Below are 72,089 nucleotides of genomic sequence, written 5' to 3'. Positions count from 1 at the left end.
GTTCAGATTTTGCCTCCATTTTCTTTTTAAAAGCTTCAAAAAATTGTTCATTAAAACCACAGCTAAGTTTCACACGACTAAATTGACTTTTTATAGTTTGACTACATGAGAGGTAATATTTTACTATTTTATATATTATATTTGTACAAAGCAGGACCACGTATATATAAGAGAAGACAAGTCAATAGCCAATAATTTGAATATCTTCGACTTGTTTTTGCATTATATTTTCCAATACGCATACATTCTCTAATAGCCATTGCTTGAGAGTAGGGCAATTTCAGACGTTTTATATGATCATCTACAGTATTTTCAAAAATGTCAAATAACTGTTGATGGAGTGTGTGCAAAGTATTTTTCAAGTGTCTTTTTTTGTATAAGAGTCTTAATTTTACTTAGTTCAAATTATCTAATTTACACAAACTCTATGCAACATTCATTCACATTGTGTTTGTTATACACCTCGGTCCATTTCTCTCTCACTCTCTCTCTAGTAATGATTTAATATTATCATAATCAAGACGAGAAACATATTTACTTTTATTATTAAGTGGTTGTTAATAGATATAGAAACACAGATTGTATAATGATCAATAATGTCTGTCTGTAAAATACCAGCGTTAATTAGCGTAATTAGAGTATATCATGGTATACCTACTATACATAATTATATTAAAAAATATTTATATATTTATATAAATATTTACTTATAACATGTGAGAGGTAGACCAAGAACACCATTTATGAAACAAATCATAGAAGATATAGGAAAAACAAATTACAAAGAATTAAAAGTAGTAGTATTGAGTAGAGACCAGTGAAGATCTATAGAAAGTAAATTAACCAATCTAAGTATTGAAAAAAAAGCAAAGCATTGCTGTGAAAAAATTATTTACTGTTATGAACATAACTACTGAATATAATAAACTGTATTTATTAAATTTGAATACAATACAAAATTAAACTAAAAACTTTAAATTGAACATTCATAAAATAAAAAATTAATAGAATAAATAAATGTTTTATTATAAATCGTACATAAATAAATGTGTAATATAATGAGAACATTATAATATAATATGTTAGTTAGTTATACAATGTGGTGGCCTATTAATCACTACTCCACTATAAACTTTGGCATCAGCGACATCATTGTCATTTCTTGACAATGTTCCCATGGACCAGGTATTGGTTTTGGGGTTGTACACTTCTATAGTATTGACAGCTGATTCTTCAGATTCTCCGCCAATAACATATAATAAACCATCTAATGCCACTACTCCTATATAAAAATGTTATTTAAATACAATATTTTATTATTTTCAAAAAAATTATTATTATAGTCACCAAAATTCTTTCGGCATAAATGCATATCAGCAATAAAAGACCATACTCCATCACTTGGTTTATACATCTCGACACTTTTAAGATCCTCAGATCCATCAATACCACCGATAGCATACATAACTCCGTCCATGACCCCAATACTAAAACTATCGCGACCTATAGATAGTTCTCCAACTGGTGTCCATGTGTCAAGTGAGGGTTCATAACTTTCGACAGACTTCAAACTATCATAACCATCAAAACCTCCCACCTACACAATTTGATTAAACAAAATGTATCAATTACAAATAACAAAAAAATAATAATATTTATTTACCGCATATAAACAACCATTTAGTACACCAATACCAAAAAGGCTTCTATTAGTAGCCATACTAGCTATCATTCTCCATTTTTGAATACTGATATCAAACACCTCAGCATTATTTACAGGAACAAAACCATCAAATCCACCAACCTAAAATTGAATAGATTATATATTTATATTTTATAATACAAAATAAGTAAAATATTGGTAAAACTTACTGCATATATATAATCGTCTAATATACCAACTCCTAAATAGGCTCGACTAACCAACATGTTGACCATCGGTATCCAATATGGCGAGAGTGAAGATACATCAAGCATACTAACAGATTTAGAACTTGAGCTATTCACGCCTCCCATAACAAAAACAAATTGATCTCTTATGACGCCTACTCCCGCTTTCCTACGACAATCATTCATTTCTGGTGCACTCTTCCGTAAGTTGGTTGCTGGGTCATACCATTCTGTATAAGTCTTTGGAAGTGTGTCAGACCAGTAGAACATTAGAATGACCTGATAGAATTAAATGGATACAATAATTGTGATGATAAATTAATTAAAACAGGATCATACTTTTTTTAAGCCTCCAAACTGTCTAGGTTTGTACCGAACCGAATGAGAAATGGTGAAATGCTGAACTGACTTTTGTAGATGAAAATTTAAAGCTTCTAATACAAATTTGTCACCTGAATAAATTATTATAATAATTAAAACACATATATTTATAATGAAAATATATTTATGAAAATAACATTTACATTTGGGATTATTTTTAAGAAGAGGTTCTTCAGCTATATTTTTTAATATATCTGGCTTTGATGCTATTAATGGCAAACGTATATGTTCCATTAATTTCGGCAAACAATCTTTTCTCGAATTCAAATCATATTTTACCCAATTAACAATACATTCAAATACCTAAACAAGACAAAAAATACAATTAAATTAAAATACAACAACATTTACCCAATTACATAAGATCAATCGCGTTTTTATCTATTTTTGCCTGGACCTATTTATCTGTCATTCCATCCATAGGGTCTAATAACAGATCTTGGGTTCCCTTTTTCATAGCAATTTAAGAAATAATTATTATATTTTTATGGTATAAAATCTAATTTTAAATGTTAGATTCAATATTTTGATAAAATTATATTATTTCTATATTATTAACATTAATATAATTTACTGATAGTAATAGTTATAGGTAATTTAATTATATTTAACTTATTATTTGTTATTCGATAGCTACATATCATTGTTTACTGTGATTGATTACATGAACAATACATATTACATACTACATACAAATCCAGCCATAAGGTGGAGAGGCCTGGAGCAATTTGTTTTAGGAAAGGCCTCGGATAATAATTTTTTATAAGGTGAGGCCCAATATGTCTTACAAATGAGTGAGGCTCTGACTGCATACAACTTTGTGGCTATGAAGTAGATAGAGATTTAATACTTAAAGATTTGTTATAGTACCTAGTTTTCTACAACTGTGCAATAGCCATACTCAACTATCAATAACTATGTATTTTATCATGCTGATATTAAAAAAACTGTACCACCATTATTCTATCCATTGTAAGATCTATAGGAAAATTTAAGAATAAAACACGGAAAAAAATATATATTTTTGTTTATTATAGGGTTTCTAATGGTTACAAAAAATAAAATAGTTATTATGATTGAATATAATTTTAGTCCTGTATTTAATACTTGGTCAAAACCATCAAAATTACCGTGTTAAAAGTCTTTAAAAGAGATTAAGATGGGATAAATCGACAGGCCTTAATTAATAATAGGAAATGGTTTAAAGAGTAGTTTGAACCTTTTTTGATTTATACCAAGTACCAATAACTAATCCGCCACAAGCAAATTGTACATCTTGGACAAATTAGTCCACAAAACAATGTACACCGACACAAATTTGCGGGACATCTAGTATGATTATAATTTATTAAATTTACATTTTACACTTTAGGTAAGTTAGTTTTTAATTCAAAATTCAAAATTATAGTTAGCTTACTTTTTCTTCAAATGGAACAGCAAGGTCATCACAGGAGATAAGCTGAATCACTTTTTCACAAGACAAATAAAGAAACTCATCACATTTAACCACTTCTCTGAAAATAATTATCATAATATTTAGACAATAATATTATATACCAACAGATATAAATAATTAAATGATGTAATATCATACAAAAAATGTTTATGAATGAATGCTTCAGAACTTGACATCAATTTAGTGCAGTTATGTAAGTCAGCAAATGCTTTGATACCAATGCAATTTGATGGATCCAGTTGTGTTTGTAAAAACTTAGCACATGCACTTTTTACATAGTCTAGTTGTAAGATATTTGCAGCTGGTAACAAAACCTTGAGAAGTCAAAAATAATGAATTAAATAATTTTGAAAGAAATCTTTAACAATTTAAATAATAATTCATACCTGTACATTTTCATTTGTAACCATAATTTCGCCAGTGTAAATATAATCTACTAATAATTGCAAGACGTCAGAATCGAACTCTCTCATATTAACTAGATCTTTATCACTCTCATTAAAAGTACTAAACATTGAACAAAAATATGGGCTAGCTGCTACTAAAATATTCTTATGTCCGAATACTATTGTACCATCATCTGTTTCCAATCTAATATCACATAAAACTTCATTTCTAAAAACAAAAATGTTATCAATATTTATTTAGCAAGCAACTAAAATCACCCACAACATACTTGCGTAAAGTTTGTAATCCTTCAAGTATTTTAACAGAGTGATAGCTATTTCTAAAATTAGTTGGTTCAGATGCATTGGATTTCAGTACTTGCTTTAAATCACTTTCAGAATATGATGAAGTCTGTAAGACATCCATTTCGTTTACCGACATATTATCTAACAACACACCTTTGAAGAAAAGTTACAAATGATTATTAATTTTTATATCATGATTGTGTTGAAACTGAATACTTAATTTAGGTTTTAAGGGAGTAAGGAACAATAAAATATTAATACTTAAGAGGACGTCGCAACCGCATGTGTTGTCTCCGTCTTACACATGGATAACATTGTTTTGTTCGCCAGTTTCAATAGTTGTGCTGTTAGTTTTGATATTTAAGTGACCTATTATAAAACTTTCAAATAACAACTAGTCGTATACATTTAAATATTTAACTTCTTAAGTGAGTTATGAGTATTTACAACATTAATATTTTAAAATGCTCATAATTCACTTAAAAATTAAAATATCGTAAAAACCAATGAGAGAACACATATAATGTTGTTAGCTAAAAGTTTGATAATAGGTCAATTCACTCTAATATCAAAACTAAAAGCACAATATTGAAACTGGCAAAAAAAAAATTGGTATGTTGTACGTGTGACAACACATGTGAGTGCGACATCCTATTAACTGTTAAGAAATTACTAGTTGTTTTAAATATAAATAACTGTTGAAATAAATGACAACCAAATTAGATTTTCTTATCTAAATTACTAACGAGTAGGGTTAGTATTTATATGCAATAAAAATAGGTAAAATATGCTTTTAGTGTAATCTAATATGTAAAAATATGAAACTTTGGTACAAATACAAATACTAAAATATTGTGTTTTAAAAAATGTACCAGAAAATTCTTAACATAATGTCAAAGTTTTGCACTGATACTTTGTATTTTTGGCATTTTAAGTGACAAAAGTCAAAATGAATTTGATTCACAAACAAAACGCAACACACTCATGATACATGATGATTATGTCAAAGCACATACTAATTTTACCGCAGGTAAAGTATAGTTTTATAGTTGTAGAATAATCTTAAATATTAAATCTCATCTATAGGTACTGTAGCAGTTGTAGGAGTATAGTACATCATTTAGATAAGATATAAATTAAATTGCTATCCCTACTACTTATATAGTAAAATAAATATTCTATATTCTTCTTTTACAACCATCACTGGTAAAATAGGTATAACATAAAATATGCATTTTACAAATTTATAGTTGAAACATGCCATAATATGCATTTTATTAGAAATATGGAGAAATATGTAAAATTAAATAACTACCATATTTTCTTTTAACATGACGTGATTTGTGGACATTATAAGCAAAACGGTAAGTAATTAGTGATAAGTTTCAAAAAGAATATGTTTAAATAAAAATACATATAAATCCAAGTTCTACTAACATTCTAAAATAATTTCCAGACCACAATATTCTCGATTTAGGTAGTTAAAGTATATTAAACATGTTGTAGTAAGTAGGCAATGAAATGAAATATATGAACAACAAGAATTTCTACTTTTCTTCTTATTTGTTAATTTAAATATTACTTTTATTTCTGTAGGTACTCAATTTTCGTTTATGAAAATTTATGTAAATAGTAAAAAAAGATATTCAGTATACTGACCCAATACCTATAAGATTTAAAATACAGTCACTTTTATTTTATCATTAGCAGGAAGACGTTTTCAAAAAAGTAGATATCTGCAAAAGTATATGCACATTCTTTAAAAATGTATAGGTAGCCAATTTATGAGTTTTTTTGTATTATCAAATCACGAACACAATATTAGTTCAATGGTGTTGTATTATAAGATTGGTATTATTGAATTTAACATGGTTAGAATAATGAATATTATGTTCTTACTTTTTTTATCGTAGTTTAAAATCAGTGACGGTACCAATCGAGGACGATGCTATTGAATTGTGTTTTTGATGATATATTTGATGATGCAGGTAGGTACCTATAACCCTAATAATTAAAATTTATATTTAGGCGCCTATTCGATAATATATTTCAGCACACAATTTAAATTACAAAATAATTACCTGACGTTAATGGTTGATACTCTAACTTGTCTACTAGTCTTAAATAGTGAGTATAATGACTGTGCCCGAATGGCAAATACTATTGTACGATATCGTATAATATAAGATTTGCTGTCCAACACTGCCACAGAATATAACAATGACTGACGATTGTGATTGAGTCCGGGATTGGAACTTTGGATTTTGGAATAATTAAAATTATTAATGCAGGTTTTACTAAACTTTAGAGGGCCATAGTTAATAAACTAGTGAACCAAATTTGATGATTTGACTATCAAAATTTTCAGAATACAATACACCTAAATGGCTATTGCTATATGTATAATTAAGTTATTTTTCTTAAAGAATTCTGATTAATGGAACAATAAATAAATTTAACTATATTTCCTATTTCCTATTATAGTAAATGGTTATGTAATATGCATTAGCAATAGAACGCGGATTTCTATGCACTAAAAAGTATTGAAATATGCCATATAATATGCAGTAAAAATCATGAAAATATGCAAAAAATATGCAGTAAAAACACGATAATATTATGCAAAAAAATATGCAAGAATTTTTTCTTTTTTTCAAAATTTATAAATTATACAGCTTATAATAATTAATTACTTAAATATTTAATAAAACAGAATGTGGGACATTTTTTGAACAACTTAATGTATTTTTTAAATTTTATTTATTATTAAAATGAATAATCATATGCATTTCGAGTTTTACTTTTGTGAAGCTGTGACGTTTATCGGTTAACATATTTTTAAAGACTGAGAACGGACGTATCAACGTTTCACCTCAACTGAAGTTGTTGGGCATATTTGAAACTTAGTATAATCGGGTCTTGATAAAGATCTTCGAGCTGAACGTTTTCACCTAAATAATACTGCATTAATTTTTCATAGAATTTCCATGCCTTTATTTTTATTGGAAAGCTCGTTTAATTTTGTTGTAAGTGTTGCACCTTTCGATCAGGAATAGAATGAATTTTTTCTTTCGTTTCGTCAATTATTGAAAAGCTTTTATGTAACGTCATATTTTGAGTTTCCAGTTTTTTATGACTATCACTTTTTAGTATTAATCGACTGACACAGCAAGAACGATTAAGTCTACGATGTAATCGATTATTTATTGTTTTTTTTTTATAAATTATGATTAAGTGCCTATAAAATTTAGTTTTAATTTTTCTACCCGACAAAATATTATTTTATACATTTTTTTAAATTTTTGCTTCAATATGCAATAAATTTTGAATTTTGGCAAAATATGCAATAGAATTTAATTATGCAGAAATATGCGAAAAAAAATTTCACCATTAGTTTCAAATTATGATGATTCGTGGAGATAACTGACAAAAATTCAAAAATATTAAGAGGAAAAAATATGCAATTGCATAGAAATCCACGCTCTAATTATTATGTACAAATTCCATTAATATGAAATACCGTGGTAAACAATTGATCTAGATATATAGAGACGTATAATTTTAGTTATTTTAATTTAAAATGTGGACACAATTAACTGTCAATTATATTTAAACAGATAGCAATGGTTTTTTGTATTAAATGAGTTATCATCGTTCTTCAGCACAATTTGTCGTAGTTTATACTTTCGCATATAATATTTAACGTATTTATGTACCTATCCAATAATACCTCGGTATAATAATAAATCATAATATATCACTTCAAGATAGTAATACACTAATACCTATGAGGTACCCACCGGCCACCAAATTAGATTCAAATATGTTGTTCGATTATTAATTCATCGTATATAGTTTTTAAAGGGTGATTTGATAGAGAAAACTACCAAAAACCTTATATGTAGTGCCTATAAAATTTAATTTTAATTTTTCTACCTGACAAAATATTATTTTATAAATTTTTTTTAATGAGGAATCTTGTATTAAATTATCAAATCTTAGATAGGTAGATAGTTAGATAAAAAATTGTATGAATTTCTAACTCAAAATAATTTGCACATTTTCGTGATTTTTACGTAATTTATCAAAATTCAAACTAAATGCTAATAAAAAAAATTGTGACTTTTTTTAAAATATTTTTCAACTTCCATTGTAAAAATATATTAAAAGCCTCGTATTAAATTTCAAGCTTGTTGACTCGACGAATAAAATTAATAATTTAGAAAAATTAATGACTCTTAACAGCTGCAATAACTAATAAGTTGTTTTCTGTAGGTCGGTAAAAAATAGACAATGGGGGGGGGGGATATACCCCCCCCCCTCTGAACACGCCACTGGTATTGTAACGTCTCCTCTTCATATATCGCTCTTACCACCCTTTCGGTGTCGTTCTGTTTATATTAACGAGGTCTCGGAGACTCGACCTATGTGTGTGATATTATTACTAGGGATCATGGTTACCTTATGTGAAGCAAAGTACTCAATGTATCTATTATTAAACATGAATGTATTATTATATTATTAGGTAATACTTATAAACTATAACTCAGGGTTACCAATCGGGCCATGGTGTGTCGTGGGTGCTGTTGTCCAAATGTGGGTTGAGCTGGTCGTACGCAGGTCCTCTTCAGGTCGTTGTCAGCCCTCGAATTGCACTATCGACAATCCACTATGACTCTTCATTCTTGACCATCAAACTATATCGACCGCCGACTATAGACTCTATCGACTATACCTAACTGTAGACTCTATCACTCTTAATAACTCTCATAACTCTCTATCGTCAGGAGTCCCGGTCGGTTTACATGTGATCTGAAATACAAACCGGTCAAAAAACACGGAAACGAGCCTTTATACCAGCATGAGCTTATACGTTTGTTTATCCGAGTGACGGAAAATATATTTAGGTATCGCCGCCATGTAAGTAGATACCTACCAGCCACAATGAATCACAAAGAAAATGTTGATAGTGTTTTCATAAATAGGTAGGAATATATATTGATATTATATATGTATATTTATATGGTTATTCAAGCCTGGGCCATAAACGAGTTAAAAAGTTAAAGTTAAGTTAATTTTAACTTTTTAAATTTAATTTTCATTAACTTAATTTTTAACTTAACTTATTTTAGATCATAAATTATAATATAATTAAGTTTATATCATATTGATATAAACTTAATAAGTAACAAGTTACTTCTAATCAAATTCAAGTAAAGTTAATTTATAAACAACTAAATAATAAATATAATAAAAATAAAAATAATTATTGATGATTAGAGCGCGGATTTCTATGCAATTGCATATTTTTTCCTTTTAATATTGATGCGGACCTAATGGGTGCCGCGTTGGTGAGGTGTGTTGAGGTAACTAATTATATATAAAATAGAAACAAATGATTCGAATACAATTTTTAGCTTTATTTATTCGGTGGCGTCACTGACCCAAACGAAAGTATCATCAATAAAAACGATTACAGACAAGGTTATGAACACTGCCGACGCAGTCGACCCGAGTTCGATTCCTAGGCCATGGGCGGCATTTTTCTTCGGACAAGTCACGGTGTCCGGAGAACAAGTGTCGCCATCCCCCACCCGGGCATGGCAGATACCTACGGGTGCCCAATCAAAAATTCTGCCGAACTAAACACATACGTGTTCCTCCCCCTACCGACTTAATAACCTACAGTAAAAACTAAAAATAGCTAATGGCCTCAGCTGCTGGGCTCAAGATCAATAAAAAAAAAAAAAAAATTAACATTTATGGCACATTTATTCAGCGTTAAAACATATAAATACAACATTTGTTTACCAATATTGAATCTGCTTCTGATACCGATAATACCTATAGTATTATTAAAACTATAAACTCGTCCTCACGACGTGTATACGCTTTGTTTCATCTGTTTATTCTGTTTATACTTATTCTTGAACATCATGGTTAGGTTAGCTCTAATTAAATTGTGGTATAGTATACTACTTTTTGTAGAATGGTAACGAACGAGTCGTATAAACTGCTTGTGGTATACTTACCATCAGATAAGACTGATAACAGTTACAGTTTATAATACGAGCGGACAGTGATATTGTTATAATTACGTAATAATCGTCATGATTCATGAATTATTTAAAAAGAATGTTGGTATTGTACAGTGGCGTGCCCAAGAATTTAAAATGCGGGGGACAAAATTTTTTTTAAATAAACAAACAAAAAAATCAGGTAAGTGGAAGTCCCTCTGCTGTACAGTAGGCTACAAGTGGGTGACTGTAAATTTGAATTCAATTATTTATACCATGTGTGCAAAAAACGGTTGTGAGCAGAAACGGTTTGGCAGTCTAGGATATTTTATATTGTACTTATATTGTCATTATTATAATGTATATACCATTTTTAACTACAAAAACCATTTTAGAAACTTGTGGTTTTACAGTGGTATTTATTTATTTATTTTTTTTTTTATACTGGATACAAAATTTCTACCAAAAAGAGTGCTTTGATTTCAACATATTATAGTATCTTATATTTTAGCAAATTGGATCAAGATGGTACTTTAAAGAGGTAATTTTTCAATTTACTCAATAGTAATTTAATGCCACGGAAAAACCACCGACAAATTACAAAAAACCGCTAAAAACATAATTTTAATTTCTAACGCTTTGTTCATCACCATAAAAACGAATAAAAAATAATAATTTTATAATATTAATTCAACTTAAAGGCAATAAATAATAACAATATAAAATATCCAGACTGACAAACTGTCTACGCTCAGAATCTTTATTCTTATACAAAGATATTATATCATTGAATTCAAGTTTAATACAATCCATTATACATTGACCCACTTGTAACCTACTGTACAGTAGAGTGATATCCACTTCCTCGCTTTTTAAATTTTAAGTTTAATAAATTTTGTCGAAATTAAAACTAATAAAATATAACCAGAAAAATTGAACCATGGTTCAGGTACGCGGTTGCCCATAAGTGATAACATAGAATAATTGTCGGCCAAAATACAGTCGGCATTAATATTTGTCGGCTAAAATACGGTCGGTGGTAATATTTGTCGGATAAAATACTGTCGGCCAAAATATTTGTCGGCTAAAATACGATTCTGCTAATATACTTGTCCAATCAATTATTTTTCGGCTAAAATATTTTTCGGACAAAATACGGGTTGGCTGAAATATTTTCGGCTATTTTACGCGCTCCCGGCAAATTTGCCTTGCTCGTCAAGTCCGTGTTCGTTAGATATGGTTTTTCAAAACTATAAAAGATTATAAAAATTTAATCATTACAAATAATATAACGGAGCGATTATTTAACACCAACCGGCAACCAGTCGATATAAATAATTTATACGACTTAGGTACAATAAACTTGAATAGGTACATTACACATTACCCATAATATTGCTATACAGCTACAAAAACTATGAATAATTATAAAGTGACATCCACTTCCCCGCTTTTTATATTTTAAGTTTAATACATTTTGTCGAAATTAAAACTTTAAATATTTAAAAAAAAATTGTTCATATGTATTTTTAATATTTTTTAACTGCTATTGTAAAAATATATTAGGAGCCGTGTATTATAGTTTCACGATTTTTCATGTAGATTTTGAGTTCAAAATTTAACTTTTCATTGTGACGGATATCGTATACCCATTGGTGAAGTTATAGCAAAGCAATCTAAGTTAATTCTGTGGATACCTTACTAAATTCATGTGCATCAGTTCTCGAATTGGGGGGATGCGCAGGGAGACGGACAAACTATTGTCGTAAATAATTTTTATTAAAATGTGGATTTCAATTGATGTCAATTATATAACAAGTTTTACTATTTTCCATATCAAAATTACTTTTGATATAAGTTTATTTATTAATTATAATATCACCCTGTGTTTTGCCTATGTAGTCAGTAGTTCACAGTTCATAGATGATAATATACAAGTATATTATGTAAGGAACAGAATCTGTTACTGATACTGATGTGTGCTAGTATACTATCTCAAATCGTGTTCCGAATGAAATGTTATCAGTTTCAGTTATATCCGGTTATCATTTATCGGTGTTTTTGAATTTTTGAATTTTTTCATACCCAGGAGCTTGGGGGGGGGGGAGCAAGGCCCCCAACGGGTCTGCGATGAGTAATTGCACCTTTGGAACGCAGTTTTATATCGTTGGATTGAGCTCCTCTACTTAATTTTTCCCAATTCGAGCACAGATGTGCATGCAATTGTTACTTGTGAGTTTAATGATTTGTATTTAACATTACTATTGAGATGTTAATGGTAGGTATATCAATAATTTACTACTATGTAAACTGTAAAGTTATAGGTAGGTATCAGATGTGACATATTCAATATGAATATACATTATTATAGTACTATACACATAATATATACGTAGTGTTTGAAGTATGAAATATTTCACTATAATATTATGGTGAAATATTTCACAAAACGTGAAACATTGAAACTTTTTTTAACACAATATTTATTTATTTTTTTAAACCAATATTAAAGTCGCCATAAAAGTCGGCGAGGTAGTCGAGATGACAGAATTGAGACTCGTGGTAGTAGGGATAACATAAAAGGGGCATGGACCAATTGCGCCTAAAACAAAATTTGTATTTTAGGGTCAGTCTACCAATTGCGCCTCTTTTATTTTACGGTTAGTACACCAATTGCGCTCTTTATATTTTACGGTCAATATACCAATTGCGCTTGTATTCAAATTAACCTAGCGGCTACCTTCAGATATAAAAATATTGTTGTTCGATCTAATTCCATCAACATCAACATAAAAACACCAAAATTCTTAAACATTAAAAACGTATTTATTGATCAATAATTGATTACTGGTTACAATATTATATTTTATAACAGTATCGGGAATTTTATCAAACGATATTATTATTACGCACATATTTTGATTACGGAAGTATGCATTTGAGTGATGGACGAAAACAAGTTTTCATTATCATCGGATATATTTTATCAGGTTACATTTTTAAAAAATACTAGACAATTGTCTGAATTTACCAAATATATTTTGTAACTGGTGAGTATATATTAACGTTTAAAATAAATTTAAATATTCTTGTTGACCAATTAATAATAAAATTGATAATTTATAAGTCGTTTTACTGTAAGTAGGTGCCTCGTGCCTACATTCAATATATTATTGTTTGATAATTATTATTATTATTACTATCTATATTTTGTATACTATGTTTTTAACTGTATTATTTGACGTATCGATCATTCGAAATGTTTTTATATTCTATACCTATTTGTGAAGTTGTTAAGTTAGTTAAGTTGAATTACACATAATATATTATCGTAATTTAAAAGAAAATATTATTTATAATATTTAATTTTTTTAACAATAACTATAATATAATACAATGTACGTATTTGTAATAAAATATAAATTATAGATACTAATTAACGTTAAAAAAATATTTGTTCAACCTTTTTTATGTGGTTGTAAGTAATATTGTAGTCTGGGGATTTTTTTCCGGGGATTTTTTGTACGGGCGAATTTTTTTCCGATTACCGTCACAGATGTAACTATACTTTAAAATAATGTTAATTATATTATATTATATAATATGATTTTTTTTTTTTGTATTGTTTAATAGGACGTAACACTGACATTTGTTGTCTCCTTCTAACAAGTGCGTAATTTAGCAAATTTTACGCTCAGAAACTACCTCCGTTAGTTAAATTAGAGTGAATTGACTTCTTATAAAATTTAAAGAAGAGATTATTATCTAGGCCATCTCATAAATTAACAGAGCTAAACGCTATGTGCTGACCATACCAATTGCTATGTTACACACTTATAAGACGGAGACAACAAAATAATATTTTGTTAACATATTATGTTGGTATAACGTCCTCTTAACACGAAATCATCAGACATCGACGATGTCTATTTTGTTTTCGTCCATATCTGTGTACACGTTATTTTCAGTAAATTACTTGCAATAAATAATCTGATATTATGCACAACACTGGCATTTTTTTTATTATATTATAGTTCCAAAACGACTACAATAGTTCATATACTTCATAGTCATGTCCAGACCTCCATAACTGGGGAGGCAAATTGTACAATTTTAGTTTTTACATCATACATCTATATAACTACCTAATATGTGTGACTCTTTTCTAATAGTATTACAATATAAACAAACATCTAACATTTAGAAAATCCCTTTTACTACAATATATATATGCCAATTGTTTTATTAAATAATAAATTAAAACTGGTTGATAAAGCAAACCATTAATGTTATTTGAAACTGAAATTAGGTAGATACTTACCCATTAAAATTGAATAGGTATGAAAATAATTAGATTATTATTATTAAACAATGAACATTATAGAACCCACTTGTAACCTACTGTAAGGCAGAGCGACATCCACATACCAGCTTTTTTATTTTAAAAGCAACTAGTATAAGTACAACTAAAATAACAGTTACAATAAAATATAAATATAAATAAAGAATTAGCCATACATCAAGACATCGACTATATAATAATAAAGCCGGCCACCAAAAAAAAAAAAAAAATAATTAAAATAATCTAGAGATAATACGATAATATTTTGCAGCATAAATATGACATTCAATTATTTATAATTATTCATCGTTTTTGTAGCTGTACATGAATATTATGGGTAATGTGTAATGTACCTATTCAAATTTATTGTACCTAAGTCGTACAAATGATTTATATCGACTTGTTGCCGGTTGGCGTTAAATAATCGCTCCGTTATATTATTTGTAATGATGACATTTTTATAATCTTTTATAGTTTTGAAAAACCATATCTAACGAACATGGACTTGACGAGCAAGGCAAATTTGCCGGCTATTCAACAGACGAGCAATTGGAGCGCATAAATGTGTATTACCTACGATGAATCCAAAAGTAAAAATACTGTACACATATTCACTTATATGTGGATTTTAATGCCAATAACATTATAACAATACCAGTGGCGTATTTTGGGGGGGGTGTCCTCCATGTCTGGACACCCCCCGACTTTTTAAAAAAAAAATCTTAATATATGGGACTTTGATGTTATCATTTATGTTATAGTATACTTTTTTTTTTTTTGTTATAAAATAAATACTAATTTTTATATAAACGGCAAAACTAAAATTAATTTAATTAGATTCGATGCCACAGAGATTTATCTAAAATTTATCAGGGATATCCAGAAATTATTTGAATTTCACCGGGTCATTACGAATCACGATAATAAGAATACCTGCAGGCCGCAGCGAAAATACAGTAGCAACGAAAATATTGTGATCGCATGTAGTATATTATTTTAATCTAGTTTACAGTTTATCAGTTTGGAGAATTTCATTATTAATAATACGGTATTTTAATATAGGGGCGGTTAAATGGTTTCAAGTCGGTAGTCCTATTATTCGATTTTTAATAAATTTTTGAAATCAAAATTTGCACAACTACCGGGTGATTTTTGAGAGATCGGCCAGACTCCAGCCGTCAAACGTACTTAAACAATTTAAATTCACAATTGTTATTACCTTAACCACTGTTAGTGGGCATTAACAGTATTTTGTGACACTTTGAGAACGATTCGACCGTTTAATAGGCGTGTAACACCAAAAAACTAATTCTTGCCACCGCATAATACCCCCCCTCCCTCCCCCCTTTGACAAATTCGTAGATATTTGTTTTTTCCTAAAACCTACTTAAACAAATTAAATTCACAATTGTTATTACCTTAACCACTGTTAGTGGACATTAACAGTATTTTGTGACACTTTGAGAACGATTCGCCCGTTTAATAGGCGTGGAACAACAAAAAACTAATTCTTGCCACCGCATTTTAAAAAAAAAATCATTGCGATTTAATCATTTTATAGTTCCGGCTAGAAAGGTTTGTATTTATTAATGTAATTATTTATCAATAATTGATATCGATTTTTGGTCATATCGTTAAAGGTATATTATACAATAGTTCAAAATCAACAAATAAGAATTTTTATATTTTTAACATAATATCTTATAATGTCAAATTCAAAAGCAACAATTTTGTGCACAGGCGACGACCAATGCCTAACCGAATATTTGGATCCCATACTTGGATTTAGAACACATAAATCGGGAGTTGTGCCAGTGGCTATTTGCTCTCTACAGGATAAAAAATTATTGAAATTACAAAAATCAAAATATGAATTATCACTTTCTCCTTGTTCTAGATGTGAATATCAGCCATGTAATAGATACCCAAGGGATGAAGACTTAGGCGTCAAAGCGGTGGCTACGAAAACTATTTATATGGATAACATATTACCAGAATTATACGGGTCCATGGCACCTATTGAAGAAGATTTTTTTAATAGTCAAATACGACAATATTCAGTTGTGAGGTCAATATACACAGGTAGGGTTGTGATTTTGAAATATTTCAATGAAATTATGAAAAATATTTAATAATCCCACTATAGGTATCATCCCACTCTAAGTATCATCCCACTATAAATACAATCCCCCTGTCGTCTATATAATCCCTTAGTTAGTATAATCCCCTCGTAAATACAATCCCACTATTAACTTAGTCCCAAGGTGCTATATTTTAAAAACATTCTATTCTTAATAAAAAATCGCAATATAAACATTTGGTAAAAATTTAAAGTATTTATACAAACATTCGATTTTGAGTTAGGTACACAAAAAAAAATTGATTTTGGGTAAACATTTTCGTTTTTCCTTACCTTTTTTTGTGGTGCTTCCGATTATTTTAAAAATTATTGAGCATTTTTCACTCTCGTGTTGGTGTCACCTTTAGATAATAAACAATTCTAAAAATAAAAATATTTTTTTACGTTTACGCGACGTACCAATGACTTGACAAATCGGTTTGGTCGACATGTCAAGTTTTCTCGACCTACCTATACGTGAAAACAGTTTTCTGCTATGGTCATTGCGTCCCCTATATATATAATACTTCACCTCAGTTATACCGACCATCAATAATTGATATGTATTTAATATGTAAACACTAAATTTTTGTATCTGTACAGCTGTGTAAGTCTTTTATATTTAAGGGTAGGGTTGGTGCCGGTTTTTCCAATTTTTCGATATTCTATACAATTTGAGAATTATATTTTATATTTTAGTTATACTACCTTAATTATAATACTTTTCTACTAATCTAAACCTCGATACGGTGTATTATATCAACGAAAATTACTTCCCAGGAAAAACTCTCACGCCCTGTATAGAATAGACGGATTTCGTTAATTATTTTTTTATTTAAAAGAAGAGAACATTTTTCAGCTCGGATCAAAGAACGATTTTCAAAATTATAATTACAGATGGCAAAGTGAAACGAAAAGAAACTATTTAGAAATAGTTGGGTGAATTAAAAGTGGCCGCTGATTCCCCGCGCCTAGTGGTGAACTTTTGTCACTGTACCGCAAAATTATGGAAAAAAGCGCACACATTTTGAATTATTAATTATAATGCATATTACATGTTATTCCAATAACTTCAAGAACCCATGTTTATCGAAAAAATAAGGTTTCTATCATATTAGTCAGTTTCTTTCACCCGACTTTTTTTTTTATATTATTTATAACGCCACTATTTCTATATAGTTTCTTTTCGTTTCGCTTTGCCTAAGTCAAATTGCCTTCCAGTAAGCGCACTGGCGAAAAACACATTAACCTCGGTGAAAAATGTTCCTCCGACCAAGGGATAACCAAAAAATTTACAATTTTTAGTAAATGTATCATAAAAGCTTATTTTCCTCAAAATATTCTTACCAATAATCGTCAATTTTTCGGTTATCCCATCATACGACGTATATACGGTGGTATCCTGTGTTGTACTTCATAAGTTTTTAAATACAATGTTTTTTTAAAAAATGAAAAATTTCAGTATTTTAATAAATTTTGTTTTATTTTTAAATAAGTTTTATAATTACATATAGTTGTCATAAATTACCTTCATAATTGTATGGCACCTATATGTATACCTAACCTTTGGTATTATACATTTAAAATGGTATACAACATTTTTAAATATTTTTATGTTTAAATGATACAAGTAAGTATGTATCTTATACATGTATATTATATACATACTGAATTCTTACATTAGAATTTAGAAAACTGAACATTAGTTCAGCATTATAAACTTATCAATATTTATCATATTATATATTCTACTAATATTACTATACATGTAATTATAAATATGAATGTGGTATACAGGCATGCAACAAAGTGTTAATAAGAATATAGTTTTTCTTTGATGTGTAAGTATTTTATACTTAAAGATATTGGTGCCGGTTTTTCCAATTTTCATAGGAATCGTGATTGTTTTTCGGTATAATTGACATGGTTTTAGCCGATAATCAGATGTTTTTTTTTAGTATTCACAAAAAATATATTATAATACATTGGGCAAGGGGCAGTATTAAATATTCCGAGTTTCACAAAGTTACCTACATCGCACATAAAAACATCCATAAATGTTACGAATAAAACATTTTAAAATTCAATAACGACGTTATAGGCAAATAATTATCGTTATATGATCGAGATTAAACGATACATAGGTATGCATGTTATATAGTATAAATTATTAGGTAGGTATTTAATACGTGCGTAATCCATCTCTTTTTTGACTAATTTATTGCGACTTGAGTCATGTAGCATGTATAGGTAGTGTTATATATTATACTAGCTGATCCCGTGCACTTCGTTTCCCGTTAAATGTATGCCAACCCTTTATGACTCAAACTTTGTTCAATTCGTTATTTAATACTCGGTGTATGGTGTTCAAAATTTATTCGTTAAAAATCGTACCTCTTCAATGAATAAAAATAACAAATATAATTACATATTTGTGTATCACTTCCCCGTCACCTGACTCGTCCTGTCCAGTATATTTTTAATTTTCAATCTTGGGCTTCCGATGTATGTTGCTGGAAGAATAATCATCCAACCAACATTCTGTGCATTTCCATCGGTATTAATCGCATCTCGAAGGTGAATATACTCTTCAGATCGGAGTTTGGTCTGATTCAACCTGATGAATGTTAATCTCTCCGTTTCAATTTTAACATACATGTCAAAAACATATTTGTGATATAATCGCCGACATTTCAATATGTGATTGTCTTCATTTTCCCGAATCATTAGGCGGTATGAATAATAGTTCATTGAACTGACTTTTTTGTTTGTTTCAGAACCTGTAAATATATTTTGTTTTTATAACATTTAAATATAAAATTAAAAATACATAATATGGTTACTGATATATTACCGCCATCGCTAAACTAATATTTTAATTACCTGTAATTGGATTTATCATTTTTTATTGAGAAATCATAGCCATCTTCACCTTGCCAAAATATAATAGGATATTGTAGTGCATCATATGAGCGGTGTGTTTCATTTATACGTTGTAATCGATCATTCCGACAATGTAAAACAATATCACGGTATTCCAAAATTTCTCCAACTACAACGACAGCAACTTCATCAATGGTTGGTGCATTAAAACGTCTTGCATGTTGACCCGCAGGTGTTTTATCAGCTTTGATTACAATTTTGTAATTATCAGATGGCATCATATCCAGTGCAGTTTTAAACAATATAATCAATTGATTGTGTTGAATTGCCCATAAATTAAATTTGTAAGAATTTGTAGTTGCTATCTGACACTGGTAATAGTGAACCTGATCTATGATATATTTGTCCTTGCATCTGTAAATTAAAAAAAATATTATGTTTGTACCAAACACTATAAAATAAAATAAATAAGCAACTATGTTATATAAATTTATGGATTGTCAGTGTTCAAACTTAAATAATATTTGTTCTTAAAAATTATATCTGTCTCCTAATTTGAATGACAAAATGATATTTAATATGATTATGTACCTCAATATGTAAAATTTAGTTGTAACAAAATTGAATAAATACAATTTAATGTACATTTCGAGACGAATCGAATAAAAAATTTAAAACCGATGAATATTTAAATTATCAAATAATTATATTGTGTTTCAAAATAATTAAGGTGTCACTAAAACTGAATCTATAATATAAAAATGATCAACAAATAATTATGATTAACTGCTAAAATACATACCTTGAAAGTTGGCATAAAACTTTCACGAACTACATTTGTTGCCCCAAATGAAGTTCATTTGAAAGCAATTGTTATATTGTTGGATATTTGTCAAAAAGTGTATGGAATCTGTTCCTATTCCTGAAACCAATGAGTACAACGGCTCTGGTGGTGGATCCAATGGTATCAATTTCACTTTACCATTTGCGCAACACAAACCATTGGCCTCGTTTTTGTATTTCAAAGCCTTACAATATGAGCAACCTAAGTTCATAGAACCAATAACAACACACTGGTAGTTACTGTAGTCAATTGATACATCGTAACTAAAAGCAGCTCGATTCAAGTTTGCGCGATTATTTGTTAAATTTCGCGTTCGCACTTCACGCGTTTGTGATATCCGAATTCTTTCACGTTCATTTCTGTCGTCACGTTCTTGTGGACTTTGGTTAGATCGATAATTAGCTTGGTTGGCAGCATTTCGGGTTATTCTACCTAAATTGCTTCGTCGTATAGGAGGCATATCAAAATTAAATTATTATGTTTTTTTAATACAAATTTTTTTAAGGTCTTCCCAGTAATTTTTTTTTTTATTTTATTCAAACAATTAAATTGAATAAATATTGTCTTTAACATTTCCATGGCAACAAAAAAATATTATAGTTTTAATTTATTTTTTATATTTTAACGGTATCGGGTTCAAATCACAGACATCAATAAATATTTTTTGCACTTTTTCTACTTATTCGGTAGACTTTTTAAAAATGTTCGTTCATAAAAACCTTCTCCTGGCAATTCAGAACAGTTAAAAAAAAATTTCAGCCAAATCGGTCCAGGCGTTGTTGAGTTATGCGCTTACCAACACATTTTGCGATTCATTTTTATATATATAAGATTTGGTATATTATTATTCGTATTTATTTAAGCCAACTGAAAGTGTGAAACCTATGTATATATATATTATATACACTTATGATTACATGTAGACATTAGAAGATAAACACGAGACTTATAATTATTGTATATAATATTATAACATTATGTAAAAGCTGACACTTTGTCGAGTTTAAATGTTTCACTTTAAAATTACTGTCTGGGGCAAAGACTTTGTCATACTTCATAAAATAATATTTTTTATAAATAATATTTAATAACAATAATAATATTATGAAAATTATATGAAAAAAAAAACAGTATATTTACCGTATACATTTTTGGAACATTGTCGATGTACATTATTATTTTATATTTTATATAATACACCTATAATATTGTGCGGCCGTGACGGAAGGGAGAGGTAGGTAGTAATGTACTTCAATAAACGCACGCGAAAAATACGAAAATATGAAACTACTATAGAAAGCAATCGTAATAAATGTTTATATAAGACGGATAGCCGTTCGTTGGCCGGGTAGAATGTATTATCGTGTTGAAAATTCGTTCATCCGGAGGAGGACCAAAGTATAAAATATACATTAGAGATTAATTTAATTAAAAAATTGTCAAAACATCTACTTTTTGAGATCTACCTACTTGGAAATAAACAAAATTAAATTAAATTGCACACAACATTATATAATGTTAAAAAAATATTTATATATCATATTACAATACTATATAAATATTGTTTTCGTTATGTTTTATCAAGCATACTAGAGATCGTACAACCGAATGTTAAAATTTCAAACAAAAATAGATTCACAAACTAACATAATATTATTATTATAGCTGGTACCTAGGTACCTAAGGATAAATTTGGCGGCTTACCACCCGTTATCGTTATAAGTTCAAATGTATGTGCATTTCTTTTATATGCATTCAAACCGCACTTAATGAAACAAATATAATAAATAAATCTCACTAATTCCTACAAAAAAAAATATTAATAATACTAATAAACAAATTTGGTCATTATATAGGACTTGAATGCGAGGACATAAAAGCAAACAAAAAATATTTTCAAAAACCACTGTTTGTTATATGATTAAGAAAATGTGATGATAAGTATAACGTGCGAAATATTTTTTTTATAAACCGCTATTACGATTTTCCGGTCGTATCGATATATTGTATAATAATAATAATAATATATTATATTAAATAATTTAACCGTAACAATTAATGTGTGCCAAATTGCCCAAATTATATAATGACATTAACGCCATTTATAAGAATAACGTCCACACGCCAGTCATTATTAAATTGTTATGTAGCACTTGATATATTTTATTATCGTCACACAAAGTGATTTTTTTAAATTTAAGACATATAACACGGGGTTTCGCCGTCGATTGATGTAATTTAAAGTAAGTAAAGGTAGTTGCCATATAACACCACTTTAGACCAGTATTTTGAATTTCATATTATAAAATGTTCAGAAAACATTCTACTTTGGAATATGAAATAAGAAATATGGGTTGCCATTCGAAAAAAATAAAAATCTAAGAAATAAGTAAGTACTTACAGTTTATTGTATCAAGATGTAACATTTAAATTTATTAAGAAATTCATCATGTATATTATATTTGCAGATAAAACGGGAAACATGTTATATTGTGTCATTCAAGAATTGAATATTGAATACAAACGAGTAAAATGCATAAAAAGAATACTAAATTGGTAAAAATAATAAAAAATCACATTGAAAACACATACGTTAATAATTCACACAAAACATAGAAATTCGACTTACAAACTTTCAATATGCTAATAAATATGTATACATTATTGTATTGTACCTATTGTTGTGCACACGTGACCAACAATACTCGTCTAAGTGTATACCTATATATATTACATACAGTCTTAAATCTAATAGAAACATCTCTCGCTTTATATATAACATAATATTATATAGTTATAAATTAATAAATACAAACATTACTAATTATATATTATAAACACGTTAAGTACGTGGCAGTTTGTACTTTGCACAATATAGTACGGTCATTGTTGTGATTTTGAATAATTAGACCGGTCATCGACGGCAACGACGTCGTTGTTGTGACTATTGCACGTCGTCGGTTGCCGCTGACCGTTGTTTCGCGTGGCGTCAAGCCGCATGCCCATCGGACCTGTAAAATGTTTAGTTTTAATAATTATTAGCCTACAGAGACGATCGCTCGTCGTCGTCGGGGGAAGTGGAAAGGGGCCATAGATAATAATATTATGTTATAATCATAGTATTGTTATAAAGGTCCAGCGGCGTGTAACACAGGGTTCAAGTGTTGCTCAGGCAACACCTTAAATATGGGTGGGTAATGATGGAAGAAAAATAGGAAATTCTATAGGTAAGTATAACAGTATTATTAGGGGTAGGTCACCTAAAATTATTTGAGCAACATCAATTTTTTTTATGAGACACGCCATTGTAAAGGTCGGATATACAACTAAAAAAATATTTATATTCTATATAAACATACCTACGTCCATTGTGCGAAGTTGAGGATTCTGTTGCATGTAATCGATGTTCCACTGAAAATAACGATTCGAACAAAAATAAACACAATTAGTTAGTACTTAAACTCTAAAATATAATATATTTTAGTTAAATTATTAAATATGTGTACTAATTAGAATATAATAATAACTAGGGTTTATTGGATTTGAAGGCAAATGCCTTTCTTTTATTAATCATAATAGAAAAATAATTTTTATACAAAAATGTGTTTCACTTAATTTAGACGATGGATGCATTTTTTTTTTGCCTTTTTTTGCCTTTTGTACTTATAAATTACTTTTGCATGTGTTTAATTTTCAGTTGATTTTATAATTTTATACACAGCTTACGTATTATCGCTACAAATGGGTTTTATTCTTTGCAATATTTACGATATCGTCTTATCGAGTATTAATTAGTATGGCCATAAAATTACCCGTACACCTATTTAAAGATTAAGATATTTTCGTAATGCGTAGATTTTCTTTTTCCATTTATAAAAATATTTTAAGCCCGAACCGTAACCGTTTTTCTGAAGACAGCTTGTCAAAATACGTGGTAGTCAATTTTTTTTAATACAAACTAGTTTATTTTGCAATTAATTAACTGGTATAACTCAAGTAAGTTAATTTTTAATATTGTTTTTAAATAATTCTTAGGACAAACCTGATTAAAGAAAAAGGTAATCTATTTATACAAAATAGCATTAACTTAAACTTGTGTGCATTTGAAAGTGTTTGAAAAATGTTAACTATTTTATTTTGTAGTATATTTATGAATTGCCTTTTTATACAAAGTAAATGCCTTTTTTTGCCTTTTTTTATATTTTAAATGCTTTTTTTACTGATTATATTGCCTTCAAATCCGAACCCTAATAATAACTCATAAGATATGCCTATTATATTATACTACCGTATTTTTAATTCTGACCTTGCGACTACGAAATACCCACTTACAATTTTCTACTACCCTCAATATAAAATTTTTTTCTGCTGCAAAAAAAGTCAGAGAAAAAAAACACACACACACATAATCATAAAAATATAATTAATTTATCGTTTCGATCAAAATCTAAAATACATAATAGTTTGTGTGTGTGTGCGGGGGACGGAGTGGCCGAACGGACTACGGTGTCGGTTTCCACGCGTATACCGTCGCCGGTTCGAATCTCGACCGCGGGCATGGCAGAAACCTACAGGTGTCAGGCAGTGGCGTAAATTGGTTCCAATTTCTGGTGGTGCAGAGGCATATTCTTAACCTATAATTTCCAATGCACTAATAATCCAACTTCCTAAGTATAATCCTTCTCAATAAAAAACTATATATTTCTTTAAATAATAAATACATTTTGAATTATTTTAGCAGTTAAACTTTTATTATTATAATATTAATAAAAAAAAAAAAAGGTGAGCAAGTGGGGACACTTTGCTGTACAGTAGGTTACAAGTGGGTCACTATAATGGATGGTGTTAAATTTGAATATAATGATATAATATTATTGTATAAGAAAAACGATTCTGATCAAAGATGGTCAGTCAACCTATGATATTACCAAGTATATTTGGTGATATTATTGTGAATCAAGTAATTTATGTAAGTTATAGCTATAAAAGTTGAACATTTTATACATTTTTAACTACAAAATAATTACTAAATTTTAATTTTGATAAATTTTGTCAAAATTTGAACTGATAATGCTTTTAAAAAAAAATTGCGCTAATGTATTTTAATAATATTTTTCAACTGCAATTGAAATTTGAAATTGTCTGTAAACAGCTCAAAACAAGTCAAAATATTTTGAAAATTTTACAGTGTATAGAAAATGAAAATATAAACATTCAGTGAAATTTCCATATATTTACAGTTATTCGTTTTTGAATAACAGCAAAATAACAAAATCGTTACTCATGAAAATATGAACTTCAGACGATCATAAAAATGTAATTTGATTTGCTTGTAGACATTTTTTTTTTTAATAAAGGTAGACAAACTTATGAATAATCTTGTATTACATTTTCAAGCCTTTTTACCCAACAAATAAAGTTTTATTGACAATCAAAGAAAACAAGTCTAATACAATTGGAAACTGAAAATGTTCCTAAAGAGTTCAAAACAAATCAAAATATTTTGAAAAGTTGAAAATGTGAATATAAACAACCAGTAATAATTTCATGTATATACGTTAATTTGTTTTAGAATTACGTCAAAAACCAAAATCGATCTTATCAAAAACCAATTTTGCGTAAAAATTCTCGTTTTTCCAAAGCTTATCTTAAACATAATAATAATAACTCAGAAGCTACTCATTACAATTTTGATTAAGATGCATCAAATTTATCAAGGAAATCAAGAAAATCATCCATAAAATAAAAGTTTGTATCGCCACAGCACACTCCTGAAGCGTAGTACAAACAGTGTTAGTACGAGTATGACCTATATATGAGGGGTGGAAATCCAAAACGCACTATTGTCAAAATTGACAAAATCGAGTTAGTTCTATTCTTATGGAAAAAATATCAATACATCAATTGGCGTCGTCAGAATAGATCAAAACGTAATATTTCCTGGTCAAATCTGTGATTCAAAATGACTGGTTAATCCAAAACGAACATTTTCCATACATAAAAATGATATTTAGAAAATCAAAATGTACTTTTTCCAGTTTTACGCCAAAACGTATTAAAAGAATAGGAACAAATCATCAACTATATCAAAACGAACTATTTTCAAAACGCAAGCCTGGGCAAGTTAATGCTAATTTTTAACTGAGTTAAGTTAAGTTGATGGAAAACATTTTAAAAAGTTTAAAGTTAAAAGCTAACCTAATTTTTTTTTTAACTCAGTTAAGTTAAAAGTCATATGAACATTTTCAATTAACTTATTATTTTTTTTTTTATATCTATATTCTATATAAATACCCAGTTATATATGGTTTAAAATAATAAAAATCATAAATATTATTAAACACAGTAAATAGTCAATAACTTTTCTATACATATAATTAAATTATTAGGTATTGAATTAATAGAATTATGTAATAGGTACAAAAAGCATAGGAAATTGAAAATACCGAAATAAATACAATCTTTTAATTTATAAATAAATACCTAAATAAGTTATTTATGACGATAATATTTTATAATATTATGTTTTTGAGAATTGTACATTTGTGACTTGTATCTATATCAATATATCAATATAATAAGATAATATTATAATCATATTACTAATTAGTATTCATTAATTATTATTACTACAATATGCCCGTATGCCGCAGTATGGTATGGTATATCTTTATAGGCTTATAGCTATGAACGAAACACCTACCTTATATATTATTATTAGAGCGCGGATTTCTATGCAATTGCATATTTGTTTCCTTTTAATATTTTTGGATTTTTGTCAGTATTCTCTACGAATCATCATAATTTGAAGCAAATGGTGACATTTTTTTTTGCATATTTCTGCATATTTCAATGTTTTTGCATAATTTTGCATATTTAGGCAAAATTCAAAATGTATTGCATATTTATTGCATATTGAAGCAAAAATTTAAAAAAATGTATAAAATAATATTTTGTCAAGTAGAAAAATTAAAATACATTTTATGGGCACGACGTAAATTTAATCGCTCTTGCTCTGTCAGTCGGTTATCGTCGTTATCGACATACCACTCTGTTACATCGACGATTAGAAAATAATCTATGTACTTTGTACTATGTACTTTTGTGTCTACCTATAATCTTAATACCTCTTGCTGTATCAGTCAACTATCGACATACCACCGACTCAGTAAATTCAGTTTCATCGTTTGTCGTTGTCCGTAAATTGTTAACATGCCGAAAATAAGTAGTTCAATTTGCAACAAAATTCGAGGATGGATTTCTTCAGCAAACCAAGACACCGAAGTTTTCACTACAGACGGAAAAGTAGTATTTTGTAATCCTTGTGGAAAATCTATTTTTTGTGAGAGGAAGTCTCAGGTAGATCAACACTTAAAAACAGTTTAGTACTTATACAAATAGAAATAAATTTTGTTTATTTATTTTCTATATTTTTTATATTTTTCAATAATTGACGAAATCAAAGAAAAAATTAATTCTATTCCTGGGCCAAAAGGTGCAACACATACTACAAAATTAAATGAGCTTTCCAATAAAAATAAAGGTCTAGAAATTCTACGAAAAATAAATGCAGTACTATCAGGCGAAAACGTTCAGCTCGAAGATGTTTATCAAGACCCGAAAATAATAAGTTGCTTCAAATATGCCCCAACAACTTCGGTTGACGTCGAACGTTCGTTTTCAGTATTTAAAAATATGTTAACTGATAAACGTCATAGCTTCACTGAAGAAAAACTTGAAATGCATATGATCATTCATTTTAATAGTAAATAAAATTAAAAAAATTTAAAGAGAAATTTATATAAGTATTTAATATTTTAGTATTTAAGTAATTAATTGTTATAAGAAGTTTAATTTGTAAAATTTTAAATAAATAAAAAAAATGAATTTCATGATTTTTACTGCATATTTTTGCATATTTTCATGATTTTTACTGCATATTTTTTGCATATTTTCATGATTTTTACTGCATATTATATGGCATATTTTGATACTTTTTAGTGCATAAAAATCCGCGCTCTAATTATTATAATATAATATATACCTAAATGACTATTGCTATAATATGTATTTACTATTTAATTAAGCTATTTTTCTTGAAGAATTATGGTTAATGGAACAAGAAATTAATTTAACTGTATTTCTAATTTCCTATTCTAGTGAATGGTTTTGTAATATGCAACACCAACAATAATTTTTATTTTTATCATAATATTTATTATTTTAAACCTGGATTTGATTAAAAGTAACTCGTTATTTATTAAGTGTATATCAATTGAAATAAGTTAAGTTAAAAATTAAGTTAATGAAAATTAAATTTTAAAAAGTTAAGTTAAAAAGTTAAAATTAACTTAACTTTAACTTTTTAACTCGTTTATGCCCAGGCTTGCTTAAATGTACTTTTACCCATGTTGTAGGTATATACCTATATATAGGCAAGTAAAAATGTTATTCCAAATCGTAATAAGATTTAATTTTATAAATTTTAATTAAGTTTTAAATATAAATAATTTACAAAAAACCTCTTATTCAAATTGATTTAACAGGTGTATAGATTTACCTCGGACATGGAGTGTATGAGATTGCGCATGTCCACGGGCGGCGAGGGTGGCGGCGGCGGCGGCGGCGTGCCCTGCATGATTAGTAGCGTGGGCTGTTGGTGCGGCGGCGATATAGGTGGCGACGAGTATGGCCAGTAGATGATCAGCGGCGATATGGGTGGCGTTGAGTACGGCCAGTAGAGGATCGGCGGCGGGTACGGCGCGCCCAGCGACGGCGACGGCTGGTGGCCTATCAGCGGCGGTAGCCCGGAGAACGGCGAGTAGTTGGAAGTTGGTGGCGTGAACGTCGGAGATGTCATCAGCGGTCCGCCTACGTGTGCACAAAATACATAACCTTGTAGGTACAATATTATAACATAATATATTGAAATATAAATATAAATATTTTATTTTATCATATTATAGTTAAGGGTTATTGAACCGGTATGTGGTAAGGATGGATGAATATATAAGTTCGACAAATATATAATATATGTATACCTATATAAATATAATATATATAAAAGAAAAAAAAAATCATAAGTTTTAACAAGCGCGGAAATGGGATTACGGAGGATGATGATGATATAATAATATATAAATAATGTCAGTAAACTTCGGACATAAAAAGCAAAAGAAAAAGGGAAATAAGCGTTTAAAAAAAAAAAAAATTATATACTTAAACTATACTGTATGTTTTGTGTAATATATGTTAAAAAATATTTATATAGTTTTAACGGACTCATCGGAAAGATTAACACCACCAACCACCAGCAACCAATACATACATTTTGCTTTTATACGCCCTATGCTCCAAATGTATTTACCAACAACATGTGTGAACACCCTAGATAAATCTAATACGTTTTGTAATGAGAAAAAAAATATAAAAAAAAAATAATATAAGCCATGATAAAATACGTCTAAATAAATAAATAAAAAATGTCAAACGAACTATTTTTTTCCATCGTCCAAATACAGTCGCGGATCCACTACACATTTCACGTCCATTCTTGATGACCAGACGAAACCTCTATATATATTAGAATAACCGAGTAATTTGTTAAGTTTATATTTTTCTTAAAAAGTACAGTTCATCATTACACGACTGTGACACGTTGGTGATCCATCGGAGGTAGTGTTCAACCATGTAGTGGCGCCGATCTAAGACGTTATACACATTTGTTGAGGGTTGTACCATCTCTCAAAAAACATAATATACCATGTAAAAATATTTAAAAAAGAGAGAGTGGGTATTTTTGTTTAGGATTTTTATTCCTACGATATCGACATAAACAAAACCTCGGCGCCACTGATGACTACATAATATACCCACTGCGCGCCACCACCTGTATCGTGGCACCACAGGCATTGACCACCTGCAGACAGGTATTGTTAGAGGAGCTTGGAAAAAGTTGCAGACAGTAGTTGTTATAGGTATAATAATATTAATAATAACATAACATTACAACTCACGTCCTCACACGATAGAGTGATTAGACGGGCAGCAAACAAGGGCTTCAAAGGTCTCTCACACCAAGTAATATAATATATAGGTTGCGATATAGTATTTTATGAGGGATGTCAAACGACCCACAAACATCACCAATCACGACCCCACAAATGCTATTTATTTTTCTTAACATAGTTTCTTAACCCATCTGGCCACCACGTCTTTTTTTAATATACATGCATCAGTACCTATATGACATTATATTACATTGTAATATGTATAATATATTAATATACTATATAATAGTATGTGCTTATGTGTGTGTGTGTGTGTGTGTGTGTTGTATCAGGTGGGAAGTCAGGGGGAAACTCTGGTATCACCAATTAATTTTTGTTTATTAGTTAGTCATTTTTGTTTTACTATATTGGCTCGAGTACATTATATGATGTGTTGACAGTTGCGACAGAGGTAGAGGGTTATATTATGTATAAAAAAATACGGACGTGTATACACACCACTCAAAGGTTCGAGAAGCACAATAAACGTGTGTCCGATTCGAAAGCGGTTTTTTTATTCTACAATTTATAAATTACGTAAATATCTATTCTACTGAAATCCATCATATAAACCACAAACATCGATTGTCACCAAAGAACGAAATGACCGCTTTCGAATCCGACACCCGCACAATACATTTTATTTTCCCGGATCCGGTGAGGTTTTTGAAATCCAGAGACATAAACCACCATTTTGTATACGTATAGGTACGTGCAATTAATAATAATTTTTTTATTTTTAATTTTTACAAACACTTAAGAAAAAAATACAGCAAAGTTAAACTAAAGTCTGCGTAGAACTTTGTTCATCTTCCTTATCTCCCTTGCAATTGTATAAAAGAGTCAGTTCGGTGTCAACAACGTATATAAATAAATAAGATCAAAAAGGAGAATAAAACATAAGCCTTCAACACCAAATTCCATAATGCAATATTTCGATGTATTTTATATTACTATAAAAAAATAATTCATCTATTATTATGATTATTAACATTAATGCGTAACATATTTAAAAAAAAAAACTGGTCAATAAAATATTTTTACACATTTCACATTTGCTATCTATCTATCTAGATACTGCATTTATTAAAATATTTAGTAGCACACAAATCCCAAGGTTCCGCTACAGTAAATTTATTTCTGCCCAAACGGTAATTTAATCCAGGGAATAGGGTCCAGTTGTTCTGTTAAAATATATAAGTGAGGCTTATGTGTCATAAAATAACAGGATCATTCAAACATTTTCAAAAATATATTATATCCTGCGTATAATAATAAAAATACTAAACAGTCAATTTTAATAGCTGTGTTTAAAAAAAATGTAAATTTTAAGTTTTCAATCACCGTGCATGTAATTGGCCACATGAAGCTTTTAATAGAATATATCTAAGCGCAAAACAATCCCATAATGTGTATGAAAAAGATTAATACAGAAGAAATAAATTTATCAATAGCGAAAGCCTGAGACTTTTGAACAAAACGTAATTGGTCTTAATGTTATAAATAAAAAATAAAATTATTTAGCTACTTAACTTAAAAATGTCTAAGGTCTAAAAGTGTCTAAATAACTAATTAAAATAAAAAAGGTAAGTAATAATCTAATGATATTATATTTTATCAAATGATATGATTAAAATACATTTTAAGCTAAACACATTAGGTTAGTCCTAGTTAAGCAAGGATAAAACTAAAATAATAATAATAATAATAGGTCAACAGGGCCTATGAAATTATAAGACAGACGAAAAATGAAAATAAATAACAAATAATCCTAACAATAATAAGATATTAAATTTAAAAAATATATAAAATGGGATCATTTTGATGTTTAAGGAATGTTTGGTGAAAGTATTTTAAATGATATTTAATGATTTTAGTGAACTGAATAAAGTTACATAGACAGTGGTCCATAAAATAATAAATTCCATTAGTTAATAATTGTGAATAATATTTAAGTACATATTAGTAATTTAAAATTAGTTTAAAAATCTATTAAAAGTAACTAAAAAAAAAATTAAGAATTAATTTAGAAAATTCATTCAGTACCCTGTAAATGATTTAAGCTCAATAAATTGCTTTAAGTACGCTTTGTGCAGTTTGTATTTTTGTATATATTAATATATATATATATATATATATATATATATATATATATATATATATTATATATGCAATTTGTATATACTATATATAATAAAAAATGGAAAAATACTTAATCCAGAGGACGGATAATGTTAAAAAAATAAAAACAAATTTTTTGTAACCATTAACCACTAACCATGTATCTGGTTATAAGCTCTAATAACCCAACTAACAACAGCAAATTAACATTGGGGGAGGGAAAACAGAGTGGTGGAAAGAAGTTAAATGGTATAGAATTGTCCCGGGTGTTGTAGATATGGGGATGATGCGACTATGGCAGCTGTGTTAGGGCCTTGATTCATGAAACATGGGCCCAGCAGCAGAAGCAGACGGTAGTGCAAACTGTCGTTTATTGGAACTTTCATGGCCACCAGGAAATGCTTTTTGCCATGAACGTTTTTGTGGTGGATTGGCCGTTGGCGGCATGACAAACTGACCTCCAGCAGCCGAAACTGGCACATAAGGATTGGCCGCCATGTTGTGTGAAAATCGTGGCATATTAAAGTACATATAAGGTGAGGCTGCACTTTTAGCCATATCATTTTGGGCACTATTATCCAACAAATGATGAGCCACATTCGGAGATAATGATTGAATATTAGGCTGTTGTGCCATACCACCATTCATGTCTTGTTGCTGTTTGGTGAGTAAAGCAAGATTGGTTAATTGGTTATGCTGAGCTAGTTGATACAACCATGATTTCTGTGGTTGTTGGGCAGCTGCCACAGCCGCACGCTGGAGGGCTAGGGTTTGGGCTAAATTCTGGGCGTAAACGGACATTGGATCCCAAGGGGGCATTAGGGTAAGGGGAGTACCAGGATTAGCAACCTGGCTGGTGGTCATTAGAAGCTGTGCAGGTAACATACCAGGTGGCGCTTTGGTAGCTACTTGAGATAAAGCTCTTGACGCAGCACCTCCGCCAGTCAACACCAGATGCATATCTTCACCGGAACACTGGAACATTTCGATGTACCGTTGTTTTTTGCCAATATACATATAATTGTAGTGTTTAGCCATTACTGCCTGAGCGGCACTGCCCACGTTGTTCATTTGAATGAATGCTTCACCAGATGCATGACCCTAGGGGGGACATTATTCGAAATTTAAATAATGCACGTTATAAAAAAAAAACTGAATGGAACATACATAAGTATATTATGTATACATAGGCATACAAAAATATTGAAAAGTCAAAAAGTTTTAAAGTGACTAATTATTTTTAGTTAAAAGTAAAGCATACAATTTATTACTATTTTTCTATTTTTATCAAATTACATATCAATATTACTTACCACAGAGTTGTAAATCATATGCACACCTTGGAATACAATATTTTTGGAATGTTCTTCGAGGAACTCAAGTATATGCTCTACATTTGCTTCATATGGAAGTCCACGTAAGCGTATACAGTCTTTTTGTGTGCCACTAGTGATGACGTGCTGAGGCAATGGCAGAAGCGGCACATGCCCAAAAAGTGCAGTAGGCGAATTATTCACACCAGCTGTTGTTGTTACTGGGGTGATAATGTTGCCACTGCTATCACTAGCTGTTGATCGCATAGATGGATCCATTGCACGATTCAAAACCTTAGAACATTATAAAAAATGTAATCATGATTTTAGACAAATAAAAGCAAAAACAACAACATTTTCATGTTTCAATGAATACGTAAGTTATTAAATAATCATTGTGATATATATCATCAAATGAAAAATTCTGAATTAATAATCACATACAGTAATTATATTTATTCTAATAAAAATTATTAATTTTACTTTAAGAAAAAGTATTATTTTTTTTGCATTGATTATTATAAGATATTTTAAACATTTTTACCTGTTGTACTTCAGCTGTTGTACTCCTAAATAGTTCAATATACCTCTTGCCTATTAGGTCTCTGTCCTTACTAAGTGCTTTAGGAGCATCATCTTCATCAGCAAATAGAACAAACGCATCACCCGTTGAACGTCCATCAGGTTTTTTAACAAATAAAACACCATTTTCTCCATCCATTACAGAACAAGTTTGCTCACCATTTTCAAAGAAAGTAATCTAATATTTATATAAAAATATAACCATTAAATTAATAGTACAGGCGCACAGTGTTTATGTATTTTAAATTAGGTAGGTATTTGAAACTTACGACATCTTTAGCTGTACAAACATAAGGTAAACCCCTCATGCGCACAATTACTTGGGCACCCTTGGTGAGGAACATTTGGGCTTCACTACTATTACCTGTAAGAATAAAAAAAATATTTAAAATAAAATCATTTATTATTTTATTACATACAACTTCTTTAGTTTAACATACCCCCAGCAACATTTATGAAGTCTTCATCATTACCGTTATATACTTCAGTATAACGGCCACCATTATGGTGCTTATGTCTTTTCATAGCCATGTCTCTGTGCTCTTTGTTCACAAAACGTACAACCGCTTCACCGTTACGACGACCATGCGCACTTAAACACAATGCTACACCACCTCTGCAAAAATAAAATGTATTATATATAGTAAAAATTATATTGTAAGAATCTGGTCTTTTTTACAGTACCAGAAAACTACCCACAACCAAAGGGGAACACTACGGTTGTGACCTATGAGCTGCACTGCGTGTGACCCGAGGGCCAAGTCGGTGGAACTCATAGGTTTTGATACACGCATTAAAAAATTAATTTTAATGAATTATTTTTGAAGGGGAAAAGGAGTAATTAAGAATAAGAATAAATTAGGTAATCATGTTACTGTATTTTACCAGGTTATAATAATAATAATAATAATAATTTTGGCACATGGCAATGCATAGAAAAAAAAGCAATAATAATAATAATTTTGGCACATGGCAATGCATTGAATTTAGGCCATGTTTTTCTCGGCCCACGGGAGGCGACGCACCATATCATGGTTCGCCCTCACAGGGTTACCGGAAAAACATCATGGTACAAAATTTGATGTGCTTGTGTAAAGGGGGGGGGGGCAGGGAGAGAATATATTACTACAACGACCGACGGTTTGTGACGACTCCATGCCTGGTTTTGTCTTGGTCACCAGTCGCCCATCGTTGCCCTTAGCCCATCATGGTGAGGTGATAGATGTCGAAAAAAATAAAGTCCAAGGTAGGTATGTGTTGGACGGTGAGACGATTGGTCACGAGGTTTGTGGTGTCGGTGTCCGCAAGTGAAAAAACGTTCCGGAGCCGTGTCGTGAAGACGTGATAGTATGTGTCAACGGTCGTCGGAAAAAACGTGTAAATAAGTCGCCAGTTGCAAAAAGAGTGTGTAGACAGGTCGCCGGTTGCAAAAAGAGTGTGTTTCGGCGACGGAGCTTGGCTTCGTCGAATTAGTGGGGCAGGTCAGTGTCGGCGTTTTACAATAATGTAATTATTACATTTTTGGAGACAGGTTGTTCTGCCGGTGTTATGATGATGCCGAGCACGACCGAGGCGCTGACGACATCGGCGGCCATGAGCAACGGCGTGCGGATACTGAACACTGCAGGTTGTGGGGGTCGGGGGATATTTGTTACATAATACCAAGATCATTTACGCATCAGCGCGCGATACTATTATTTATAAATGACTATTGTATGAGAGTAGGTACGCTCGGGGACTATTTTTAATAAATAATAGGCCAAAAAATGCTGTGATGTTACAATATTATGCTCAGTTGCGTAAAAAATTGATTTATGGTTCACTAAAATGTAATGTAGTAATAATGTGCCACTAAATCATGTTTAAGGGACCATTACCTTACTACTAAATTATTAAATTTTTAATCATTGTTTATACAACCCGGCATAAAGGTTTTAATTTCTAACTAAACATACTTGACTATATTGAGACCACAAAAAAACTTGGCTATGTCGTGATCAGATGATTGCCACGGAAGACCTCTTGCTGTGACTACACAATTTTTATCTACTTCTTCATTTTTCCAACTATAAATAAAAATTAAATATATAATAGTAAAATTTGTTTATGTTGACTATAGTGAGACCAATAATTTAATACTGGGGTCAACAAATAATATTTTTGGAGGGCTAAATTAGGATTTTGGAAGTTGTTAGGAGCCATTAAAACCTAATATAAATAAAAACCAAAGGAAGTAAATACAAAATCATATAAAAATTTATAATATCTCATTTAATTCACCGTAAAAAACAAACATTAAATTAAAAATGACAAATTAATCAAAACTGTTTTATGCTTCATTGATTAATTAATATAGTAAGTGATATCGAAAAATTAAAGTAATGGTTTAATAAAAAAAAAAAAACTGTATATATTATTTTAATTGTAAACAAAAACAACAAGTAAGTACGTCATAGATTATTACAGAAGTGAGATGAGAGTCGTCGAGGCGATACCGAAAACTCAAATGGAATCGATGGTATACACATGGATATAAAACGCTAATTATTGCTCGAGATCTATGCTCAGAGTCGTTGTAATTATTATTATCGACAATCAATTATTTTATAAAATACGGCTGGTTAGGTTAGGTTAGGTTATTTTAGGTTATTATACTGTATACCTATTAAATATTATTGCTTAAAAAAAGATGCATTTCCATCATATCGCTTTGTTCATCGGCAAAACATTCAGTTGGACACTATATAGACATTACGTTTATGTGACATATTATTATTATGGATAAATTAAAAGAAACAGATTAAAAAAAAAACCAGGCAATTGAAAAACGAACGTCGTTATAGATTCGTTTGAACAACGAATCAGAACGCAATGAAACGCGTCATACGTGAAGGGTGAACCGAGTATTGATAATCCAGTTACGAAACGAAGACGCAACGAAAAGCGGCAAGAGGGGAAGGTAGGGTAGGTAGTTGGACGACGGGAAGTCGTCGAAATATGCATTTTTCAAAACCTATTGGCTATAGTCCTTAGCCCATCGACCGTAATCGTATAATAGTAAAATATGAAGTATATCATAGGTACTAATAATATTATGTGTGTGTGCTGGTATTATATTGTATGCGTTTTTTTTTTTTCAGGGAGACCATAACTCAAGGGGGAATAGTAAGTTCCTACACGAGAGTAGCAGGTAAACAATTACATTTTTTAAATACATATTTAACCTTTTCCGCCGTGTAGGAATTAACATCCGTACCTGGTTTTTACCGTGTAGGAACTTACATATGAACCTTTTTCTATCGTGTAGGAACTAACGTATGTATTTTGTGTACCTGCTACTCTCGTTTAGGAACTTACATTCGCCCAACTCAAGCGCGCGTTCGAGGAGTGAAAAATGAAATAAAACAATAGGTGCGGGGGGAGAGACAGAACGAGAGAGAGAGACAGAGACAGAGCAGAAGGTACTATTTTATTTTTTTTTATCGTCTGCGCCAGTGTTAACGCCATAAATAAAAGTGCGTGTATTGGTATTGTGTTCGCCTCGTGGCTCGTTCGCAGCGTGTATAGTGTGTGCGACACACGCGCACGTTTGGAGAATTAATTTTTTACTAGTATTGTGGTGATATATTAGTATTCTTATAATTAGACGGGTAAGGAAAACAACAGAAACCAAAAAAATACGTATACAACGCCGTGTGTAATAAACTGTCAAAATTATACCGAGTATACACGCGTGATCGCGCGCGCCGCGGTGCTACTGCAGCAGACTGCCGAATGAAAACACGCACACACTTGTTGATGTTGACGAGATTCACGATAATAATATAAATTATAATTATTATAATATTCAAATATTGTGTCGTATGGCAAATAGGTGCACACACAACTCGACGTAAATACCGTGTGCGCATAAGTTACCCACTAGAAAAAAAATTTGTAATAATAATATTAAGGGAATATCCCGAGAAAAACGTTTGCTCGTCGAGTACCTTCGGTGCAATTATAAATTATCATGAGATATTGTATTTATATATTATCAATAAAGTTTATTTAAAAACAAAAAAAAAACGGTGGCTCGAAAAAATACTAAATAGGCAAGTCTTGTCATAGGTATACGCAGGATTTGTATTCTCGTTCGCATTGAAATCAGTTTAATTATATATCACACCATATTCTTATATTATATTTGTACAGTATAAATAAATGATTACAGAACATTTCCCAAAGTTATCTTTGTTCGTCCATTATCAATCCAGTTCGTGGAAGAATAATAAGCACTTATTAGCACAGTTGTTTTCAATCATCAAAACATAAAAACGATAACTTGATGAAAGTCATGAAATCCTAATTGACATTTTATTGAGTAGGTATTTACACAAAATCTAATCGGGTAAAAAGCATGGTGCTATTGGCAGTGGTGTAGTTATTGGCATCAAATAATTTTGTTTTTCGTATATAAAATGTTTTATTAAGAATTTTAGGGATATTTTTTTTGATTATACGGTCATACTTATACTGACCAAACAGTTTAAAACAGTTTTTACTATTAATCTTGATGTTATCATATTATTTATTTGATAATTTGCTATTCTATTTCGTAATTGAGCAGGTTTGGTGCCAATAACTACCAAAAACGAATTCTTAAGGTGCCAATAACTGCATACTTTACCCTCATTGTATATTTACGAAATGTTCAAATAATAGTAATTATAGACAAATTTAACTCCCATTTTAATTATATTTAATGTTGGAAGTAGAACGATTAGATAGCTACATTATACAAAATAATAAAATAATAATATATCTTTCAATTTTCATTTAACTGTAGTATTTAGTCAAGAGGCTCCTACAATGTTAGTGGTCGGCTTCAATGACTACACCAACGTAATCGGCAATAATAATATTGTAAATACTGAAACGAAATTCGATGTTATCGGAATCTGTGAGGAATGAATCTCTGCCGTTATGCGACCACACTAATTACACGTAGGTACATTATGGGGAAGTATGGCGAAACTCATACATGAATTTATTACCTATTTATAAAGTATAAATGTAATACAAGGTGTTTTGACTGGTAAAGACGTCTCTTTGACCAGCCAAAAGAATACACAACAAAATATAAGTCACAATATTATCAATATATACGATAAGTGACAACAATTAGAGATGTCCCGGGTACCCGGCAATTACTCGATGGCCGGGTACTCGATATCATATTTAAGACTCGGCTCTTACTCAGTACCGGCGTAATACCTACATTCTTACCCAGCCCTTACTCGGTACCCGGCGAAATACTACATTTTTACTCGACTCATTTATTTTGTAGGATATCTCCATTTTTTGTTACAAGCAACTCTAATAATAGTATTTTGGAATTTTTGAGGTCGTAATAGCACGTTATCATAGGCACTACCCCAACCAATTATGCCATATGCGATTAAAGGTTCAAGAGAGTTAAGTATATAAGTTTTATGTCTTTACAATCTAGTATTTCACGTAGAGATTTCATGATGAAAATCATCTTTCTCAACTTATTGGTAGTATTAATAATTTGAATTTTCCATTTCATATCATGACACATTTCGATACCTAAGTATTTTTAATTTTTGACAATGGAAACCGATTTACACTGGCAGTGATTTAATAATAAAGTTTTACATTCATGGATTTTTAGTTCATTTAAGGTAGGTAGGGTACATTCAGATAAGGAGTGAAGTAGTATGGCTGATTTATCTAAATTAAGAAATAGGTTGTTTTTCTTTAGCCAGATTTTAATTGACAGTAAATCAGCCTCAATATTAGTGAAAACTTCTTCCCAGGTTAAACCATTACAAATCAACACCGTATCGTCAGCGTAACAAATAATATTGCTATTTAAGTTCAGAAATTTTATATCATTTAGCTGAATATTGAAGAGTACAGGGGAAAGTATTGTACCCTGAGGAACACCACATATAATAGTTTGCTCACAAGAGATGGTATCATTTATTTTAACCCTCTGTTTCCTTTTTTCCAGATATGATTCGAATAGTGAGTGAGCCGAACCAGTAATACCTATGTCGTGCATTTTTTTTAGAAGCTTTACATGGTCCACAGTATCGAAGGCTTTCTCCATGTCAAGATAAATAGTTGCGCATTTTTTTCCTTCTTCCAGTGTATTATAGATCATTTTGGTTACATTAGCTATGGCTTGATCAGTGCTTTTACCGGGTCTAAAACCATATTGGTGTTCAAATAGTAAGTTATTCGATTCTAAGTAGTGTACCAATCTTGCTTTTATGATTTTTTCAAATATTTTTGCTCCATTTGATATTACAGATATTGGCTGAAAATTACTAATGATAGAAGTTAGACCTTTCTTGTAAATGGGTGTTATAATTGCTACTTTAAAAACATCTGGAATTTTATTTTGGGTTATACATAGATTAAAAAGACGAGTGAGAGGTTTAACAAGAAAAGTAATATATTTTTTTAGAAGATTAGAGGATATTATGTTATCGATACCGGGCGATGCACCATTTTTTAATTTAAAATTTGCTTCTAGTATATCTTCATGTGTTATCAGCTCAAATTTATTTAAGGGGGAATTATTTGGCATAATTGTATTGATAGATTGATGGATGTTAGACAAATTATTTATATAAACATCGTTATTTAGTTGTGTTACTAGATCAGTTGCCACATTTATAAAATAGTCATTAAAATTATCGGCTAAGATTGAAGCTGGTTTTCTGTCATTAGGTTCAGTATTAGCTTTTATATTATTTGGTAATTCATTAAGATTATTTGATTTATTGTTTCTGGATATGATATCATTGATTAATTGCCATTTATGTTTGGTATTGTTCCCGGATTTATGTATTTCTTTTTTGTAGTATTTAGTTTTAGTTTCTTTTATTAAATACGTTAGTTTGTTTCTGAATTTACGGTAAAAGTATTTTAGTGGAGCAATTGACGGCGACAGTAGGCCTTCCAACGGCGATGTTTGAATGTTAGCCGTTAGGCTGTCGGGTGCACGGAAATAATTATATTATACGTACTGTGTTGGGCTCAGATCCACAACGCGACGACCGACGAACGGCGATCCCCAAACCACGACAATACCGATGCCGCAGGCCGTCACAACGACACGTGGGTTTAACTCGTACACAGCACCCGTATTTCGGTCGTGACGAGGCGCAACTCGTCGGTAAGAACGGCGGAAATACAGCGATACGGTCAAACACGAGGCACAACAGCAGCGTAGACAAACGTCGCACACAAAGAAAAGGGCCGTCGCACAAACTAAGTATAACACCAACGCAACCAGGGCGCAATCCGACGACCAAAGAAGAGGAGAGCAAAGATTATTTTAAATAATTTACGTTATCAAATTGAAAACCTATTAGATTAAAACACATTAAAACCAGTATATTATGGAACATATTATTTCATATCAAAGTAAATGTTATCACAAAAAAGTCATTTATAATAAATGAATAAATGAAATCTGCAATTACAGAAAGTAATAATAAATTACTATTTTATAATACCTTTAACCTCTACAATTTTTTTTAACGTGATTTAGAATTTGAAATTATACAGCTTAACTTTTGTCTTTGGATTTTAATTTTGAAAAATACGTTTATCAATATCGTTAAGGTTATCGATGAACTGGTACCGAAAAAATCCTTTTGAAGTACTGTTACAATTGGAAAAATAACTACTTTAAATTAGCTTATACGTAATCGAAAGAGCCGTTCTGGTAAGGTCATTTATTTTTACGAATAATGTATCGTAATTCAGGTTCTTTACATGTGTTAAGATTTAGAACCGTTTTAAAATAGGTTGAATTATCTTATCCCGCTATCCAACAAAAAAAATTAATGGTGAAACATCTGTACCGCACTTATAACCGATAACCTCGGTGTTAAATCAATATAATGTGAATAATAATAATATAATTATGTACTTACAAAATTCCATATAGATTGGAAATTGGTTATTTATATGATATTAAACTCATATTTAAAATAAATTAGGTGCCTACAATAATATATAACAATTTATTTATTTTTGAAGAGGTAAAACGAATAAATTCAATAAAACACATTTGAGAATGTTACGTTTAAACCTCACAACACCGTGATCATAAAGTTAAAATAAATTAAATGTTTAGAAATTTATTATACATATACCTATTACCTACGTGTGGTAGTAGAAACAGACGATACTTAATCGTATATAACTATTCCCAAATCGAAAAATACGGTTTATTTACAATAATAAATTGTTATGTACAATGCATGAACACAATATATGAAAATATGAAATATTGTCACATTTGTCGAAAACGTCCCAGAAATAATACGTAAGTAGAATGTAGCCATGTACTACAGTGTACAATATGTCAATATACAATTTGGACAAATGGATTTATCTTTTAAAATTAATATGTAATTGTTCTACGCCCTTACATATGCATAGGGAAATATTGCCAAAGGATAACGGAAAATGTAGCAGTAGAGGTGACTACGGTGTCAACACCATGTAACTATGCCATGTACGTGCGCTTAGTATTTACAACGACAGTACAACTACCCGAGTAACAATTTTAAGGTTCAGTGTTGGTTCTGGAGTACCGTGCATGTAACACAGTGCACACACTGTCTTTGCGTGCAGGATAAATTGTTTATGGTGCACATTTTGTGCTCAAGGGATATAAAATATAGTTTAAAAAAAACCGTTTCTACTGGGCTCAGCCGTGCAAACTATGTACAGCGCACCAAGAGTACAACCATGCATAACTTGACGGTGCAGTCAAAGTGTATTGCAATACCATGGTGTCTATAAAGCAGATGAAAAAAATTAAAAATTCATAGCCACAATTTTTATTTTATAAGCATCTAAAGTTCAAATATTGACAAAATACATAAAAATTTCCAAATTATCTTATTTAACTATTAACTTTAAATATTACATAACTCATAAGTAATAATATGTAATTATTTATTATATGTATAAGTCTAACCTATAAGCTATTATTATATTATGGTTTAATAATTCCTCTAAATATCAATAAGGATGACTTTGTTAATAACATTTTCAATTTTTATTAATTGTGTTTATTTTGTTTTATCATAAGACAAGCGTTGATCAACACATAAAAGAGTTTAGGTTAATATATTTACATTTATACCACAAATTAAGATCTCTATTCAGAATAAAACTACACCAGGCGGCCACGGTAAAAATCGGTTTTGCTACGTAACTCTGGTGTGCACTTATTCTGAATGGACTATAGTATATCTTAATTATTGATTTATATACTTACATAAGTAGGTACCTACCAATAATTAATTATAAAAAAATTATATAAATCATGTTTCAAAAATTATTCGAGTGGTTAGTTAGTTTTTTTCGATGAAGAAAATATGTACTCCGAGTATACCAAGAACTGGGTGTATAGAGGTGACAATGGTTATTTTTTATGTAAATAGCCTAAATAAAAAGTCACAGATATTATGCTATTGAAAACTATCAACCCAGAATCTAACTGGTTATCATACCCAGTGACCATTATTGCTACTCTTGGTATGTATAATTAATTTGTACCTAACTATAATTCTAAAAATGTAGGTATTTGTTTATTGAGATGACCCATCACTTGCGTGTGTGTTGTCTCCGTCTTAATAACATACAACATAGTACATTATTGTTCAGCAGAATTCAATGTATGTGGTTATCTTTAATATTAGAGTCAATTTACTTTACAGACATTATATTATGTCTATGATTTACCTACGGTAAAACTTAAAGGTAAGAATAATATCTAGCTAATATCTAATAAGATTTTATTGGTTTTTTTTCATTTTAAAGTGAGTTAAAACTATTTAGCTATGTGAAATATCACAACTATAAAATGATCAAAACTCGCTTTAAAATTACAATAATAATAAAAACCTATTATATTCTATTGATAATATTCTTACAAATAATATAATAATAATAATAATATAATAATATAATAATATTCTAAGTTTAACAGTAGGTAAATTGACTCTTACATTAAAACTAACAACATAATATGGATTCTGCTGATTGCAATTATTCTATGTTATACATATTTGGTAAGATAAAAACAACAACATGCATGTGAGGCATAGGTACTCTATTAATATTATTTAACAATTGTAATTTAAATTTATAATTAATTTATAAATACCTACCTAATGCTGTTCAAATATCTAATATTAATTCTACTTTTTTTTATTTTTTTTTAGTCAACTGATCTTACTTATTTATTTGTAAAAAAATATTTAGCAATATAATTACTATATTATATAGGTTACAAACTTATGGATAATCTTGTATTACATTTTCAAATCTTAGATTTATAAAGAAAAATTTTTATGAATTCTCAACTCAAAATAATTTGCTAATTTTCGTGATTTTTCTGTATTTTGTCAATATTTGAACTTTGAATGCTTATAAATAAAAACTGTGACTAAGGATTTTTAATTTTTTTCATCTGCCTTTGAAACAATAACCTAGGAGCCCTCTATTAAATTTTCAAGCTCTTTTACTCAACAGATAAAATTTTATTGATATTTATAGAAAAAAAAACTAAAAAAAATGAAAATTGACAATGTCCGTAAACAGCTCAAAATAAGTCAAAATATTTGGAAAATGTTTTGGTGTATAGTAAATTAAATTTTTGGAAAATGTTTTGGTGTATAGTAAATTAAATTATAGACATTCAGTCAAAATTTCATGTCCCTACATTTGTTTTAGAGTTAAACCAAAAACAAAATCGATTTTCTCAAAAACAGATTTTGCGTAAAAATTCCCGTTTTTCCTTAATTTTTCTTTTGTTTTTCACGTCGCTTTTGAAAACTACTGGGACATTTTTACTTTTGACCCCTCAAAGTACCAACTAGATTCACTTTCCTATCAGAAAAGTTACTGTTGAAGAAAATCCAAGCACTTTTACTGTCCTAAAAGATGATGACAGACACAAAAAAAAAAAAAATATAAAAAAAAAACACACATCATTGTAAAATCAATACATTTATCGCTTCGCTCAGAATCTAAAATAAAGTATTTAGGTTTGATATTAGCCAAGTAGTTTGTGATAGTCCTGCTAAGGCTTTTATACCTAACGTTAAACAGCACAATGCATATCACAGTTGTAACTCGTGTGTAGAAGAAGGAAGTTTTTTTAAATAATCATATGTCATATTTAGGTATACATTCCAAATTACGAACAAATGAATCATTTGGTAGTAAAAAGGATGAAGACTATCATAAAGGCATTAGCCCTTTAGAAATGTTTCCTGACTTAAACATAACAGATGCTGTGATATTAGAATATATGCATTGTGTGTGCCTAGGTATGATGAAGCCATTACTATTTTGGAAAAAAGGAAAAAAAACTACACGTTTTATTAACGATGATATTGCTAATGAGATATCAACAGATCTTATACGTTTAAAATAATTTTTTCCAAAAGAATTTAACCGTTTACCTCGTTCATTAGAAGAACTCGAGTTCTGGAAAGCCACAGAATTTCGCTCATTTCTACTTTATTCTGGCCCGATTGTACTCAAAGGAAAACTAAAAAAGTCATTATACAAACATTTTATGTTGCTACACTGTTCAATCCGAATACTTATGCTGAATGAAACATGCATCACCTACAATGAATTAGCCAATAGTTTATTAAGACAATTTGTTACTCAATATTCAAATTTATACGGAGAGGAATATATAACTTATAATGTACATGGCTTAATACATTTAGCTCAATTCGTAAAAATTAATGGTTCGTTAGACAAATTTAGCGCTTTTAAATTTGAAAACTGTTTACAAATTATTAAAAGTACTTAAAAAAAATTGTAGATTTCCTCTTCAAGATGTGTATAATAGATTAATAGAATATAAAAATATTGATATTGCTTCTTTTGTGAATTACCCGATTTTAAAAAAAGAAATTGCTTATGATCCCTTGTTGTACAATGATCCCACTGATACATTGTATGAAGCATTAGTTTTGGATTATAAGTACTGTGAATAATAAAAATATGTATTTTATGTTAAAAAATGAAAATGTTATTTGTATAAAAAAAATTATAATAAAGTTGGAAATATAATTGTAGAAGTTGTTAAGTACAACTCAATGACAATGTTTAATGACCCATTTAATTCTAGTTTGTTTATTGATTTTTATGTAGATTTATCTAGTCAAAGCATTTCTTTTTTTATTAATTTATGTGATATAAAGTATAAATGTTTGTTTATCAATGTCTCTGTAGGTGTAGGAACGGTTTTGAAAGGATAACACTGACAACAGTTACTGGTACGACACGATTTTATTGAACGGCGACACGTTTAATCATATACAATTGTAGCTACAGTAAATCAAGCGCGTTAGTTCGTCGACGACGGTCCAGACAAAGCTGCTTGCCGTCGCCACCGCCGCTGGCCGGGCCGGCGGCCGTGCCACAGGCGGCGGCCAGACCGGTTGTCGGTCGCGATCTCGCGGACGTCGATAGAGACGCCGCGGTCGTTGCGATAACGACCGCGACATACTCCCCCCCGAGTCCGCGAGACGCGACCGAGCAACCTAGTCCACGGAGAGGATGACTGGGTCCCCGGGCGTCACCTCCATGGCCTGGACCCACCGCTCCACCGCGGCCAGCTGCTGTTCCGGGGTGTCTGGCTGCTGGGCCAGCTGCTGCTCTGCTGGCGGCTCTGTTGGCGGGGGGCACCACGGGCTGCTGGGCTTGCGGCTGTACCATGGGCCGCTCGTCGGTCTGGTCGGCTTGTGGCTGAACCGCTGGCCGCCTGAACCGGCCACGCCCATCCCGGACGTCGTGGCGCTGGTACGCCGGCGCTGTTCGGCGAGGTGGCACTCGTCCGGGCGGTCCTGCCCTAGGCCTGGCGGCTTCGGGCTGTGGGGTGTTCGCTCGAGTGGACCGGCGTCCCTCGGCGAAACCCCGCTCGAACAAGGCCCATGCAGTCGGGCTTGCTCGTATCCGGCCGAACGACGCGGTAGCCGCGCGTTCGGCCGACCAACCGCTCACCGTGTCCTCCGGACCATCGCCCGACAGCCTCCTGGCTTCCCGCAACAACTGCGCGGCCATTGCCCGGAGCTTTTCCACATGCGCGGCAATCATGCCGCGGGATGGCCGGTTGTTGCGGTTCGGTGGGGGGTTATTGGCGCGTTCTGCCATCTGAAACAAAGTATGATTAGTTAGTGTTCTCTGACGGTCCTACAGCTCGCTTCATCGCTGAGACATGTAACTTAGTAGGGTGTTTACCCTCCGTCAAGAACACTCCGGTCCCTAGTGGTTTACCCAACTTAACCGGACCTAACCATTTCGGGGCGAACCCCGCGTGAAAACGCTTCTCCGCACTTGATTGCGGATGCGCTTTGTAATATACCCAATCCCCTACTGACAGATTGTCTTTTCCCGGGGATTCTGGGGCTATATGGGTACTGGGGCTTTTGGGGCTGGACCCCACCGGGTAACCCCTCTCTCCCACCGGAGCATCATCCGGTTCCACCGGAGGATCTTCGATTTCTACCGAAGGGTTCCGATCCGCTCCGGACACCTCCGGACCACCTTTGCCGTCGTCCGGCGACTCTTCAACCAACTCGAGCTGCCAGTCTCCGGGGCCCTTGATCTCCCGACCAAACATCATTTTGGCCGGCGACTGTCCAGTGTTTCGGTTTTCTCTGTTCCTTACAGAGAACAACACGTGTGGCAGGTAGACATCCCACAGATGATGAGGCTTATCAACGAGTAAGGTCCGCAACCCTTTCTTCAACTCTTGATTTCGCCTTTCTACCGGGTTGGCACGTGGGTGGTATATTGGGGTCGTCCATCCTTCCACTCCCCACCTCTTGAGTGCGTCTCCCATTGCCTTGGACACGAACTGCGGGCCATTATCTGACAATAATGCCCTCGGGTATCCGAACCGTGGGAACAACTCCCGTTCGAATGTGTCTACAATCGATTTGGTCGTCGCCTTTCCTAAGGGGTACGCCTCTACCCAGCGACTGTAACAATCAGTTACCACCAAAATCGTTGTCTTACCCCGCTGCGTTCGTGGGTATGGACCCATAAGATCGATACTCAGCACCTCCCAAGGTTGCCGTGGGACTCTGGTGCATATCTGATCTTCTGGTTTGCGATTCAGTGGTTTTACCCGTGCACAGACGTCACACGCCCGCACGTAATTACGCACTGCTTCACGCATACCGGCCCAAAAGAAACGACTCTTTATACTTCGGTACGTTTCTTTCCACCCTGGGTGATTCGCTGCCTCATGGTCGTGAAACCTTTGTAGCAAAACCTGGGCCTTGTCTACCGGGACGACCACCCCCTCTTCTCCAAGCGCGATGGATCGAGGGTGGCGGTGCAACACCTTGTCCCGGATGACGTACAACTTCCGAAGCCGACCGAACCTTGCACCGTCTCCAGAGAGTTTGGCAACTAACTCCCGTATGTTCGGGTCGTTTTGTTGCCACTCTCGGACAGCTTGCAATGTGACGTTTCCGTCACTCCTCTTCGGCTGGATCGCTCCACACTGGGTGACACCCACACCGGATCCTCCGGACATGCCGGACAGATCACCGAAGACTCCGGAAGTTTCTCCGGACACTCCGGGCCGAATCACTGGGGGATCGTGGATATTGTTCTCCAACGATTCTTCGTCCACTGTGTTCGGTCCCACCGGACAACGGGATAGCGCGTCGGCTGCTTCATTTTCTACTCCGGGCACGTGCCGGATTTCAAAATCGAAAGCCCCGAGTTGTAGCGCCCATCGCGTTAGTTTGCTGTTGGTACAGCGAGCTTGCTGTAACCATCGGAGTGCCGCGTTATCTGTAAATAACGTAAACTTACCAGACTCAAGATACGGCCTGAACCTGTCAACCGCCCAAACTATGGCTAGACATTCACGTTCAACTGCCGAGTATCTTCCCTGTGCTGGATTTAGTTTTTTACTGGCGTAGGAAATGATTTTCCTGTCACCACTCTCCCCCCGCTGGAAGAGCACGGCACCAACTCCGACTTCGCTCGCGTCGGTCTGTAGGTTGAATGGCTTACCCGGAAGAGGAGGGCAGAGCCGTGGTGCGGACACCAAAGACTCCTTCAACTTCCGGAACGCCTCTTGCTCAATTTCTGACCAACGCCATTTGGTCCCTTTGGCCAACAGACTCGTGAGTGGTGCTGTGATCTCGGCGTAGTGCGGCACGAACTGACTGTACCAACCACAAACGCCTAACACCCGCAACACGTCTTTAGTCTTCTTTGGAACCGGTAATTCTTGAATCGCCGTCAGTTTTTCCGGCTCCCGGTCTATTCCTTCACCGTCCACGACGTGACCTAGGAATTTGATCTGTGTCACCCCGAATGTACATTTTTTTGGCTGGCACGTCAGACCGTAAGACTGGAGTCGCTCCAAGACTCTCTGCAAGTGGTTTAGATGTTGATCGGGACCCTCGGAGTATACCACGATATCATCTAAATAAACCAACACAAATTTACCAACTAACCCACGGAAGACTTCGTTTACCAAGCGGCAGAAAGTGGCGGGGGCGTTTTTAAGTCCAAAAGGCATTACTCTGAACTGGAATAATCCTCTTTGGGTCCTAAACGCCGTGAGTGGACGTGTCTCTGGTGAGAGACCCACCTGCCAGTATCCTGATTTCAAATCCATGGTGCTGTAAATCTTCGCTCCACCCATTCCTCGGACCATGTCATGGAGATCCGGCATCGGGTGAGCGTCCGACTCCGTCTGCATGTTCAGACGGCGATAGTCAACGCAAAATCTACGTGAACCATCCTTTTTCTTCACGAGTACCACCGGTGCAGCCCATGGAGATATGCTCGGTTCGACAAAACCCTGTTCCTCCATGTCTCGCACCATCTCGGCAATCACCTCGTTTTTCTCTCGGGAGTACCCGTAAGCGTTTAGAGCCACCGGATTTGGATCCTTGAGACGGATCTGGTGCTCTATCACCCGAGTTCTGCCTACCTCTCCGGAGAATACCTCCGGATATTGGCATAGGACTTCTTTGACCCGCATACCGTACTCTCCTTCGGGTAAACCTGCGGTTGTTAAGTCCACTCCTACGGTGACCGGAGTTACTGGATTTCTCCAACTCACGGAAACACGTCTTTCTTTCCCCAGGTGGATTATGCAACCGCTATAGTCCCAAGCGACTTGTTGCTCCACGAGGAAATCATGGCCCAGGAAGACATCTCCAATTAGGTTGTCTAGCACTGCGGCCCTAAAGCTTACCTCCAGATCCACTATCCGGGCCCGAAATTCGGAAAACTCCGTAATTTCTCGGGTCCGACCGTCCGCCATCCGGACAATCTCCAGTTCTTCGGTAAAACTCCGGCCAAACTTCTTTGCCACCCACGGTTTGACGTATGTCCTCGCCGCTTGGGAGTCCAGTAGCGCTACTACTGCCCCGAGTGCAAACTCTAGTTCAATGGCCGGTAACGGAACATCCGTTACTTTCGTTTTCCCCCGTTGACACCGTTGCAATGGCTGGAGACTCTAACACTCCGGTCCGCAGATCCGAAAAGCGTTTTCTCAACTCAAACTTTGAGTCCGTATCCGAGTCTCTCCTCTTGCACTTTTCCCGTGGATCAGGAATAAACTCCTCGGAAAAATCTTCGGATGTGACCGGACAAATTAACAACTGCTTTGTTAACTCATCTTGTTCCGCATCACCTGAAATACTGTCCGCGACATTTTTATTGGAAAAATTACTCACCTCGGTGAAATTTTCACTTTTGTCCGGAACATTTTCGATCCTTAATGATTTTCCCGACCTGTTGTCCAGCTGGTCGGAACCCGTATCCATCACCGAACCATTTACCCGGTCCATTGTCACGAACTGTGGTTCCTTTGTCGGAACGTCGCTTTCAATGGGTTTTCTCGGGTGGATTCGGCGATTTCTCCGGTGTTTTCCTAGAGGCTCGACGGTTTTCACCGGACAACTCTTCACTCCGGAGGTTATCTTCGGGTGACCAAAGTTTTTCTCCGGAGGAATTCCGTTCGTACCGGATTTCTCCGGTTCAGAACCCTTCTGACCCGATTTCTTCGGGTCCTTTCCCGAGTCTCCGGTCCGTAACGCTCCGAAGTTCCGTTTCTTCGGGTCAGTTCTTGTAATTTGTGGTTCCTGTACCGGAACGTTACTCACTGCCCGACTTGAACTCCGTTGCTTACCTCTCTTCGGACGACTCGTACTTTTCCCGCCGGTTACTTCCTGGCCGGCCGGGACCCGGCGGTCCCGCCGGTCGTTTTGGCGTTTCCCCGACTCCGACTTTCTTTTTGGACATGCAGCTTGCCAGTGGTCATGACTACCACATACCCTGCACCCTGCTCCCGAAGATTGTCGTTGCTTCGGATTCGGCACTTGGGATTTCTCAGCACTCTCAGCTTTTCGTTTATCCAACCATTTTAACTTTGGTGGTACGCTGGTGCTCACCTCCCGCCTTATCCGACATTACGGCCTTGCTACCATCCAGTACATGGGCAAGCGCTCGTAATTCGCTGAACGATTTCAGTCGCTGTATACGTGCATGAATTCTAAATTCATCACGCATGAGCCCAATCACTGTCATTACCACCGCTTCTTCTGTCAGACCAAGGTTTAACCTCCGATACAACTGGTACTTATGTAGGACGTACTCCCCCAGTGTTTCGGTCTTGGTCTGAGCGGTGCTCAACAATTCTGATTGCAGACTCGACTGCAACTCGTCCCCGTTGAACTTCTCCAATAGTTCAGACCCTGAACTCTTGCCATGGTAAGTCCAACGCTCTCATGGTTCCCCACCATGTTCCTGCCTGTGCCTTAAGCTGAGGGGCCAAAACGGTCACCCATCTAGCCTTGTGGATACCAGTTTCTTCAAGTATTGCCTCGGCCTGGAGCAAAAAACCGCACCGGGTCTTCCTCCCTCTTACGGCAAACTCTGGTATCGACGCACGGGCCATATTCAACTCATTTTGAGGAATGAGCAGGCTATCCGGGAAATGCACGCGTTTTTTCACCGGAAAAACTACTCCGTAACGCTTCCTCACGACTTCTACTGGACCCTTCACCGAACACTCCGGACAGATTACCGAAGACTCCCGGACGTTTCACCGAACACTCCGGACCGGTTACCGGAAACTCCGGAAACACTCCGATTTCTCGGGTTTTCCCCGGTCAATCTGCTCCGTATGTTCGCCCATCGGCTCTCAAAACTCACACTTTGAGTTTTGACCGGAAGATTTTGACTTTTGTCCGGGCAAATCTGATTTGCCCCGGACATATCGCTGGTTGATGGTTGTTGGGAATTTCCACGGCATGAGCAACTTGCTTGCTCCACCCGTTCGGTCGACCTAAGCTTTTCTTCGGCTAACTCCCGCTCCAAGCGTTCCACGCTCTCGCTGAGAGTAGCGATTGTCAGTTGCTGCTTGTCGACCGTTGCTTCCAACCCCTCCAGTCTATCTAACATCTGCTCCATGAAGTGGTTTATCAAATTCTTATCAGAGTCGACCTCATCCTCCCCACTCAGAGCCTCCGATGTTTTCCCTTCCGGTACCTGGGCTGACGTCTCGTCAGTTTCCCCAAACCGTACTGATCCTGGATCCATATTTTCCTTAGCCCTAATATACTCTTCTAATGCTAAGAGTTTATCGGCCTTGGACCCCCCGGTCTCAATACCACGTTTCAATAATTCCCTGTTAATATCGACAATATTTAACTCACTAATGCGTTTAACAGCCATTGTGGAGATTAAATCTAATTGCTATTATCTATACTAATTAAATTACGAAATTACGTAATGGATACGAAATTACGTAACTCGGGCTATCGCTGGTAGAGATATGTACTTTCCAATCTATAAATAGCCTAAACCAAGTTTAGCACTGTAGGGATTACGCTAAATTATGCAAACTTTGCTACAATTTACCACCTTAGATTGGACAAGCCCTTAATATTTTATTTATAATAAAAAAAAAAAAATCAGAATAAAAAATATTAAGAACCGGTATGATCAGGACACCTATAAATTGTAGGTTCTTTTAACCCGATATGTGCTAATTTACTTTAATTTACGTAAAATTATTTTTATTAAAATTAGCACTTACCTTACTCCTTACTCGACTGCGCCAATGTAGGTGTAGGAACGGTTTTGAAAGGATAACACTGACAACAGTTACTGGTACGACACGATTTTATTGAACGGCGACACGTTTAATCATATACAATTGTAGCTACAGTAAATCAAGCGCGTTAGTTCGTCGACGACGGTCCAGACAAAGCTGCTTGCCGTCGCCACCGCCGCTGGCCGGGCCGGCGGCCGTGCCACAGGCGGCGGCCAGACCGGTTGTCGGTCGCGATCTCGCGGACGTCGATAGAGACGCCGCGGTCGTTGCGATAACGACCGCGACATCTCAAATATAAAAGCTATTTCAATAACTTGTGTACATAATAATAATTAAAAATTAAATATTTTTTTTTTTAATTGTTTATCCTCATGTAAAATCCTTAATGAAAAACGAATATGATGGATGTATTGATATGCAATAAAGTTATATATGTATTTATAGTAAATACAAGGTAGATTATATGTATGTATAGGTGCAATTTTTAATGTGGAAACAGATTAAATAGGTCTCTATCCTTAAATAGGTATGACGTGTACACATGCGGTTAATAATTAATTAATTAGATATATATACCAATTTATAGTTAATAACTTAAATTATTATTATTTTGCAATAAAATAGAGATCAAACGTTTAAAAATTGCATTCTAGTTCAGCCAAAAAATGTAAGAGGCTCACTCAGGTATAGTTACAAAATTGGTAATTTTTCCTGAAGGTAGAGGGGGTAGACTTTTTTATATAGGTACCTACACAAAAATTGTAATTTTCATTATATTTTCAAGTACAGTAGTAATTGTATATACTAGGTATTATAAAGGCTCTAGAGGATCTATGCCCCTCGCCCGCACCTTTAATTACACCACTGTACTCAGGGCTAGCCACCTTAACTATAGTGGGGGAAATCTATATTGTGAGCTGTAGCAAATAATATGAAATTTCCACTTCCGTAGGAAGGTTATGCATAGTATATATACTAACTATTAACTACCATAGTATAAATATAGTTATCCCTATTATGACGCATATATGTTAGTTAACTTTTATGTGTTATCCATATTATAACGCATAGACGTCAGTTAACTTATATGCGAGGTTGTATGACCAATAAGTGATTTGCGTGTTTTTACGTTTTTTGTTTATTTTTGTCACGGTATGTGCACGGTATTTTTCAACACTCATACACGGTTACGACACTGTAATTTTGTTCACTCTTGCACGGTTGCAACACCAACTCTAGTCTGACAAATGAACAGTAGTTATAGTTGCACACTAAAACTGTTCCAGAACCGACTATTGAGTTCTACCGGCACGGTTTTTCCCATGTAATAAATCGGTATTAATTTTAATCAAAAACAGTGCTGTGCACCGTTATAATAGCATGGTAACAAAAACCTAAAAATTGATGAAGGGCACCCAATGTACACCAACATTGTTACTTGGGTATAGAGTTCTAAATTAGTAAAAATAAATAAACAACAAACACCTTGAGAATAATTATAGGTGCTAGTTTTTTTTCTATTTTAGAAATCGCAAAATCGATTACTGCAAGTTCGAGTTTAGGTTTGATACACTTAACACAATATAACGTCGTTGATGTTTCATTTCATTACCTACCTATATATAGGTACAATTAAGAACTGCTGGGAGAGGGTGCGAAAATAAGAAGACAATTTCTCGCAATGTGCATTATTTAAAAATTAAAAGTTAAACGTATTACAATATGTTTTTTTCTCATGGTCCCCTCCCGTGTTATTTTATAGTAATTATTTAAAAAATATATTTCTAATATAATAGGTGATTGTGGCTTATCACGAACAAAACGGAACGCCGATAACTTCAGGATTACGAATCGACGACTCATAGACAGGAAATATATCGGTGGACAAGGTGCATTTATGACCGTTGTGGCGTTTTAGATATAATAACCTAACAAGGATAACAGAAAAAAAAATACACACGTTGTGCCCAAGCCGCTATAAAGGTGTCGATTTCCGCCCGACACTCAAACATGTGGTTGAAAATAATACCGAGTAGGTACCTATAAATTACAATAATTATAATATCAATCAATATTTATGAGTAACGGCGGTAATGGTTTTACGAATATATTTATCTAATTAATCGGTTGAGTCGAATATTTTCAAATTTTGGAATTTTTTCCAACCGTTCATAATCAGTATAACCTTTATGTGCATTACAATTACATACACACGAATTAGAAAAAAAATTACGCTTATACAACTAAAAGTCTACAAGGAATGGTCACGTAACACACCGTAAAAAATATGCGAATAAATAACAATCCGATCACTATATATTATAAAGTAAAAACACACATTTCAAATTACAATATAATTGTTAATAAAACGGCTCAACATATAAATGAGAACATAATTATCTTAGCGACGATTATTAAAATATCTCAACAAGATTTATATTATAAATAGAAAACAAGCATTGACAGTTTATAGTAACCACGCCTGGTGTTGTTTTAACAAAATTTTATTTATTGATCGTAATAAAATTCTACTCTGTTATAGTTATGATATTTACTGAACAATACGGGTTTAGAAAAAATTTAGGAACAGAAGATGCTTTAATCGACGTTAATAACTATTTACATAGCAAAAGGGATACTAAAAAAAAAAAAAATTCATTTCATTCTTGGACTTGGAAAAAGCATTTGATTTAATCAGTAGACAATTATTACTAAACAAGTTAAAAGAATTAGGCTTTGATGACAATGCATTAAAATGGTTTACCAGTTATATCTGAGTAATAGACAACAACTAACCACTATCGGACCTCATTACAGTAATCATTGTTATGTTAAAGATTATGGAGTCACTCAGGGTACATCATTGGCCCTATATTGTTTTTAATATATATTAACTCTATACCTGCATCTTTATTAAAAGATAAATTATTCATGTTCACCGATGACATAGCACTAAATAATTTCGAAGATAATTGGGAAAAATTGAAATATACTGTCGAAATTGATTTACGGCATATCTATGACTGGATGGAAAAAATCTGTTATCACTTAGCATAAACAAAATTCGATTCCTTAAAAAATCAATTATAAGACAAATTTACATGGCACTGTGTAATTCGATTCTATGATACGGCATAATAAGCTGGGGAGGCACCAACAGAACAGATATAAACACATTGTATACTACACAAGAAATGATTGTAAAAGTAGCATTCTCCCTATTAAAATACTCATCAGAGGAATTCAACCATACTAATATAGTATATGTTTATAAATTATACATTAGGCAAATTTTAGTTAAATCCATACAGAACCATACACTCAACGCCACAGAAATAATAGACAGAAGAACAGGAAAATACATTAAACCGTCATATACTTTATTAACTAGTTCTAAAAATTCTCCCAATTACATGGGGAAAACTATTTTTAACAATTTAAATAACGAAGTAAAGAGTCTAATAAAAAGTTTATGTGAAAGTCAATCCAATAATACCAATGATATAATTAATATAATGAATAGAAATCAAATAAAAAAGGCAATAAATAAAATAGTTAGTCATCTTGATGACAATGTGTGTATCAAAAAAATCATAAAAAGTCAATATGTCTTAACATAATATTGTATAATATTTTAATATGTACCTATAATATGTATGCTGATGTAAATTTATCTTTGTAAAGTTTTCTTTTTTTTATCATGTTATGTTTGTTTAATTATATCATATTTTTATTTGTATAAGTATTTTACTATAAACGAATTGTACGTTGAACTCCATATTATACCAGATACGAGCTTATAGCTCAGTTGGTATTGGTAACAGCTATTATTAATTTATTTTATTGTGATTATTTAATTTGTAATTGTTTTGGCTGAATAAATAAATAAATAAATAAATAGTCCTCAATAGAAAAAAGTGCTATTGAGGTAATTTTAAAATCTAGATAATGCTGCGATTGCCCATGATTGTGGGGGGGGGGGGGTGCAGAGGATTGGGTCTACACACTAGTCACAGATATATTAAGGTGTTTGTTAATATTATGGATCGAGATTTGTGAATGCATTATTAAAACTAAAAATTACAGATATGAAAATCCATTACAAAGGTAGGTAATAATAATAATAATAAATAATGTGTAACTCACCAAACACCCGGTTCGAGTTTTAGCTGAACGATTTCCGGCGAATTGAACGTATGGCCTGAAACACGAAAATAATTGTTTACTTAAAATCAACTTACGAACTAATGACCACCGATGTTTCCCACACTACTATAACATCAGCAGCAAAAACGTTTGTGAAACACATAATATAACAATATAGTGATTATTAATGCGATGAGTAAATATTGTTTACTGAAATTTGATGGTCGGTGCACTTCCTGTTAACCGGAGAGGTATATGGATTGGTCACGATGGTGGGAGGAGGGGGGAGGGGTGGAAAGAAAATTTTTTAGTCTTACGTTATTGAAGAAAGACGTTGAACAAATTACACAACGACAAAATAATATTGGATTACACTCGCTGTGTGAGGGGGTCGGTTAAAATTTGATGACTTCATTAAATTACGGTTAAAATATGCTCGAACACGGAGCGGGGAAAAAACTGAAAAGAACTAGAAAACTGCCGGCACAGCTCGTTTATGGCCTCTTTCCACCCCACTCCGCCGAAAAAATAGATCGACGATTCGTATAGCGTTGCGACACACAAAACACGGAAAATAATAATTGTTTATTAATTTAATTTCTGTTTTACTAACCTAATGCGCATGGGCACTAAGATGGCACTACTTATTTTTTTAAATAGCACGTTGAATTTTCTATACTGGAGAACTTACCATCAGCTATGAGCCTTTGGACAATGTTAACCATATCCTTGACCTCGGCTACGTAGAACTGAGAATCGATTTCATGAGTTATTTCTAGATCTGAATAGTCGGGGGTCAAGGAAACAACCACTTTGTGAGAACAGCAATAGCCAATAATAATAATATATGCATATAGTGTCAAATTAATTACGATGGTATTATTTAAAAACACTCTTGAACGATTGAATAATGTAATCGAAAATATCCATATTATTATGTGCGTTCGACAAAATATAATCAATAATATGCCATAAACTAGACTAAAAAAATAATATATTATATACCACTTAAACTCTATATACCTATAAACTAAGATTGTTCTGATAACTGCAACCAACAGATGTAAAAGAATAAATAAGTATTTAAAAACGATAAAAAAAAAAAAACAATAATCGCTCAAATGTAATATAATATTATGATATCAGTAGAAAATAGCCGACAGCCAAAATATATCCAATAGTATTTAAGATTAGGAACAACATTTGTAATGACCACGGCTTTAGTTAGAATTTATCTATCTGCAGTTGCTGTAATGTCTAATAACATAATTTGTATCATTTAGTGTTTTCAAAAAAATGCAGGATCGTGAATTAAAATATTGGCATGCGAATTAATAGATAATGCTATATCAAATAATTATTATTTTGAACTACCTAGGTGCGTATTCGAAAAATGTATTTGAAAATTCCTCATATTTGTTTTTTAACCAATTTTAAACAGATAACACAATCGTTTATGAATAAAAAGGAAAAATGTTTAAAACTGTATTTAGTTATTTTTATTTAAAAATGATTATAAATAATGAAATTAATTAAATTTATTAATTTTAAAAACAATTAGTTGTTATTTAGGCATACTAATGCTGTGGTAAATAATTAGTCTTTAAATAAATTTGTTATGTAGCAAAACAAAGACTTTGGAGATATAATTATGGTTATAATATCACGTATAAATAAAGTTATTCTTTAAAAATTGCGATCTTAACAAAAAGTATTATTTTTGAATGCTTGTTTGTGTATAGAAACTAAACATTATATTTTTTAATACCATATACAGAATCTAACTATTGTGTATGTTATTTTCATTGATTTAATTCATAAATCTTCGATACTTGTTGTCGACGATAAAAATTATCAGTGTCCTCTAGACATCTCGATGCTTAGAAGTGTTTCAAGAGCGACTGAACCAAATAAAATATATTTTCAATATTTACATAAAATACTATATATACATAGTTAAGAAATGTATACATTTTAGTTTATAATATAGTATATAAGCCTTTTATGTATATATTTTAAACTATTTTTCAATCTTGGATTTATATTTAATATAATAGTATTGAAACAGCAACGTGTTACAAAACAATAGGTATCCAACTATCATAATATGATATTCGTTGAGATCAATAATATTATTAGTTATTAATTATTACATTACTAAAAATAAATGACGTCACGTGACCAAAAATCAGTATGTTTAATAGGATTCTAATAAATAATAATGACCAAAGTATGATAATTATCATTACAATATAATACAATTAAATGTTAAGAAATCTCTATCTAATATGGCGATACTTTTTTTCGTTATCTGGAAGTAACGAGAATCAACTCTGTAGTTTATATCTTAGTTTGAAGATTTATGTGATCACATTAAACTGTAAACGGTCTAAGCAAATTGCATACAATTCAAATAACAGACATCACAATAAAACAGATAAAATAAATGCTGTAAATACAGCGATCCTTCGACAATAGGCAATATCGCCACGTATCCCGTAAATACCGTATTTTGTGTCTCTATTTGTCATCGTACTATGTTATCGGCAATGTCCCGATATCAAAATCTAAATGTACATAAAATAAAACGAGTCATTTTATTTGATTGATTTATGTTAATGAGGGGAAAGGGAAACTGAGAGAGACTGTAGTATTACATTTATTAGTTTATTTTTTATCTACTAATTTTGTTCTATTTTGTATAGTATTTTTTAAGATATATTACTAATAAAATTATGTTTGTTTTTTTATGGAATACTTTTTTTTGAATATAATAATATGTTTTGTCGGATAACGAGACATTAAATAATATTATTATTAATGTGAGCGATAAAATAACGATAACACCACAGATAGTCCTAGCACATACGGCAATACGTGTTTTTAATTATTTCAAAAATTATACACACTGTAAGAAAATAAAAATAATCAAAATATTACTCTGTCAACGCCGCCGTGGCTGAAGATATTATTTTAACACCACTTATTTTCCTTACGTACAAAAAACACCATTCGTTGCCTATAGTAGTTAATGTGTATATGCACACATACACACAAATACCCGGTAGAGTGAAATCACAAGAGATAACGACTAATTACCGATGACGTCATTGTTGACAACGATAAGAAGTTACTAATTTTTTTTCAAAATCGGTAATTGCCAACGAAAAAAAAAATAATAATACTGTAAAATACGTATGAATTCCAATGAAGCAACCTTATAAACAACCCCCCGAAATCGAACTAATATGAGCGACTATTAAATGAGCCATTAAAAATAATACAGAATACCGACAACATTAGGTATACTAAATTCCGAGACCTGACATATAGGTACATAATAATATGAGCTCTAAATGACAGTCATCTAACTTATTGGTAATATTGTACTGATAACTTGGTAATGAAAGGCACGTAAATATGTAAAGGTAGTTACTGGTTATTAATTCTTAAATTCACAAAACATTATAATAAACAAACCACACGAGTCATTATTTTCAATAAAAAAATTTAAGCTAATATTTTTTGTTTCATTGGGAAAATAAATTTCATTCAGATTTTTAATAAGTATATAATAAATATAATTTTGTCAATCAATATTATTTTGATTATGGCTAACCAACGGCAATCAATGCTACAATTATTAACATAATATTGACATATTGTATATAATATACAATATGCCTATACCACGGTTGCATTGTCTACATATTTATACCTATACGTTATTATAAGTGACTTTATAAAAGTATACAAGTATATAATATAATATACAGTGGCGGCTCGTAGGTGCTGGTGGTTGGGGTATGTGACTTTAAATATCATAGCGGTAGCCATAGGTATAACAAATTATTTAAATATACGAAAATATTCATCTTACCATGACAAAATAGATCTATTTTATCATGCATCTTACTTTTTGTGTAGTCGCGGGCCGCAGTAGAAAATGGAAATTAAAATAATAATAATAGCGATTAGCAACCGACAACGCTGTTAATTTTAAAAATAAATTATCCAATATAGTAATATATAAATATTTTACAGTATGGACGACGCTGCCGGTCATCCAGACCTGTATATGACATCACAGTAACAATAAACGTACCCGCACGCACACGATTGCAACGCGACGCTTATACATGCGTAATACGAATATTGTTCGGACGACGCTGCCAGTCGACCAGACCCGTATATGACATCACAGCAACAATAAACGTACCCGCACGCACACGATTGCAGCGCGACGCTTATACATGCGTAATACGAATATTGTTCGGACGACGCTGCCGGTCGTCCAAACACTGCTCGTGTGTACATGCGAACGGCGCGGCGTACCTACCCATATGCAACTGGTATCTGAGAGAAATAACCAGTTCGCACACGACAGTTAATGTAATAGAGGAAATGTAAAGTAGGCAGTAACTATAGTAGGTAATTTATAACTATTTTACTTTTTAAAAATGTAAAGTTAAGAATATTATACAATTAATTTTCTTCATTTAATTAATTTTAGTAGGGGCAATCGTCTCGTCGTCCAAACCACGAGCCGCCATTGAATATATATATATATATATCATATTGTACAATATTTTAATAGAATAATGTGAACAATTTTCAATTGTTTTTTGAAATGTATTACAACATATTATTTAATTCAAGTATGCTGCATAAAAAAAACAAATAGAATATAACTTATTAGTAATGAAATGTCGAAATCGTCTAGACAACAACAATACCTACTTTTAATTGTTTCAATTTAATAGCCCGTTCAAAAAAATACAAACGATTGACTACGATAAGTACCAAAAAGTTGGAAAAAATGTTATCAAACAGCGATTTAAAAGTATATTATAAAACAATTAAAATATTGAAATAGGTCTTAAAATTTGTTTAATTCGATCATACTCGAAGTATAATTGTTTTATTCTAATAAATACATTTGAAAATGTATATTTTTGAATGTAAATAAATAAGAAAAAATATAATACTTACATAAAACGGCAATGTACACAAAATGTTCAAAAAAAATAACAACAATTACAAAATTATAATAATACGTATTACTAACTACACGCTCAACGTAATAATCGTGACTGATGACTGATTACTGAGTCTAAGAAACACGGACTAAGATATACAGGACTGGACACGACAAGGTTGGAGGGTGTGCGGGGTTGTTCACGAAATGTAGTACAACAGGCGGAGTTCGGGGGGATATTTTCCTTTTAGCATTACTAGCGCTTAGTGGATAATTATGGAACTAGAATTTTTTATGATGTGTTTTAATTCCATAAGTATCCACTAAGACGGCGCTAGTAATGCGAAAAGTAAAATATTGTACTACATTTTTCGTAACCACAATATTCATCTCGTGTCCAGTCCTGTATATCTTTGTCCGTGCTAAGAAATTAGTTATCTCTAGTTCCTTGGTCTGTCACCTGTAGCGCACTCTACGACAGGTTTGTATTATACACAACTCGGCTATACTCGGGAATGTTCGGAAATTGTCGACTTATCGTTATTTCATTATTATTTACATTTCTCATCAGATATTTTTTGTATTTTTTTATTTCATTCAAATAAAGTTCAACACTTCATTCTTCACATGAAAGTGGAAATTATGTCATTAACTTAAAATATTAAAATGTTATATTTCAACATAACATCAATTTGAACGAGCGTTGCGTTTATTTATTTCATCAATAATTAGCAAGCAATTAGTGTGAACTTGCATGACTAATTTTGCAATTTGTACGATATCAGTGTCCTCGGAAATGCAAAAATCTAAAGGTGGTGCTAACAAAATTATTCGCCAGCACCACTACACCAAAAAAAAAAAATATTTATAATTTTACATATCCTTCATTTACCACGCATTTAGCATGAATTTGCACGACTATCGTCGAAATCCGCACGATCGTAATTTCCGTGAAATGTCGTCCCTAATAATTTGCGCGTTTATGACTCGTTATACGTTAACGTGCTATCCACTCCGTAATTCATAACCCTAATTAATATTGAATAGCATTATTATATTATTTTATAAGATTATTGCCACTATTCAGTAGGCTGTATCAAAAATTCGACGTCAGTTAAAACCAGGGTTGGTAATATACGCGTATAAAACGGTTTATACGTTACACATATAATACTCTACGTTTAAAACGTATAAAATGACTAAAACGTATATGTTTTGATTTTGAAATTAACTCTAAAACAATTAAAAGTAACCTTACTCTTCCTATTCTAGATATTAAGTTAGGTTTTTAATTTTTATAATTTGTAAAAAATAAAAATATCAAATATATTAGGTAGGTAAAAATGGTAATATAAAAATAAAAGTTATAAAATAATTAATAAATATTATAATATATTATTACATTTATATTACAAAATATTAAAATACAAAGTAAACTTTGAAATTTAAATGTTGCCAGTATAGAATATTTGTATTTTGTATTTTGTGTACATATAAAATAAAAGTTTTTTTTTACTTACTTTGATATTGATATTCTTTATTAAATAAAACATATTAAGTAAAAACAAAATTAACTGTGTACTATGACTTAAAACTTAAACTGAAATATTAATATTATGAACTATTGTTCCACAATTGAACCACTGTGTATTGGACGACCATTCATTTTTGTTTGTTAAGTTAAAAATTAAAATTGTTCGTAACAAATTAAATTTCGAAATATTGTGTCTGTGTATTTCGTACAAACGCGATGAGAACAAGGCACACACTATTGACTATACCAATTACTTAATGTCTTGTGATAAATTTAAACAATTAACGGTCCACAAATAATAAATATTAAGTGTTATAAATATCACAGGTACAAGGAATTTAATATTTATTAATTGTATTATAAATATTACATAAATACGTTCTCGATAAGATAACGATAATCGTTAATAAATAATAATAGATTAATATTTAATAGTGCCACAATTGTCTATTTATAATTTATATTTCCTTATTTAATTGTAAGTTTAAATTTAAAGCTTAAACTTTAAATTACAAATGTATATTAAATTATTAAATATTAATTATTTATTACTTGTTTATTAGGGATTTAATTTTTATACGGTATAAAACGTTTATAATTTCGTGTATTATACTATACAATTTATACGTTTTATACGTGTTTTATACTATACCGTATTATACGTTTCAACCCTGGTTAAAACACATTGTTTTGGGTCTGGTCATACAGATGGTCCAGTGGCGCAATCGGTTAGCGCACGGTACTTATAAGACAGTAGATGTGAGCAATGCCGGGGTTGTGAGTTCGAGCCTCACCTGGACCATAATTTTTGTTGAATTTTTCCGTAGGCATACATAATCGGCCACCCTTCGTTCGACTGCGTTATACATACAAGTAAAACCACGTGACACGGAATTAATGAGCGTCTTTGATATTAATAATAACACTGTTCATTTTCATTACAGTTAATATTATTATAGAATTATGTTTGTTAGACTTTATTGAACTGAAAAAATCATCAATTATTCAACAAATTATATTATTATTATTATTATTAATATTTTTAATAAGTACCTATACTATAATATTTTGATTAACTATGTCATAATATTTGTATAGTTAATACTTTGGAAAATTAACCATTCGGTACATTTAGACTACTTATAAAAGATTTTTTGTGGAGCTAATGTATGAATTTTACAATGATTTGTGTTTTTTCTGTCAGCAACATTTTGGTAGTAAAAATGCTTTGATAATAAAACAAAGCATTTTCAACTAAATCTTTTTTGATAGAAAATTGAATCTAGTTAGTACTTTCGGTAGGTCAACTTTCAAAATTCCAAGTAATTTTACAGAGCGTAAAAAAAATTTGAAAAAGTGGTAATTTTTATGCAAAACCTATTTTTGAAAGATTCAATTCAATTTTTTTTTGCTGTAACTCAAAAATAATAACCGTAGACTTTTGATATTTTCACTAAATATTTGTATTAGTATTTTTTATAAATGTTAACATTTATTAATACTTTTTTAACAATTTTTTGAATTTTGTAAACAATTGGTATCTTATTACATGTAAACTAAACACAAAACACAACATGTTTTAACTAAAATTGGTTTACAGTTGGCTGTTTTCAAATTTATTTTATAATTTGGTATTTTTGTAATCAGAATAAATATAATTAGGTACAATACTACATTTTCGCATTATGTTAATATTAAATACGTTCAATTAATAACTTGTATCATTTTTGTTCTTATGAGTTATCAATTCCATGTTGTCACTTAGTATATATAATTTAAAATTTTTATTGTATTCAATTCTGTCAAACTATTCTGTGAATGGGACGTTTCGGCGCATGACTGTTTCGGCGATATGGCAATAATTTACTTATCTGTAACATTGTCTCGCCGTATGGCTTGTGGTATAGAAATGTTATCTTTATTACTATAAGTTATTGTTATTATTACTATACGATAAGGTGGTCACGATTATCAATATGGATGATCTGATAATTTTAAATAAGACCTTCATTGCGAATCTCAAAAAAATTCAAGCCGTGCGTGACACGTACTATGAAAATCTTGTGTCGGGAAATAGTCCTCCAAGGAAGTTGAAAAAATTTCAAGACACAGATAAAAGATTAGTTAATAATTATGATAGGCAAAATAAAATGATATTTCTAAGAGGCAGTGCCTACAATTGCGTGTAGTACGACACACTTTGTGTAGTACGAAAAGTGTATAGTGTGTAATACGAAATTGAAAAGTGTTTTATTCTAATTAAACCTTAATAATATTATAATGTAAAGTTTTATATCTTCACATTTTTTTATATTTTAATGGTTTTTTACCAAACCAAATTTTGATTATTATCTACTACACAGACACACAGTAAACAATATTTTGTGTTGTTACGAATTATACTCTTATTATAGTTATTATTATGACGAAATAACTATTAAATAATTATTTCGTCATGGTTATTAATATTCATGCTTAGGTATTAAGAGTAGCTATTTTTATTACTATCAGCTTAGTAGTGAACGGTGGTATATACATATTATACTAGTGTTTATCTAGAAATAATTTAGATTTTACCGATTTGGGACTATTATGTGTGTAGTACGGAAATTTGAATATTTTAGGGACTGCTAATAGGTATAGTAAATAATATTGCTTTAAAATAAAATTGTAAATAATTTTTTTATTTATATTCTCTAAATTATAATGTTATACCTATATGTTTAACTGTATTAACTAGGTATAAATAATTATTATTATTTTGATTTATTTATTTACGATTCAAAGGGACTGTGGTATACATATAATATATACATTTTACTATATTCAATTATAATATATAACTATAAAGATTTTTATTTATTTATTTATTTATGATTTAAAGTGACTGTGGTATTTATATATTTTTAACTGTATTACCTATAAATAATTATAATTATTTTGACTAATTTAGGATTTAAAATTACTTAATTTTTTTTTTTACTATTAATTTTCGCCGAAACGGATATCGTCAAAACGTCTGCGCCGAATCACCCGCGCCGAAACGTCCTAGATCCTACTATTCTATATGTCCGTTTTCACAATATCTCGTTTCTCGTTTCTTAAAATGTAAACATAAACTATTTTTTTTCTTCTATTTTATTATTCAGCAATAAATTAATTAATTATCATTTTGTTAGAATTTATTAAATTCAATTTAATTATCTACTTCACCACAAGCTATTAGCTTAATGGAATACATTTATATAATTGCATTTATTATATTTGTCATAAATGTATTATAAATAAATGAAATCATTCAATCAAAAAAAAAAAAAAAATAATAAATAAATAGTGTTAATTCAATTTAAAAACAATTAACTTAATTTAAACTTGAAAATTTATATTGATGCATTAATACGGTTGTAGTGAGTCAGCTGTACACCATATTTGTATAATTGTCATTCTTATTATTATTGTCTTTTGCTACTATTTATTATTATTGTTCTACTACTAACACCTTAAAGTAAGCCATTTATATATGTAAGATATTTATTTACAGTATTCATTGCAAAATATTATTATTTATTTTATTAAATTTGTTAGCGTTGTTATTATTATAATCATCTTTCTCTGTACCTCACAGTGACGCCATCAACGATAAAATTATATTTATCGCATGGCCAACAATTTCATTATTTATTAACTTGGTACGCATCAGTTAAAGCGTTTTCATTATTAAAATTAGTATAATTTTCTACTCAAAATTCCATATTAAATTTGTCCATATTACTATGAAAATTTAAATTATCCAATTTATTATTTAACGTTGTACATTCAGACTCCATCCCGGTATCCATAGTCTCCATGTCCATTTCTAAGAGGCGATGCCTAAACTTGTGTGTAGTACGAAAAGTGTATAGTGTGTAGTACGAAATTGAAAAGTGTGTTATTCTAATTAAACCTTAATAATAATAATAATAAATAAAGTGTAACTCACCAAATACCTGGTTCGAGTTTTAGCTGAACGATTTCCGGCGAATTGAACGTATGGCCTGAAACACGAAAATAATTGTTTACTTAAAATCAACTTACGAACTAATGACCACCGATGTTTCCCACACTACTATAACATCAGCAGCAAAAACGTTTGTGAAACACATAATATAATAATATAGTGATTATTAATGCGATGAGTAAATATTGTTTACTGAAATTTGATGGTCGGTGCACTTCCTGTTAGCCGGGAATCTAGGACAAAATATCCTATACTAAAATATCCAAGTCAAAATATCCAAGGTTAAAATATCCAACGGATAAAATATCCAGGGATAAAATAATCAATGTATAGGACAAAATATCCAAATAAAAAAAAATCATAAAAACGTATAAATCTGTACTTACATGATTTTTTAAAAATTTTTTCTGTATTTATTCTTTAGATAAATATTCATTTTTAAATCATTAATAATACTTCATTATATAGTAATAAAACAATAATAGTAAAAATAATATGTTACATTGTATAAGATAATATCTATACTCTATTAGGTATAATAACGATAGGCTTTAGTTATCGGTGTTACATAGCAATTACGTACATCATACCTGTAATCTATATCGTAGTGGACATAATAAATTAGTACAAGATGACAATCTTATCTAAAGTTATCTGCTTTCATCGGTGTAGAAGCAAAGTATTGATTGCAATTATTGCAGTTTACCGTTAACTATCGTAGAATTATTTTGTGCAGTGTGTCAGTGTGACTTTTATAATATTTATTGTGCTATAATACTTGTTAAGTCATATTTATAGTTAATATTTTATTTAATTTATTTTGTATTATGGAATTAATTAATTCAAATAAAGGGGGATTAAAGGCATATTTAAATGGCTATATGTACGTTATAAAATATAAAGGAAAAGAAAAAATATCATGGCAATGTGTGAAGTCAAATAGCTTAAAATGTCCAGCTATTTGTCAAACCACATTAGATTACAGTAACCTACGTATAGCAAAACAACATTTGATGGTATGTAAAAGTAATCAGAATGATGTAGATGTCACAAAATGTTTAGATATTATGCTAAAAACCATTAAAACGAATGAAATAAAACCAGCTGAAGTATTTGCCAGAGAAGTTGCAAATTTACCACGAGAAGTTCAAGCACGAATACCGCCGGAAGAAATTGTAAAACGAAGATTACGTCGACAAAAATCAAAAAATAATCCTGTGAATCCAATTAGTTTAGCTGATTTAGTATTCGAAGTTGATTCCGAGTGGTGTACTCTTGGTGATACAAATTTAACAAGATTTTTGTTGTACGACAATGGTGTAATGGCAGAAGAACGAATTATTATATTTGCCACTGGTAACGGTCTTCGATATTTAACTAAATCGTCTACATGGTATATGGATGGAAATTTTTCCCTCGCACCCAACATATTTCAACAACTTTATGTCATAAGAGTTGAAATAAAAAATGTTTTCATTACAGCTATTTATATTTTATTAGAAAAAAAAACACAAACAACATATGAAAAGATGTTATCTATTATTATGGAAAAATGTGAAGAACTAGAAATGTATCCGGATCCAAATACTATAAATTGTTATTTTGAAAAAGCAGTTATAAATGCGATAAAAATCACATTCGGATATGATATTAAAATACAGGGCTGCTTTTATCATTTATGTCAAAGTACACAACGGCAAGTACAAAAACTGGGATTGGAAACATATTACAAAGAAGATGAGACGTTCAGTAAATTTTGTGCGATGTTAGACGGGCTTGCCTTTCTCCCTGTCAACGATATTGAAAAAGGTAATTAACATGCATACAATTATAAATTAATTAATTGTTCTATTGTACTTATATATTTTTATTTTTTTCAGGATTACTTTATTTAAAAGATATCATGCCAGACAAAGCCAAAGAACTGGTTACATATTTTGAAAATACATATATTGGAAGTCCTAAACGAATAGGACGCAAACAACGTAAAATATCTGCTTTATATTCGCCATCGGTATGGAATGTTATGGAAACAACTTTACGTGATGGTAACCGGACAAATAATCAATGTGAAGGATAAAATCATAGGTTTTCAAATTTAGTTAGTACCTAGGCATACAATATTTATACAAGATTATTGTTGTTATATTATTCTAACCTATATTTAAAATTTAAATTTCTAGGTAACACATAATCATCAAAGTATTTAAACTCTAATAAAAAAAATGCGCCTGGAGATGGCCGCCGACGAAACAAAAATTGCACAAAGAGAGTTAGGGACATTGGATCCATCACGAAAAAAACCAAAATATGTAAAGATGCAATAAAAACTTAAGCTTCTTTGTATTGAATATAAAAATATATGAATAATGAAAAAGATTTATATATTTTTTTAATTGCAATAGCAAATATAATACGATAATTTATATGATATTAATACGACATTTATATAATTAAATTATAATAATATAAGTTATATAGTTTTAAACAATATAAATTTTATAAAAACTAATTATTATATAACGCAACATATTATTTTTATTATTATTTTATTACCAGATACTGTATTATAAAGTATTATGTTATTAAAATGTGCTTTAAAAATTAACAAAGAAGGAAAGAAAATTTTTTAGTCATACGTTATTGAAGAAAGACGTTGAACAAATTACACAACGACAAAATAATATTGGATTACACTCGCTGTGTGAGGGGGTCGGTTAAAATTTGATGACTTCATTAAATTACGGTTAAAATATGCTCGAACACGGAGCGGGGAAAAAACTGAAAAGAACTAGAAAACTGCCGGCACAGCTCGTTTATGGCCTCTTTCCACCCCACTCCGCCGAAAAAATAGATCGACGATTCGTATAGCGTTGCGACACACAAAACACGGAAAATAATAATTGTTTATTAATTTAATTTCTGTTTTACTAACCTAATGCGCATGGGCACTAAGATGGCACTACTTATTTTTTTAAATAGCACGTTGAATTTTCTATACTGGAGAACTTACCATCAGCTATGAGCCTTTGGACAATGTTAACCATATCCTTGACCTCGGCTACGTAGAACTGAGAATCGATTTCATGAGTTATTTCTAGATCTGAATAGTCGGGGGTCAAGGAAACAACCACTTTGTGAGAACAGCAATAGCCAATAATAATAATATATGAATATAGTGTCAAATTAATTACGATGGTATTATTTAAAAACACTCTTGAACAATTGAATAATGTAATCGAAAATATCCATATTATTATGTGCGTTCGACAAAATATAATCAATAATATGCCATAAACTAGACTAAAATAATAATATATTATATACCACTTAAACTCTATATACCTATAAACTAAGATTATTCTGATAACTGCAACCAACAGATGTAAAAGAATAAATAAGTATTTAAAAACGATAAAAAAAAAAAACAATAATCGCTCAAATGTAATATAATATTATGATATCAGTAGAAAATAGCCGACAGCCAAAATATATCCAATAGTATTTAAGATTAGGAACAACATTTGTAATGACTTGAACAATTGTCGACTTATCGTTATTTCATTATTATTTACATTTC

The 72,089-nt window shown here is 31.6% G+C and overlaps 3 protein-coding genes, 1 non-coding gene and 2 pseudogenes across 5 annotated transcripts; 3 read left to right on the top strand and 3 right to left on the bottom strand.

Annotated features, from left to right (window-relative positions):
• Positions 1-1,059: 1,059 nt before the first annotated feature.
• On the bottom strand, positions 1,060-6,522 carry LOC132934594 (ring canal kelch homolog). 2 transcript variants are annotated; one of them, XM_061000935.1, is made up of 12 exons: positions 6,501-6,522; positions 6,319-6,423; positions 4,404-4,572; positions 4,114-4,342; positions 3,866-4,041; positions 3,689-3,785; positions 2,415-2,574; positions 2,230-2,342; positions 1,873-2,169; positions 1,664-1,804; positions 1,348-1,597; positions 1,060-1,282 (listed from the first exon to the last, which is right to left on the bottom strand). In XM_061000935.1, exons 3-12 carry the CDS (start codon positions 4,553-4,555, stop codon positions 1,083-1,085), a joined length of 1,815 nt encoding a protein of 604 aa, XP_060856918.1. In that variant the 5' UTR covers positions 4,556-4,572; positions 6,319-6,423; positions 6,501-6,522; the 3' UTR covers positions 1,060-1,082. The 2 variants fall into 2 exon arrangements, with proteins under 2 accessions (XP_060856918.1, XP_060856917.1); XM_061000934.1 differs by having other exon boundaries at positions 2,230-2,574.
• A 26,514-nt stretch (positions 6,523-33,036) lies between these two features.
• LOC132936284 (RNA-binding protein fusilli-like) lies at positions 33,037-58,740 on the bottom strand. Its single transcript, XM_061002982.1, is given in 9 exon segments — positions 33,037-33,118; positions 33,120-33,895; positions 34,108-34,401; positions 34,652-34,867; positions 34,959-35,053; positions 35,130-35,305; positions 36,645-36,755; positions 58,001-58,055; positions 58,692-58,740. Coding segments are annotated over 9 exon segments (1,839 nt in total). The 5' UTR covers positions 58,726-58,740.
• LOC132935799 (uncharacterized) lies at positions 45,905-46,748 on the top strand (annotated as a pseudogene).
• Positions 47,083-54,134, bottom strand: LOC132937225 (transcriptional regulatory protein AlgP-like). Its single transcript, XM_061004041.1, has 2 exons — positions 53,837-54,134; positions 47,083-47,907 (listed from the first exon to the last, which is right to left on the bottom strand). The coding sequence occupies exon 2, from the start codon at positions 47,905-47,907 to the stop codon at positions 47,083-47,085; it is 825 nt and encodes a 274-aa protein (XP_060860024.1). The 5' UTR covers positions 53,837-54,134.
• Positions 58,741-65,222: 6,482 nt separating the features above from the next.
• Positions 65,223-65,314, top strand: Trnai-uau (transfer RNA isoleucine (anticodon UAU)). The gene is given in 2 exon segments: positions 65,223-65,260; positions 65,279-65,314. It is a non-coding gene; the product is annotated as a tRNA-Ile (tRNA).
• A 4,724-nt stretch (positions 65,315-70,038) lies between these two features.
• Positions 70,039-70,836, top strand: LOC132932662 (uncharacterized; annotated as a pseudogene).
• The last annotated feature ends 1,253 nt before the right edge of the window (positions 70,837-72,089 follow it).

This window comes from Metopolophium dirhodum, chromosome 1 (genome assembly GCF_019925205.1).
Source record: "Metopolophium dirhodum isolate CAU chromosome 1, ASM1992520v1, whole genome shotgun sequence".
NCBI lineage: Eukaryota > Metazoa > Arthropoda > Insecta > Hemiptera > Aphididae > Metopolophium > Metopolophium dirhodum.
Note: the sequence above shows the minus strand (reverse complement) of the source record. Positions and strands in the feature narration are given on the sequence as shown.

Excerpts from the sequence above, each read along its gene's own strand:
- LOC132934594 (XM_061000934.1), bottom strand. The coding sequence starts at position 4,555 with ATGTCGGTAAACGAAATGGATGTCTTACAGACTTCATCATATTCTGAA. Across the intron at positions 4,042-4,113 it reads TTACAAATGAAAATGTACAG|GTTTTGTTACCAGCTGCAAA; the intron begins GTATGAATTATT and ends TGACTTCTCAAG. Across the intron at positions 1,598-1,663 it reads TAAATGGTTGTTTATATGCG|GTGGGAGGTTTTGATGGTTA; the intron begins GTAAATAAATAT and ends CAAATTGTGTAG.
- LOC132937225 (XM_061004041.1), bottom strand. The coding sequence starts at position 47,907 with ATGGCAGAACGCGCCAATAACCCCCCACCGAACCGCAACAACCGGCCA.